This window comes from Aegilops tauschii, chromosome 3, assembly GCF_002575655.3.
Source record: "Aegilops tauschii subsp. strangulata cultivar AL8/78 chromosome 3, Aet v6.0, whole genome shotgun sequence".
Taxonomy (NCBI): domain Eukaryota; kingdom Viridiplantae; phylum Streptophyta; class Magnoliopsida; order Poales; family Poaceae; genus Aegilops; species Aegilops tauschii.
The window spans coordinates 138645705-138717793 of NC_053037.3; the positions used below are offsets into that span (position 1 = coordinate 138645705).

General features: G+C 46.9%; 1 protein-coding gene across 2 annotated transcripts; it reads left to right on the plus strand.

Moving 5' to 3' along the window:
- The first annotated feature begins 11765 nt into the window (after positions 1 to 11765).
- Positions 11766 to 22583, plus strand: LOC109749875 (casein kinase 1-like protein 3). 2 transcript variants are annotated; one of them, XM_020308812.4, is made up of 15 exons: positions 11766 to 12073; positions 12187 to 12227; positions 12942 to 13011; positions 13104 to 13252; positions 13805 to 13900; positions 13989 to 14059; positions 14952 to 15013; positions 15092 to 15155; positions 15486 to 15570; positions 15650 to 15776; positions 16597 to 16661; positions 17056 to 17113; positions 21115 to 21197; positions 21846 to 22016; positions 22118 to 22583. In XM_020308812.4, the coding sequence occupies exons 1-14, from the start codon at positions 11998 to 12000 to the stop codon at positions 22011 to 22013; spliced, it is 1215 nt and encodes a 404-aa protein (XP_020164401.1). In that variant the 5' UTR covers positions 11766 to 11997; the 3' UTR covers positions 22014 to 22016; positions 22118 to 22583. The 2 variants fall into 2 exon arrangements, 1 of the variants encoding a protein (XP_020164401.1); XR_012204469.1 differs by lacking the exon at positions 17056 to 17113 and having other exon boundaries at positions 11774 to 12073.
- The last annotated feature ends 49506 nt before the right edge of the window (positions 22584 to 72089 follow it).

Genomic DNA, 72089 nt, shown 5'->3' on the forward strand with positions numbered 1-72089 from the left:
GTAGGATGAAGCGGCCCGGACCGACCTTACACGTACGCTTACGTGAGACAGGTTCCACCGACTGACATGCACTAGTTGCATAAGGTGGCTAGCGGGTGTCTGTCTCTCCTACTTTAGTCGGAACGGATTCGATGAAAAGGGTCCTTATGAAGGGTAAATGGAAATTGGCAAATCACGTTGTGGTTTTACGTAGGAAAGAAACGTTCTTGCTAGAAACCTATTCAAGCCACGTAAAAACTTGCAACAACAATTAGAGGACGTCTAACTTGTTTTTGCAGCAAGTGCTATGTGATGTGATATGGCCAGAAGATGTGATGAATGATATATGTGATGTATGAGATTGATCATATTCTTGTAATAGGAATCACGACTTGCATGTCGATGAGTATGAAAACCGACAGGAGCCATAGGAGTTGTCTTTATTATTTTGTATGACCTGCGTGTCATTGAATAACGCCATGTAAATTACTTTACTTTGTTGCTAAACGCGTTAGCCATAGAAGTAGAAGTAATCGTTGGCGTGACGAATTCATGAAGACGCAATGATGGAGATCATGGTGTCATGCCGGTGACGAAGATGATCATGGTGCCCCGAAGATGGAGATCAAAGGAGCATAATGATATTGGCCATATCATGTCACTATTTGATTGCATGTGATGTTTATCATGCTTTGCATCTTATTTGCTTAGAACGACGGTAGTAAGTAAGATGATCCCTTGTAATAATTTCAAGAAAGTGTTCACCCTAACTGTGCACCGTTGCGAAGGTTCGTTGTTTCGAAGCACCACGTGATGATCGGGTGTGATAGATTCTAACGTTCGCATACAACGGGTGTTGACGAGCCTAGCATGTACAGACATGGCCTCGGAACACACGCAATACACTTAGGTTAACTTGACGAGCCTAGCATGTACAGACATGGCCTCGAAACACGGAGGACCGAAAGGTCGAGCATGAGTCGTATAGAAGATACGATCAACATGGAGATGTTCACCGATCTTGACTAGTCCGTCTCACGTGATGATCGGACACGGCCTAGTTAACTCGGATCATGTTTCACTTAGATGACTAGAGGGATGTCTATCTGAGTGGGAGTTCATTGAGTAATTTGATTAGATGAACTTAATTATCATGAACTTAGTCTAAAATCTTTACACTATGTCTTGTAGATCAAATGGCCCACGTTGTCCTCAATTTCAACGCGTTCCTAGAGAAAACCAAGCTGAAAGATGATGGCAGCAACTATACGGACTGGGTCCGGAACCTGAGGATCATCCTCATAGCAGCCAAGAAAGATTATGTCTTAGAAGCACCGCTAGGTGAAGCACCAATCCCAGAGAACCAAGACGTTATGAACGCTTGGCAGCAGCGTGCTGATGATTACTCCCTCGTTCAGTGCGGCATGCTTTACAGCTTAGAACCGGGTCTCCAAAAGCGTTTTGAGAAACATGGAGCATATGAGATGTTCGAGGAGCTGAAAATGGTTTTCCAAGCTCATGCCCGGGTCGAGAGATATGAAGTCTCCAACAAGTTCTTCAGCTGTAAAATGGAGGAGAATAGTTCTGTTAGTGAGCACATACTCAGAATGTCTGGGTTGCACAACCGCTTGTCTCAGCTGGGAGTTAATCTCCCGGATGATGCGGTCATTGACAGAATCCTTCAGTCGCTTCCACCAAGCTACAAGAGCTTTGTGATGAACTTCAATATGCAGGGGATGGAAAAGACCATTCCCGAGGTATATTCAATGCTGAAATCAGCGGAGGTGGAGATCAGAAAAGAACATCAAGTGTTGATGGTGAATAAAACCACTAAGTTCAAGAAGGGCAAGGGTAAGAAGAACTTCAAGAAGGATGGCAAGGGAGTTGCCGCGCCCGGTAAGCCAGTTACTGGGAAGAAGTCAAAGAATGGACCCAAGCCTGAAATTGAGTGCTTTTATTGCAAGGGAAGTGGTCACTGGAAGCGGAACTGCCCCAAATACTTAGCGGACAAGAAGGCCGGCAACACCAAAGGTATATGTGATATACATGTAATTGATGTATACCTTACCAGTACTCGTAGTAGCTCCTGGGTATTTGATACCGGTGCGGTTGCTCATATTTGTAACTCAAAACAGGAACTGCGGAATAAACAGAGACTGGCAAAGGACGAGGTGACGATGCGCGTCGGGAATGGTTCCAAGGTCGATGTGATCGCCGTCGGCACGCTACCTCTGCATCTACCCACGGGATTAGTTTTAAACCTCAATAATTGTTATTTAGTGCCAGCTTTGAGCATGAACATTGTATCTGGATCTCGTTTAATTCGAGATGGCTACTCATTTAAATCCGAGAATAATGGTTGTTCTATTTATTTGAGAGATATGTTTTATGGTCATGCCCCGCTGGTTAATGGTTTATTCTTGATGAATCTCGAACGTGATGTTACACATATTCATAGTGTGAATACCAAAAGATGTAAAGTTGATAACGATAGTCCCACATACTTGTGGCACTGCCGCCTTGGTCACATTGGTGTCAAGCGCATGAAGAAGCTCCATGCAGATGGACTTTTGGAGTCTCTTGATTACGAATCATTTGACACGTGCGAACCATGCCTCATGGGTAAGATGACCAAGACTCCGTTCTCCGGAACAATGGAGCGAGCAACCAACTTATTGGAAATCATACATACCGATGTGTGCGGTCCAATGAGTGTTGAGGCTCACGGAGGATATCGTTATGTTCTCACTCTCACTGATGACTTAAGTAGATATGGGTATGTCTACCTAATGAAACACAAGTCTGAAACCTTTGAAAAGTTGAAGGAATTTCAGAGTGAGGTTGAGAATCAACGTGACAGGAAAATAAAATTCTTACGATCAGATCATGGAGGAGAATATTTAAGTCACGAGTTTGGTACACACTTAAGGAAATGTGGAATAGTTTCACAACTCACGCCGCCTGGAACACCTCAGAGAAACGGTGTGTCCGAACGTCGTAATCGCACTCTATTGGATATGGTGCGATCTATGATGTCTCTTACCGATTTACCGCTCTCATTTTGGGGCTATGCTTTAGAGACTGCCGCATTCACTTTAAATAGGGCTCCGTCGAAATCCGTTGAGACGACACCGTATGAATTATGGTTTGGGAAGAAACCTAAGCTGTCGTTTCTAAAAGTTTGGGGATGCGATGCTTATGTCAAGAAACTTCAACCTGAAAAGCTCGAACCCAAGTCGGAGAAATGCGTCTTCATAGGATACCCTAAGGAAACTATTGGGTATACCTTCTACCTTAGATCCGAAGGCAAGATCTTCGTTTCCAAGAACGGGTCCTTTCTAGAGAAGGAGTTTCTCTCGAAAGAATTGAGTGGGAGGAAAGTGGAACTTGATGAGGTGATAGTCACCCCTTCCGTACCGGAAAGTAGCGCAGCGCGGGAAAATGTTCCTGTGGTGCCTACACCGACTGGGGAGGAAGTTAATGATGATGATCATGAAGCTTCGGATCAAGTTACTACTGAACTTCGTAGGTCCACAAGGACACGTTCCGCACCAGAGTGGTACGGTAACCCTGTCCTGGAAATCATGTTGTTAGACAACGGTGAACCTTCGAACTATGAAGAAGCGATGGCGGGCCCGGATTCCGACAAATGGCTAGAAGCCATGAAATCCGAGATAGGATCCATGTATGAAAATGAAGTATGGACTTTGACTGACTTGCCCGATGATCGGCGAGCCATAGAAAACAAATGGATCTTTAAGAAGAAGACAGACGCGGATGGTAATGTGACCATCTATAAGGCTCGACTTGTCGCTAAGGGTTATCGACAAGTTCAAGGGATTGACTACGATGAGACTTTCTCACCCGTAGCGAAGCTGAAGTCCGTCCGAATCATGTTAGCAATTGCCGCATACTATGATTATGAGATATGGCAGATGGACGTCAAAACGGCATTCCTTAATGGCTTCCTTAAGGAAGAGTTGTATATGATGCAGCCGGAAGGTTTTGTCGATCCTAAGAATGCTAACAAAGTATGCAAGCTCCAGCGCTCAATCTATGGGCTGGTGCAGGCATCTCGGAGTTGGAACATTCGCTTTGATGAGATGATCAAAGCGTTTGGGTTTACACGGACTTATGGAGAAGCCTGTGTTTACAAGAAAGTGAGTGGGAGCTCTGTAGCATTTCTCATATTATATGTGGATGACATACTATTGATGGGAAATGATATAGAATTCTTGGAAAGTATAAAGGCCTATTTGAATAAGTGTTTTTCAATGAAGGGCCTTGGAGAAAGCTGCTTATATATTAGGCATCAAAATCTATAGAGATAGATCAAGATGCCTCATTGGTCTTTCACAGAGTACATACCTTGACAAGATATTGAAGAAGTTCAATATGGATCAGTCTAAGAAGGGGTTCTTGCCTGTATTGCAAGGTGTGCAATTGAGCACGGCTCAATGCCCGACCACGGCAGAAGATAGAGAAAGGATGAGTGTCATCCCCTATGCCTCGGCCATAGGGTCTATTATGTACATGCTGTGTACCAGACCTGATGTAAACCTTGCCGTAAGTTTGGTAGGAAGGTACCAAAGTAATCCTGGCATGGAACACTGGACAGCGGTCAAGAATATCCTGAAGTACCTGAAGAGGACTAAGGATATGTTTCTCGTTTATGGAGGTGACGAAGAGCTCGTCGTAAAGGGTTACGTCGACGCTAGCTTCGACACAGATCTAGATGACTCGAAGTCTCAAACCGGATACGTGTATATTTTGAATGGAGGAGCAGTAAGCTGGTGCAGTTGCAAGCAAAGCGTCGTGGCGGGATCTACATGTGAAGCGGAGTACATGACGGCCTCGGAGGCAGCACAGGAAGCAGTCTGGATGAAGGAGTTCATTACCGACCTAGGGGTGATTCCCAATGCGTCGGGCCCGATGACTCTCTTCTGTGACAACACTGGAGCTATTGCCCTTGCGAAGGAGCCCAGGTTTCACAGGAAGACCAGGCATATCAAGCGTCGCTTCAACTCCATTCGTGAAAGTGTTCAAAATGGAGACATAGATATTTGTAAAGTACATACAGACCTGAATGTAGCAGATCCGTTGACTAAACCTCTCCCTAGGGCAAAACATGATCAACACCAGGACGCAATGGGTGTTCGATTCATCACAATGTAACTAGATTATTGACTCTAGTGCAAGTGGGAGACTGTTGGAAATATGCCCTAGAGGCAATAATAAATGGTTATTATTATATTTCTTTGTTCATGATAATTGTCTATTGTTCATGCTATAATTGTGTTATCAGGAAATCGTAATACATGTGTGAATACATAGACCACAACGTGTCCCTAGTAAGCCTCTAGTTGACTAGCTCGTTGATCAACAGATAGTCATGGTTTCCTGACTATGGACATTGGATGTCGTTGATAACGGGATCACATCATTAGGAGAATGATGTGATGGACAAGACCCAATCCTAAGCATAGCATAAAAGATCGTGTAGTTTTGTTTGCTAGAGCTTTTCCAATGTCAAGTATCTTTTCCTTAGACCATGAGATCGTGCAACTCCCGGATACCGTAGGAGTGCTTTGGGTGTGCCAAACGTCACAACGTAACTGGGTGACTATAAAGGTGCACTACGAATCTCCGAAAGTGTCTGTTGGGTTGGCACGGATCGAGACTAGGATTTGTCACTCCGTGTGACGGAGAGGTATCTCTGGGCCCACTCGGTAATGCATCATCATAATGAGCTCAATGTGACTAAGGCGTTAGTCACGGGATCATGCATTGCGGTACGAGTAAAGAGACTTGCCAGTAACGAGATTGAACGAGGTATTGGGATACCGACGATCGAATCTCGGGCAAGTAACATACCGATTGACAAAGGGAATTATATACGGGATTGATTGAATCCTCGACATCGTGGTTCATCCGATGAGATCATCGAGGAACATGTGGGAGCCAACATGGGTATCCAGATCCCGCTGTTGGTTATTGACCGGAGAGGCGTCTCGGTCATGTTTGCATGTCTCCCGAACCCATAGGGTCTACACACTTAAGGTTCGGTGACGCTAGGGTTGTAGAGATATGTGTATGCGGAAACCCGAAAGTTGTTCGGAGTCCCGGATGAGATCCCGGACGTCACGAGGAGTTCCGGAATGGTCCGGAGGTGAAGAATTATATATAGGAAGTCCAGTTTCGGCCACCGGGAAAGTTTCGGGGGTTATCGGTATTGTACCGGGACCACCGGAAGGGTCCCGGGGGTCCACCGGGTGGGGCCACCTGTCCCGGAGGGCCCCATGGGATGAAGTGGGAAGGGAACCAGCCCATAGTGGGCTGGGGTGCCCCCCATGGGCCTCCCCCTTGCGCCTAGGGTTGGAAACCCTAGGGTGGGGGGGTGCCCCACTTGACTTGGGGGGTAAGTTACCCCCCCTGGCCGCCGCCCCCCTCCAGATGGGTTCTGGCCGGCGCCCCCCCTCCCAGGGGGCCTATATAAAGGGGGGAGGGAGGGCAGTAGCATAACAGCCTTGGGCGCCTCCCTCCTCCCCTGCTACACCTCTCCCTCTCGCAGAAGCTCGGCGAAGCCCTGCCGAGACCCGCTACATCCACCACCACGCCGTCGTGCTGCTGGATCTCCAACCTCTCCTTCCCCCTTGCTGGATCAAGAAGGAGGAGACGTCGCTGCACCATACGTGTGTTGAACGCGGAGGTGCCGTCCGTTCGGCACTCGGTCATCGGTGATTTGGATCACGGCGAGTACGACTCCGTCATCCACGTTCATTGGAACGCTTCCGCTCGCGATCTACAAGGGTATGTAGATGCACTCCTTTCCCCTCGTTGCTAGTATACTCCATAGATGGATCTTGGTGAGCGTAGGAAAATTTTAAAATTATGCTACGATTCCCAACACCCACATCCCTGGGGTGGGCCCCATCCATTTCGGGGGCCCGGGGCAGCCCCCTGCCCCCATCAGGGCTAGGCCTGCGTGGCCCGCACACGGACATGTGGCGCGCCCTCTGGCACCGCCTGGCTGCTTCTTTTTTTCCAAATATTATTAAATATTCCAAAACTTATACATATATTTTTTATAGAATTTTTTATGTCGGTTTACTTATTGTATCACATACATATTCCTTTTTGAGGATTCTTGATGTACTTTGGATTATACTTTTATAGTTATAGATTTATACAGTACACAAGCCCTATTGTAAAGACAAATTAAGATGAAAAAAATCTATGGAACTCCAATGGGGCGACCCATTTCGTCCGCCCATGTCCGTTTGGGTCTGTGCGGACAAAAACGATGGCCCAACGCAGAGACCCATTTCCATTTTGCGTCCGCTTTGTGTCCGCGCGGACCCATTTCCGGCTCAAATTTGAGACTGATTTGGGTCTGAAGCGGACGTTTTCTGCCTCCCTCTCGTCCTCCACTGTCTGCTGCATGCACGCGCCACCCCACCTGCCATCCACCCACCCATCCCATCTTGCCTTTTTCTCTCTCCCACCCACCCTGTGAGTATGTGGATCTCGCCGCAGTGCAGAGCACGCCCGTCCATGCTGACGAGCTCGAGTTGCTGCTAGCGTCGAGCTCTTCATCAAGCTGCTGCGGGCGCGCAGCGCGGGGGGCGGGCGAGGCGCGAGCTGCGGCGGGTGCGAGCTGCTGGGGGCGCAGCCGGGGGGCGAGCTGCTGTAGCCCCGGCGAGCTGCTGCGGGGGGCGGGCGGGGCGTGAGCTGCTGCGGGCGCGCAACGCGAGGGGCGTGTGGGGCGCGGCCGGGGAAAGAGCTGCTGCAGCCGCGACGAGCTGCTGCAGGGGGCGGGGCGAGAGCTCGTGGCAGCATCGGCGCGGCGAGCGGCGGCACGGGGAGAGCCTGATGAGGCACGACCTCGGATGTGCCACTGATTCGGCCCGATCTTTTACGATGCAACGAACTCCTCCAAGATTCACGATAAAATCTTCCAATTACGTGAACAATACACGTAACCTAAAGATGGGGTGACGACCACCAACGGATAATCCCTCGACACACGAGAAACCTCCCGCCGTAGTAGACGTAACCAGCCCGCAACCCGTCGGTGACGACGGACCTCGAACCAAGTGCAACTTTCGAATAGAAAATTCACACAAAATAAATATGAACGACACCCAAAGGGGGTCGTTTAATATCGACACACAATATTGTCTAAACTCTAAAAAAAATAGCCTCCGTACAATGGACGAAGCTAGCCCGTTCTATAGGTGACACACCAGGTCGATTCAAACCGACTCACAAGCAAACAGGTAAGAAATCTGATACGGACTCTTCGTTCAACTAAAAAGATATTTTCCTAACTAATTATCCGGTCACCTTGATCACATAGCAACCGAATTAGGCTTAGAACATGACACATAACTAGTACTAGTTGTAGACCTGCCTGAGAAAGATGCCATGCATGTAGCTAGGGTTCGCACCATGGAAGGAAAAACACATCACATAGCTAGTTGCTTGCTTATTTCTTGCCATAGATCAAAACACAACCTATTCGGGGGAGTTCTGAAAGTTGGTCTGATCTCTTCTTGTGGTGGAGGCATCTGGAGCAACATAGAACCAACTAAAACTTGTCTCGTTGAAGCACCAAGGCCCAAGTCTCTTTCCTTTTGTGTAGCATATGAAATAGCTTGAAATATTTCCATACGTGAAACAATAGCTTTGCCACTAATGGCCATATCATCCTCTCCCTCTTGAAACGAAGCCGTCCTCGGCTTCATGATAGCTTTAGGGGCCTTTTTCTTTACTAAAAGAATATCATCCCCCTCCACTTGAAGAGAAATCGTCTTCGGTTTCATGTTTTTCTTGGGAGCCCTCTCCTTACGCACTGTCAATACCACATTTGAGTGGATTAATTTTTCATTCATCAATTTAAGTGTCCTTTGTGCGCCATTATGAATAAAAGTGTATGTGCTGGTCCTTCAGCATGCTGCACACTACGGTCATACTGCCAAGGTCGGCCTAGTAGTAAACCGCAAACTTCCAATGGCAAAACATCACATTCCACCTCATCGACATACTGTCCAACTGAAAATGGTACACGTACTTTATGTGTAACTTTGAGCTTCCCACAATTGTTCAACCACTCTAAATGATATGGTTTATCATATCGCCATGCGGACAAACCAAGCTTCTCCACCAACGTGTTGCTAATGCCATTAGTGCAACTACCTCCATCAATAATTAACTTGCACGCCACACCCTTAATGTCTCACTGAGTTTGAAATAAACTCATGCGCTGACCTCTGTCTACTGCCAATTTATCTCCATCCTGTACCCTCTTAAGTTGCATATTCAGCCCACTCGTTGGTACTGTTGGTTTCTCTTTGTTCTTCTCATGTGAAGAAATGTTTTTAGTTCCAACAAGACTATCCTCCGCCTTTTTCTTTTCTAGCAAGATCTGCTCTTCTTCTTTCTTTGCATTAATTGCAGCATGTGCTCGGTCTCTTCTCTTACGATCTTCCAAATATTGTTCGGAAGAGTATGCTTCAAAATAAATCCATCGACCATTACGAAAAATCTGAAATTTCCTCCAAGAAAAATAGCCAGATTTATCAATATGTAGCTCCCTCTTTTTTGTCCAAGATTTACCAAGTATCAAGCTACACATATACATATGACATGGAAGAACATCACAGAAAACTGAATGGGTAAATCCACAAAATCCAAAAGTCACCTCTACTTGATGTTTTATTGTCACAAATTTTCCCTGCCATCTGAGCTTATATGGGTCTAGATGCTCTATTACTACTAGCTTCAATGCATCAACCAACGTTTGACTCACCAAATTTATTTCTGAAGAACGATCAAACATTGCAGCACAAGTAGTTGGCCCAACCTTCACTCTTGTGTAGATTTGAAACCATGAAAGGGCTCGTGACGGATCCTTCTCACATTGGGACATCTCAGCATCAAAATAATACTCCATCCTCATCGCAGTTTTAGAATCTGTATGAACAAATTAAAGAGAAAATTTGCACCGTAATAAACCCAGTGCTCTGATACCAACTGATGAGGCATGACCTCGGATGTGCCACTGATTCGGCCCGATCTTTTACGATGCAACGAACTCCTCCAAGATTCACGATAAAATCTTCCACTTACGTGAACAATACACGTAACCTAAAGATGGGGTGACGACCACCAACGGATAATCCCTCGACACACGAGAAACCTCCCGCCGTAGTAGACGTAACCAGCCCGCAACCCGTCGGTGACGACGGACCTCGAACCAAGTGCAACTTTCGAATAGAAAATTCACACAAAATAAATATGAACGACACCCAAAGGGGGTCGTTTAATATCGACACACAATATTGTCTAAACTCTAAAAAAAATAGCCTCCGTACAATGGACGAAGCTAGCCCGTTCTATAGGTGACACACCAGGTCGATTCAAACCGACTCACAAGCAAACAGGTAAGAAATCTGATACGGACTCTTCGTTCAACTAAAAAGATATTTTCCTAACTAATTATCCGGTCACCTTGATCACATAGCAACCGAATTAGGCTTAGAACATGACACGTAACTAGTACTAGTTGTAGACCTGCCTGAGAAAGATGCCATGCATGTAGCTAACGTTCGCACTATGGAAGGAAAAACACATCACGTAGCTAGTTGCTTGCTTATTTCTTGCCATAGATCAAAACACAACCTGTTCCGGGGAGTTCTGAAAGTTGTTCTGATCTCTTCTTGTGGTGGAGGCATCTGGAGCAACATAGAACCAACTAAAACTTGTCCCGTTGAAGCACCATGGCCCAAGTCTCTTTCCTTTTGTGTAGCATATGAAATAGCTTGAAATATTTACGTACGTGAAACAATAGCTTTGCCACTAATGGCCGCATCAGAGCCGCGGGGCGAGCACGGCGAGCGGCGGCACGGGGAGAGCCGCGGGGCGGGCGCGGCGAGCGGCGGCACGGGGAGAGCCGCGGGGCGGGCGCGGCGAGCGGCGGCACGGGGAGAGCCGCGGGGCAGGCGCGGCGAGCCCTGACTCCGATACAGCACGGAGACACTAGTGTGAGCTAGCTCGCTTCCTCACGATTTAACGAGCAGTGAGCATTGCCATTGTTTTGGCGGCGAGCACGGGAAAACTATGTACTACCGAATGCGTTGCCCCGTTTCAGTATCTAGCTGCGCCCGTTCATCGTGCCTCGCGATGCTCCGCCGGCGCCGTTCCTATCGGCCCGCGTCGTGCTCGTCCCTCTTCCCTCCGGCGCTCGTCCCCGCAGGTGACACTCGTCCAGGCCGCGCTTCGCCGCGCCCAGCAGGCGACGCTCGTCCAGGTTGCGCCCGGCCACCGGCCTCGCCTCGCGCCCGCGCCGGGCCGGTACCGCCGTCGGCCGCTGCCATCCCCGCTGCTTGCTACGTGTTTGATAAAATGCCAGGACGGACATGTCAAAAATGCGTCTGCCATCCGTTGGCGCATGTACCGATTCAAAACAAAAAGCAGACGCGGACGTCCGCGCGGCCGACCCAAACGGACAAAATGCGTGTCCGTTTAGGACGTCCCGTTGGAGTTGCCCTGACTACTCAAAGTATTGTGTATGGAAAACTATGCGTGGAACGCAAGCACGCGCAACACCGACGCCGCTTGCCGGAGATCGATTGTCGAAAACGTGGCACATCCCGCGTGAGAAGCGCCACGCCACAGGGAGGGGGGACGGAAGGGGAGGGTCGTGCCCCGAAGCCGCCGTCACGTCACCTAACCCACACGGCTATTACGACCGCCCCTTTCCGCCGCGGCCCTACCCCTACGCCCGTCTTCCCTTCCCTTCTCTCGGCCGACCCGACCCGACCCCGCGGCCGAAATAAAGCAAGCGACCGACGCAGCGCCAGTGAACCCCACCACCGTCTCTTCTCTTCTCAGTTCTCACCGCGCGTTTCTCTTCTGCCCCCGCTCCACGCCAGGCAAACCGAAGCCCCCACCACACGACGCCGCCGTCCCCTCCTCTGAAATCGGGCGGGGGAAGAAGTGTTCGGGACTGGCGGCATGGACCGCATCGTCGGCCGCAAGTTCAAGCTCGGCCGGAAGATCGGCTCCGGCTCCTTCGGGGTCATCTACCTCGGTGAGCGATCGCTCGATTCCCCCCCGCCGCCGGCCGCGTTTGGTCGGTTTTGTTTTCCTTTTTCGGCTCCATCTATCGTCGTCTGATTGCTGTCGCTGTTGCTGCTGCTGCAGCCACGGATATGGACACCTACGAGATCGTCGCGGTGAAGATTGTGAGTCCTGTATCCCCTGTTTCCTCTCAGCCCTGCCCTGTTCTGCCCTGTTTGATACTTCAATTTTCGATTGGGTTGCTGTTGAGTAGTTGGGTCAAGTGGAGAGGTGGGTGATTGCCTGATTGGATTGCTGTTGAGTTAAGCGGATATATAGGTGGAATGCTGGATTGGATTGGTTGCTTCCCCTCGCGCGGATGCATGATTCGGTTGCTGCGCTGAATTTGTCTGTTACTCGTCGCTCTTGCTTGTTTTGGGCTGATCATAATGGGATTAGAAAATGCTGGTAATCATATGGTTAGAAAGGTCCAAGCACACGCCTTTTATTTAATTGTATGGCTACTTGGCCTGTTTCCCCCTTTCCTTTCTAGAATGCTGCTTGCCTCCCTCTTAGCCTCTTGGGTGATGATCGATACAGGTGGTGGTTGGTCATAATGACGCTTGGCGTAGAGGAAATGTATTTGTAGCCTTGCAGGAAAAGTTGTGAGACCAAGCATACGAGTGGGAGCGGAAAGTTTGATTGTTATTGTCAAAGCTCAGTTGGTGCCCCTGCTTTCCCCCCATCCCACTTCATGGCTCGCCTTGTGAGAGCAAGCATACCAGTGGGAAAGGAAAGTTTGAGTGTTATTGTTATATGCACTGTCTACTTGCCTAGTGAAACCCCTTTTTCTTGCACACACTATCTCCAGATCCTTATTTTGGTAACCTCACTGGCAGGAAAGTAGCAACTCGAAGCATCCCCAGCTGTTTTACGAGGCAAAGATCTACAACGCCCTGCAAGGAGGAAGTATGTATGCCCTGTCATCCAATTCTCCATAGTTCCATGCAGGGTTTATTTTGATAAGATCCAGAGTTGACGGGGAATGTTTTGGCATCCAGGTGGCATTGCGAATGTTAAATGGTGTGGTGTGGATGGGGAGGAAAATGTTCTTATCATTGATCTGTTGGGGCCGAGCTTAGAGGATTTGTTTGTCTACTGCGGCAGAAAATTCACCTTGAAGACTGTCCTAATGCTTGCAGACCAAATGGTAATTAGTAATTGCCTATTTCACTTTATTCAATTACCTTATATGCCGAACACTGAAAACCATTTGGAAAGTGTCAACATTTGTTCAGAAATTTGAATTCTTGTGGAACTCACAGGAAAAAAGAACTATATTTCTGATGGTAACCAAACACTGAATGTCTATTCTTGAGAATTTCCTTGTAGAGTTCCATTATTGTGTTGCTCTTTCAATACCACATTACCACTATTTAATAATAAAGAATAGGCAGCAATTGAAATAAGTAAAATCTATCTGAGAACATATGAAATAATTACTGCCAGGACTTCTATAGAGGGTTCCACTATGCACTAGCAGATATTTTCTTGTATATGTTGCTTCTATATGCTTCATATTTATTTGCATAGTTTGAAATATTGCACAGTTAATCTAGATGTAGTTAAGTAGCCACATGTGGAATACAGTTGCCTGAAGTTTTCGTTGCCCCCATTAAATATTGATATTATTTTTGCATGATCGAGTTCCATTTCTGATTAAGTAATGCCAGCTTTTCTCTTTTGTATATGATCCTAACAGCTTACAAGGATAGAATTTATGCATTCCAAAGGATACTTGCATAGAGACATAAAACCTGACAATTTTCTAATGGGTCTCGGCCGGAAGGCAAATCAGGTACTTGTTGTGGTGCACTAAAGCTCCATGTTAAGTTGTTAATGCGCTGAACAATCTCGTCAATGATATCTCTGTGTGTGCTTATCAGGTCTATGTAATTGATTTTGGGCTTGCAAAAAGATACCGTGATTCTACTACGAATCGACATATTCCTTACAGGTACATATATTTCTGAAGATGCATTTTTTGGTAGAAGATGGTACCATAGGTTGACTTTTTTACTAGTGTCAAACTAAATGTAATTCTGCTTGCCCATAATTGATTTAAGCAGTTAGCTGACCCAATACTTGTTATCTGTTGTCAATTCCGTTGCCCCTACTTTACCTTTTTTGTGTCATGGAAATTATAGTTACAGCGGTAGTGCGCTGAATTGGACCTGTGACACATCATGGTCTGACCTATGTCTGTAATTTCAATTGGTGGCTCCCATGTGGTACTTGACCACTGCTACTTTGCTCTTTACTACTCCCTCCGTCCGGAAATACTTGTCATCAAAATGGATAAAAGGGGATGTATCTAGACGTATTTTAGTTCTAGATACATCTCTTTTTATCCATTTTGATGACAAGTATTTTCGAACGGAGGGAGTATGTGGGAATGTTCCCATCACAATATTTTTTTTGACTGGTTACTGTAGGGAAAACCCCCACAGCCATTGCTCTTTATTCATTCAAAGTATACAATATGTACAAAGGTTAACAAGAGTAACCCAAAAGAAGGAAAAAACTAAAAAGACCCATCACGATATTTGACTAATTTAGTCTTCTAGGTTCCATCAACAATAGCCTTTTGCTATCATAATATCTTGATTGTTTACAGACCACCCTGCATCATAGTGTGATGGCATCTATATGAAAACAGCAATATAAATTATATAATGCCAGAATTTCCCTTTTTTATTAATTTTATTGCCCTATTATACGAGTTTTCACCTTTGTTCTCTTGTGCTTATTAAGAATGCCTGTGTACCCTACAATCGGCATATATATAAATGCAACTTGTTCATGATCTTTGATTAGCCATTTAATATCGAACTGCTGCTTTACTGTAGGGAACATAAGAACTTAACTGGCACTGCACGTTATGCAAGTAGCAACACTCACCTTGGAATTGGTAAGTCATGACCAGTTGGTTACTTGTCAAATCATCATTTAAATTTGATTTTGAACATTGTTTTTTATTTACTGGCAGAGCAAAGTCGACGGGATGATTTGGAATCTCTTGGCTATGTTCTCCTATATTTTCTCCGAGGAAGGTAGGCTTATACTACTGTTCTGTGGAACTATTATGTTGCTTATGAGCACAGCATCTGGGATGCAGTGTGCTTGAAAACACATTAAGGAGTGCAAATCCGTTATATCTCAAGTTCCACCAGCAAATTGTTGTGAATCTGTCTGTGCCTTTCCATGACATTTGTGCACGCATGGCATGTTTTCAAGTACCTTTTTTTGTGGGAAATGTAACAGGGTTTCATACCAATCTCAATTTTTTTAAAGTATAATATCAAAGCTATCATAACATTGAGGTCTTATTATCCATTTGGCTAATTTCGTCTAATTTTTTTGCCATGTATTGGTCTGTACAGTCTTCCCTGGCAGGGACTAAAAGCTGCAACGAAAAAGCAGAAGTATGAGAAGATATGTGAGAAAAAGATTTCGACACCTATCGAGGTTTATCTCAGAAGCATATTAAACCAAGCTTCAGAAACTGTACTTTTACATCTGTAGCTGAATTTTATTTATTTATCAGGTGTTATGCAAATCCTGTCCGGTAGAATTTGCATCTTACTTCCACTACTGCAAGTCATTGACATTTGATCAGCGGCCTGATTATGGATTCGTGAAGCGCCTTTTTCGAGACTTATTCGACCGCCAAGGTATTCCTTCATTAAGTAGTACTCCCTCCGTTCCAAATTACTCGTCGCAGAAATGGATGTATCTAGAACTAAAATACATCTAGGTACATCCATACCTGCGACAACTAATTCGGAACGGAGGGAGTACTACACAGTACTTCCTCCGCCGTAATATAGTGTATAAATTTTTTTCAAAGTCAAAATTTGCAAACTTTGACTAAATTTTTAGAGAAAAGGATCTACATCTGCAATACCAAATACTCCCTCCGTAAACTAATATAAGAGCGTTTGGATCACTAAAATAGTTATCTAAACACTCTTATATTAGTTTACAGAGGGAGTACATACCATTAGATGCATCCTGAGACATATTTTCATATTATATTAGATGATATTGTAAATATAGATATTTTTCCTTATAAATTTGGTCAAATTTTATGAAGTTTGGCTTAAAAAAAATCTATATGCAGTATATTATGGAACAGAGGGAGTATATAGTATGTACCTCTGTAATAGCACTGTTAAAAGGTACTACCTCAATTCGGAAATAGATGGCATTTTAGAAAACTTGCAGTCAAACTTCTCTATATTTCAAAACCAATTAATAGAAAAGCTATAGATTGATTAGGTGCAAATGGTACTATTAGCTTTGTCATGAAAAATTGTTTATCTTTTAGGTATTCACAAAAGATAATGGTGAAAACTGCATATTAGATATTGTGCAAAGTAAAAATGTCATGTACTCCAATGTTTCAGGAACAGAGGAGTACATTGTTTCAACAGATCCTATCTGAGTTTTTGCTTGCATATTTCATCCAATGTTCTGCTCATCTTGCAACAGGTTATGATTTTGATTATGTCTTTGACTGGACTGTTTTGAAATATAAACAAGGCCAAAAGACCCAGGTACTTCATCAGTGGTTAAAATATTTAAGTTTTATTGCAAGTACTTTTACAGCAAGTTTCAGTTTGCATTTAATCTACCATTCATTAGTTTTGGATTCCTTTATGATGCGATTTGATCTTGCACCAGAACTCCCCTCCTCATCCTCCAGTTCTCTTTGCTATGTTATGATTATTCCTAAGCAACGATACTGTTTTTGGGACAAATGATTTTCAAAATTAAATTACAATACATATCATGTTCAAATGGAATCTCATTTCGATTTAGTTTATGAATATTTAATCTCAATGAAGCCTATTACAGAACGGTCAGTGGTTCAGAGTAATTCTTTATCTACTATATATCGACATGGTGCAACTTTAGTGTGTACCTGACAAATTCGCTTACTTTTTGTAGCATGTTCCTGGGGCAACTATTACTCGAGCAATCCCAACACATCTTGACAAACGAGCGGGTAACTTAGCTTTTGCACCTTTCATAAACATATAAATAAGAGTATTCATTTAGATTATCGTGTAACTTGAGGGCTAGCATTGTTAGCTAAATAGAAAAGAAATGCCCAAAACTTCCCTGTTGCAAAGAAAGGTATATACCCTAGGATGCATGTGCCTGCTATACTGGGGGCCTAAGGTATACATATAAGTCATCGGAAGCAGTATGTGTGGCTAGAGAGCGGAGACGTGTCAATGAGATTAGAAAGTACCTTATCCATGGTGGGAAGAGTGGGACGACCAAGCAGCTGGGTGCGACTAATCTCAAACTCCTCCTTGAGGTCCATTGCAGACTGAAACATAAAGGTTCGATGCTCATGCTTGTCCTTGGCCATGCAAGATCACATCCAGAACAACTCATTGAAGTCATCAAGATAAGTTGGCTAGAGATGCGAGTGAAAGCTCCACAGTAATCCTCTATGGACATGTCCTCTTGCGAAGATTGTGCAAACTTTACAGTAAGAAAAGTGAAGGGCTCCATTTGGGTGAATCTATTGCTTCTCAAAATGCTTCCATATCACCTTTGCTAGTGATACTTAAGAGTTAAGACTCATCCTAAGTGAAGGATAACATTGAGAATCAAAGCACCAATGGCCTTAGCATCATCTGGTAGGAACTTGTACCCTACCAGGCCTGGGGCGTAAGCGGTAAGGGAAGGAGGGGGCTGGGCGAGGCGATGAGCGGCCGCGCCGGCGGCTGGGCGCCGTCGCGGGAGAGGAAGATGGCGGCAGCGGCGCAACAGGCAGGGGGCGGCTAGGGTTCCGGCTCCTCTGGGAGCCGGGCGATAGAGATAATATTCTTCTTATTGCTTAATTCCAAAAAGAGTCTTACAGCCTATATTTATAACCTAGATAACTTGCATAAGAATTAACCTAAGATAACTTGCATAAGAATTAACCTAAGATAACTTGTGGGCTAAGATTGCCCGGTGGGCCTAGCTAAACCGGCCATAACACTTCTCCCCGCCTGCACAAACAGCTCGTCCTCGAGCTGTAAGGGGGGGAAGCGCTTGCGGAACTCCTCGAGGCGATCAACCAACGTCAAACACCTTCTCGACAGCTGGGGCGGCCAGGTCGGCAGCGACGGCGTCCTTCGGAATGTAGTCTGCAACCTCCAGGTAGAAGAGTCGCGGGCAGGCATGGCCGGGCGTGTAGGGCTCGTCGCAGTTGAAGCACAACCCTTGGCGGCGACGCTCGAGTAGCTCGGCTGAGGTGAGCCGGCGGAATGGGCGCGCCGCGGTCGCGGCGAGGGGTGCCGCAGAAGCCTGCGCAGGCCGACCCTGTGCGGAATCCGGCCCGGGTAGCGACCCAGCGGTTCGGGACGGTGATTCCTGCTGGATGGCCACCGCGCGGCGCTCGAACGTGCGGGCGTAGTACATGGCCGACTGGAGATCCTGGGGTCCCCGAAGCTCCACGTCCACGCGGATGTGATCTGGAAGTCCACCGACAAAGAGGTCGGCCCGCTGCTGCGCCGTCACACCCGACGCATGGCATGCCAGGGCCTGGAAACGGTCGGTGTAGTCCTGCACCGTGGAGGTGAAGGGCAGGCGGCCGAGCTCCGCCAGGCGGCTCCCGCGAACTGGAGGCCCAAAGCGAAGGAGGCAGAGCTCGCGAAAGCACTCCCAAGGGGGCATGCTGCCCTCGTCCTGCTCGAGGGCGTAGTACCAGGTCTGGGCTGCACCTCGGAGGTGGTAGGATGCCAGCCAAGTGCGCTCCGACGCGAGCGTGCGCTGGCCACGGAAAAACTGCTCACACTAGTTGAGCCAGTTAAGCGGGTCCTTCGTGCCGTCATAAGTGGCGAAATCGATCTTGGCGAACCATGGCGGCGTCTGGGTCGGCGTGCCATGGCCGACCGGCTCGGCGGTGCGGAGCAGTGATGATGACGGCGCCCGGTCAACGGTGGGGAGGCCGTCGTAGGCCCCCGCGGAGCCGGACGAGGCCCCAGACTGCAGCGTGGGTACCAGTGGGTCCCCGGCCTCTGTGTAAACTGGTGGTGGCGACGTCCCGGTTAGCCAGGCCGGGATCGGGGACGGTGACGGCGGAAAACGGACCTGCTGGATCGGAAGTCCTCCCAATGTGGACTGGCCCAGTCCGGAGCTGGGCGGCGGCGGTGGGAGCTGGACCGGCGCGGGCGGCGCGGGCCAGTGCGGCGCTGGGGCGGGCGCGGGAAGCGCGCGTGGCGCCGCGAGAACCGGCGCGGGCCACTGCGGCCAGGACGGCGCTAGGGCGGGCGGCGGCTGGAGCGACGGATGGGCCCCGGCGATCGCCGCGGGTACCGAGTACCAGGGCAGGTGCAGCAGCGGCGGGGGCCCGCCGGTGTAGCCCGCCTGGAACGGCAGCAGGGGCGTCCCGCTCGGGCCCGACGCGTTCTGGATCGGCCAGTGCGTCGCCGGGTGGCTGTAGGCGGGGGGCGCAGGCGGCGGGGTGGTGTGCGGGCCGGTCAAGTACAGGGAGATGCCCTGGACGGCCGTCACGAGGTCCCGCAGGGTGCTGGTCATCTCCTCCGGCGTGAAGACGGGGGTTGTCGGCGGTGCGGAAGTGACGGGGGCCGGCGGCGCAGAGGTGATCGGGGCCGGCGGCGTTGGGGACCCGGCAGTGGTCATCGGGGCGGTGGTGATGATGGGCAGCGGCGGCGTGGGTGTTGATGACGACATGATCGAACCCGAGTCTCTGGATACCAAATTGGTAGGAACTTGTACCCTACCAGGCCTGGGGCGTAAGCGGTAAGGGAAGGAGGGGGCTGGGCGAGGCGATGAGCGGCCACGCCGGCGGCTGGGCGCCGTCGCGGGAGAGGAAGATGGCGGCAGCGGCGCAAGAGGCAGGGGGCGGCTAGGGTTCCGGCTCCTCTGGGAGCCGGGCAATAGAGATAATATTCTTCTTATTGCTTAATTCCAAAAAGAGTCTTACAGCCTATATTTATAACCTAGATAACTTGCATAAGAATTAACCTAAGATAACTTGCATAAGAATTAACCTAAGATAACTTGTGGGCTAAGATTGCCCGGTGGGCCTAGCTAAACCGGCCATAACATCATCATTTTGCCTTTTTGTGGCTTCATCTTCCTTGGTGAAATGGTGGTCATTGAGATCGACAGCCCTTCAACTCTTTCCAGTCTCATTGACCGAGAATGCATGTGCTCTGTAGTTGGAGGCATCTCTTTTGCTATGATTGCTGCAACAAAATGCACCCAGGACCTAGCTAAACTCTTTCCACAGTTAAACAACTAGCTGTCGGCAACAACTAGCACAAGCAGCCAAGCAATCAACCCAATTTATCTCCACTAGCAACTCGGCTCTGCCAAATAGCAACACTGGGAGCTAGACAAACAACAGCGGCAACAGATCGGTGAGGGGCAGCAGCAGCAGCAGATTCATGAGGGAGCAGCAGCAACAGATTGGTGAGGGGCAGAAGCAGCAGCAGATTCATGAGGGAGCAGCAGCAACAGATTGGTAAAGAAAGACACAGTCAGGATGGCCATGAGCTTGACAGGAAGGATTTGGGGCAGCAGAGCTTATATTACGTCCTCTGAATAGAGGAAATGCCCAAATTGTCTTTCCTCTATTGCAAATAGAGGGATACACCATAGGGTACACGGGCCTTATGGGCTTGCTATGGGTCTAAGCTGTATATATAAATATAAATGATATAAACATGAGCAATACTCTTAACACCAATCAATGAGAACCATCTATCTTGTGTAGGGTCTTGTAGCATGGTATCACTTTGACGTTACTATTGTAAATGGGCCACTGTGATTAGATATAATGATTTTGACTTCGAATGCAGTGGACATGGCATGGTTGCTTAACGTGTCACTTTTCTTAAGTACTAACATACGGTTCTTGCTTCAGTTTATAGCTGCATTTTGCTGTTAGTAGATCAGACTAGAGACTCTGCCACATGACACATGTTTTGATAAAATTGACTACAATACTGATCTCTTATCTGAACTTACGACTAACAGGTGTAAATGGGGATGTCCATCCAAATGAAGCCCATGAACAGATGGAGTCAAGCCATATGACCGGGTCAGCTGCACAGTTACAGGTGAAATTGGAAACAGAGAGATCCTTACCCTACCATGCATCATACTGAGTTACTGACAGTTCCTGATCAGTTTGTTTATGACTTGTTTTATTAATTGAAGATAACAATCTCCACTTAGTGACTCAAGAGTATATTCAGTTTCTTACCACTACATTTTCTACATTACTTTAATTATTGTACTCCACTGTTTTTAGTTTCAGTCTACAGATGCTCAAGTGTGCTGCATGCTTGTGTAGAACTTACTGGTGTTGTTAGAGAATTTCTAAGTAGAAATTTACTTTGCTAAAGGTTTCATGTTTACTGGAATGTGGCCAAATGCAATTGTTTCATACAGTTCATAATGAGAACCCATCTTTCCAATGTAAATCCAGTAAATAATGGTACATTTAGTTAATTTTACCATATGAGCAGCACCACATAAAATTTACTAGTTCTGGTATATGTGAGTAGTTGTGCTTCCGTTAAAGGTATTTCTTGACATTATTGACGAAAGGATCAGGGTGTGTATATACCCTCGAACAGGCTAACATGCATGCTATTTTGAATTAAGAAAGCATCAAAATGATGCGAGCATCATATATTTCATAGCATGTGGTGTATATATTTTATTGCTTAAGCAGTTACTTATGACATGGTTGATCTAATCAGAGGCAAAATATGGCTGCCAGTGCCAGAAATGAAAACCCGAAGAATGATGGGAATTCAAGACATATAGTGCGTATTGACGCTTTTCATCAAAATCAGGGTTTTGACAGCAATACTGGCTCTCCTAGCGCTTGTTTTCCGACACTTCCGCACAATGCCCCAGCAAGGTGATAGGTAAACTTCCAACAGTACCCCTAACCTTGTAGTACAACTCTTGGGACTATACTCTTGTTCAGTTAACGTGGTAGTTCTAATGAATTTCTGTTGCTATACAGGTCACCTCTCTTGTGGAGCTAGAAATGAGGAAATGCTCAACTAGACTCCATTTCTTTTAGAGTGGTCAGATCCAAGAATCACAAAATCAATTCAAACATCTTGATGCCTAATGCATGTCACAAAGATGGCTACAGATCCGATTGATTATGCAAGGTTTGATCACTGCTGCGTTGGATGCTCCAGCAGTTTCTGTGACTCTTGCTTCAGACATTTTGTTGTCACAGTTGCGGAGGACATGTAAATAGTTCATATGTCAGATAAATGGCATGGACATTATGCAATAGTGATGATGTCGGGTGTAAATAGTTCATATGGTTAGATAAATGGCATGGACATTGAGCAATAGTGATGTTGTCGGGTCATTCAGCATCTGGTAACTATCCAATAGACATGTGGTGATAAGGTTATTCATGAAATTTGCATCATGATCTGATATTTTTAGCATTTGATACTGAATTCATGAAATTTGCATCATGATCTGAAATATTTTTAGCATTGGGTACTGAAGACGCCCGAGAAGCGAGAACGTAACACTAGTGTAGTAGGCTAATCTCAAGTTGATTGTTTCTGCATGGAGATTGGCAGAGGGTTCTAAGTAGGTTATTAATTACTGAAGCTTTTACATCACGTATTTACTTTAGTAATCACATGTTGGTTGCTCATATATATAATTCAAATATCTTTGAATGTTTGTTGGCTAAAAACTTGAGTTGCTACATTAGGGAGTTCTAGTGGGTTTATTTTTTATTTTTTGTTAAAATAATGGTGCCTCTCTGTTGTAAATATCATCTTTTAGTTCACTTGGCCTTGTTTTGTCTGCAATAGTTTCTGGTAAATATGTAGATTTTGTGGTGTTTTTGCTTGAGATTTCCTTTTCAATATCGAACTCATGTGAAATATGTTAAAGAATACTTGTCGGCAATGCTGCAGATTTTTTGGCTAGCTTTATAAAGCGGGGAAAATGCAGAATAATTAAACCAAATCTCTTATGTGGTTCACCAAGGATTCAGTATAATACTGGCCAGCTTAATAAAGTGAAGGAGATTCAGTATAACTAAACTTCATCTCCTATGTAGTCACTGAGGATGAGTACAGTCAGACTGTCATTAGGCCTTGAACAAACAAGATGGTCAGTACGCACATCTGAGAATTTGGTTCCTCTCTTTGCATATCCGTTGTTACGTGTAACTTGTACAACCTCCGTCTAGAATTAACTGTTGCTGAACTGAGTGTATGTAGATGCGTTTCAGTGTGTAAATTCACTCGTTTCAGCGACAGTTAATTCCGGACGGAGGGAGTACTTCTATAGCTGTATTTTGTTTCAATTGGGGAGCTTCGATGAACGCATTTCTGCGGTTTGTATTTTGTTTCAGACCGTCTGTGCTTGAGCTTCATGGGTAAAGTTCTTTCGGGTTAGGCATTGCCTTTTTAAACCGTATCATATGGAAGTTCCAGTCCTTCGGTGTCACAGCCCTAGAATTTGTGCCTGCAAATAGTTGCATCTGCATCCATGCATCATGTTATTTTTCAAATTAATTTGAATTGGGGATGTTGAAACCCTAGCACCAAAAGAACTCAACTAGGTTCAAATTAAAAACATTTTCAATGAACCCAAAGTGCCTCAAGAAAAGTTCATGATTTTTGGTTAAGGTAGAAACCTCTGCCAAAAATGATGAATATATTTCTAGGACATTTTTGGATTTTTGAATTAACTCATATTGTATTTGAGTTGGAGCAAATAAATCCTATAATTATTTTTATTGCTCCAATTATTCTGAAACATTTTGTGGAGTTTTGGAATAATCCATATTGCATCCACAAATAATTTCAGAAGCAACAAAAATGGTTTAGTATTAGTACTAAATCAAAACAGAGCAAAACAAATAGAAAACAGAAAGAAAAATAGGAAAGGACAGAAAACCTACCTAACTTACCTGCAGCCCAGTCGAAGGCCCAGCCCACTAGGCGTTGCCAGTCGTCCCCTACCTCTGCCAGTAGGCAGAGGCAGGACAGCGAGCGCACGCGCCAAGCAGCCACCTCCTGCTTCGTGCTGTCGACGCCTCCTGCGTCCTCGCCTTGCGCCGGGGAGGCGTATGGATCGATCCCACCCCTCGTTCACTCTCCCCCTCGCCTCCCTCTCTCGTTCCTCCCCATGGCCGAGCCGGTCATGAGCGCGCCGCCGCCGTTTCCGTAGCCACCGCTGGCCCCGCGCCCCCTTTTCTCTCTCTGGAAGCTCCGCCATGACCTGCTCTTCATCTCCGCCGAGACAAACGACGCCGGAACGCACCGCAGCGCCTGCATCGTCCTCTTCTTCAAGCTCGGACGACCGAGATCGCCGTCGCTGTTCCGTCGTCACCAAGCCGCCCCCGAGCCACTCGAGCTTCCCTCCAGGATCACCGTGAGCTCCTACACCTCCTCCCGTGCTCGCCCCCTCTGTTCCCGTTCGCTGACCGCAGCCCCGCCATGGCCGAGCACTCGAAGCCGCCGCCGCCAAGCTCGCCGTTGCTAGTCACCCCTGCTGACTAAGCCAAGCACCTGGACAAGCTCCTGACGTCCCGTAGATATTGCCCAGCGCTCCAGTTCGCTCGCTCGCAAGCCGCAGCACCTCGCCCGAGCACAGCCGAGCTCCGGCCGCCGCCGAGGTCGACGCCGTGGCCAACTCCGGCCACCTCGCGCCCTCCCCCTGCCACCGTTGGATGCGCACGAGCCCCAGCTCCTCGTAGATGGGCTCGGCCATCGATTTGGTCACCGGAGCCGCCGTCCCGATCATCACCGCCTCGTTTCTAGGTCGCCGGCGTTGAGCTCCGGCGATGCTGACGTGGCTCTGGCTTAATTAGGCCTAACCACTAACTAGCACTGACCTAATTGACCTATGGGTCAATGACATGTGGGGCCCGGCCCGTGATTAACCTATTAGTTTATGTTTAATTAAACTAGTTTAGTCACTGTGAGATTGACATGTCGGACCCACTAGTCAGTTTGACCTGGACCGCGCATGTTGACTTGCTGACATCACACCGACATCATGCCGACGCAATAAGTCATTTTCTGGATTTAGTTTAAATTAGAATAACCAGGAAATTCCAGAAAATAGTTAAAACTTATAAAATTCATAGTAAATAATCTGTCACTCAGATTGAAAAGATTTATATATGAAAAATGATCAGAAAAATCCAAAGAATATGAATATGGCATTTTCAGGCATGTTTGAACAAGTTAACCTCACTGAATAGGACAATTCATGATTATGGAATAAATGGTAATTAGTTTTGGAGTTGGTTTTCGCTATAGGTTTGAATTCCACTTCTATGGATATGACTAACTGTTGCACTAGGTCAATTCAGTACTTTAATATGACATATCATTCATATGAATGTGCATTGCATTGATTGTGGTTCCTTTTGTGTTTGCCGGTGGTTGTTCCCTCTTAGTAGACGATGTTTCCGACGACGTGATCGATGACATCGATGAAGAGCTATACTATCTTTAGAAGTGCCAGACAAGCAAACCCCCTTGTTCATTCAGATACAAACCCACTCTCTCGCTCCTGCTCTCTTTTACTGCATTAGGACAACACCGTTCCAACTATTACATGCTGCGGTAGCTGAACCCCTTTCGTCTGCATGACCTATCATTGCCACAGTAAATAGATGAAACCCACTAGCATGAGTAGGAGTTGTTTGAGCCCTGATGTGCCTACTCATTCATGCTTCTTTGTCATGCCTGCTACTGCCTAGAGTTGAGTCAGGTCTGATTCATCAGGGATGAATTAGAGGTGTGTGAACATGTCCTACTGTTGAGAGCTAAGTGTGTGAACACGATTTGGTAAAGGTAGCGGTGAGAGGCCATGTAGGAGTACATGGTGGGTTGTCTCATTGAAACCGTCCTTAGGAACTGAGTTCTGTGTTTGTGATCCATGAACAGTTACTACCACGCATTGGAATGCTTAAGTGCCCCTCTCGACTTATTAATCAACCTGATCTCTGTCCAGGAGTTGCAACTAGTTTCTGGTGTTTGTAGGTAGTGGTAGTAGTCTACCAAGTGGCACCTGGTACAGGTGGGCTTGGGACAGACTAGGCACCGTGGCCGGGTATGCCAAGCGCCGCCCGTTTGGTGGGCTTGGAACCCTGTACACATCGTTTGGGGCCGTGAGCGACACCCCGGCCGGATCTCCTTGCGGATGGAACCCGAATAGGCGATAAACCTGGACGAGAGACTTGTGTGGTTAGTCAGGTTGTGACGCCCTCGATTCAATCGTACACTAGTCATACACGCAAATGTGTACGATCAAGATCAAAGACTCATGGGAAGATATCACAACACAACTATAGACACCAATTAAAATAATACAAGCTTTATATTACAAGCCAGGGGCCTCGAGGGCTCGAATACATAAGCTCGAATACACAAGAGTCAGCAGAAGCAACAATATCTCAGTACAGACATGAGTTAGACAAGTTTGCCTTAAGAAGGCTAGCACAAAAGCAACATCGATCGAAAAGGCAAGGCCTCCTGCCTGGGAGCCTCCTAACTACTCCTGGTCGTCGGCGGTCTCCACGTAGTAGTAGGCATCGACGGTGGCATCTGGCTCCTAGGCTCCGACATCTGGTTGCATCAACCGGAAAGAAGAAGAAAGGGGAAAAAGGGGGAGCAAAGCAACCGTGAGTACTCATCCAAAGTACTCGCAAGCAAGGATCTACACTACATATGCATGCAACATTATCAAAGGAAGGCTGTATATGTGGACCAGGCTGCAGAAATGCCAGAATAGAGGGGAGAACCTAGTCCTATCAAAGACTAGCATCTTCTGGAAACCACCATCTTGCAGCAACAGGAGGAAGTAGAGTAGCATAAAGTAAAGTAGTAGTAGTGTTATCAACCTCGGCCAGAGATCCTTTCTCGACTCCCTGCGAGAAAGCAATCCCAGAGCCATACTATCCAGTTCTAGTTGTATCGATCGGGATACAACTCCAAGTGTCCTCTACCGTAGGACAGCTATCGATAGATGTTTTCTTCCCTGCAGGGATGCACCAACTTACCCACCACGCTTGATTAACTCCGGCCGGACACACTTTCCTGGGTCATGCCCGGCCTCGGCCAAACAATACGCCGCAACCCGACCTAGGCTTAATAGAGAGGTCAGCACGCCTGACTAAACCTATGCCCCTAGGGGTCATGGGCCATCTCCCCGGGAACTCCTGCACGTTGCGTACGCGGCCGGTGAGCAGACCTAGCTACCTCCTTCAACAAGGCAGGTGCTTACGCAGTCCAACCCGGTGCGCGCCGCTCAGTCGCTGACGTCTATTAAGCTTCGGCTGATGCATACGACGCAGAACGCCCATACAATGCCCACGTGATGGTTAGTGCTATCAGGCCAGAGGCCCCTCGGATCAAATATCTAAATCGTAGTGGATTAGGAACGCGCGGTAACAAGCAGAGACTCACGAAAGATGTGACTCCGTTGTCCCGTCTCGAGGACTTGCGGCAAGGGCTAGGAATGCCCAACCATGCCTCGTAATTATCTCGCGGGCACCCTCCAGGTCAACCCGACTCCTCATCACTCGCAAATATGCTCGCGCGGGTACCCCTCGGGGCCGACCCGTATTTAGTAACAGGGTTCAGTGTAAAGTCATAGTAACCATAGTAACCGTGTGTCCAAACATCAAGGGGAAAACCCGAGGAATCACCCCCGGTGAATTCCACTCGATGTAATCATCAAGGTGAACGTAAGAGGAACCACCCCGAGGTTCACACTTGAGGGGTTGCATGACAGAGTCGTATCGAAAGTGGTTAAGGCGGAATCACCCCCGATGACCACGACCGAATAGCTACACTGCAGGGTTAACATCAGAAGTGATGTAGAGGTCTCACCCTCGGCACTCGGTAGTAACCCAGTAGTGTCGAGCAACTAAGGGGAAAGTGATGTGCGGTGCCGGGGCTTGGTCTTCGATCCCGTTGATCGGGTCTTCAATGATGAAGCAGGGGCAACAAGGACAAGGTGGGGGGTCACTGATGGATCACTAACCAACCTATACTAAGCAGTTTAGGATAAGCAGGTAGGTAACAAAGAGCAGGTTACAAAAGCAGGCTATGCATCAGAATAGGAGCAAACAATAACAGTAGCAAAATCTAATGCAAGCATGAGAGAATGGAATGGGCGATCTCGGGATGATCAAAGGGGGGCTTGCCTGGTTGCTCTGGCAAGGAGGGGTCATCGTCGATGTAGTCGATCACCGGGGCATCATCGGCCTCGGGGTCTACCGGAGAGAAGAGGGGGAAGAAACAGTAAATATAAGCAAATAGATGCAACGCTAAGCATGACATGACGATAAGCAGAAGTAGGGTCGACCTAACGTAGTACTACACGTTGCAGACGGAGGGGATAAATATCCGAGGATGAATTCCCGACGTTAGGTGGATTCCGGACAAAGGAAAAGAGGGGGAAAGTTCCAAGTTCAGCATGCTAGGGGCATGGGACAGATGAACGAATCACGTATTCAGATTCGTTGGATTTTTCTAAGCAACTTTCATGTATAAAGTTTTTCCATCCGAGCTACGGTTATTTTTCTATGAATTTCTAAAGGTTTAAACATTTTCTGGAATTAAATAAATTATCAGAAAAGAAATACTACATCAGCATGACATCACTGTGACGTCAGCAGTCAACAGGACGGCTGACCAGGTCAAACTGACCAGTGGGTTCCACCTGTCATAGACAGTGGACTAAAAGAAGTTTAAAACTAACTAAACAGAGTTATTTAGCAGGTAGGCCCCACCTGTCATAGACTAATTAGCTAAACTAATTAGTTTTAACTATTAAAACATTTTAATTAGAGGATTAAGCTGTGGGGCCCGCACGTAAGTGGCTGGGGCCTGCCCAGTCAGCACAGTTGACCAGGTCAACTGGTCAACAGGGGGCCAGGGGCCCCACTGGCAGTGACCCAGGGGGTGGCCCCAGGTGTGCCAGCTCAGCGCGGCCGGCGGCTTGACGCCGGCACCCTCCAGGCGCGGCGGAGGACGCGGCCCGGCGTCGGAAACGCGCTACGAAGCGCCAAACCGTGCGCGACAACTTGCGTTCAAACCATGGTAGCGTTCCGCGTCGACTAGTGGTGGTAGCGCAGCCGGACTTGGCCGGAATCGGCGCCGGCGACGAGCAGAGGCGGCGGCGCGTACGGGTGCTCGATGGAAACGGCGCTACGGCGTGAAGCAGCTCGAACGGAAGGGCTAGGCGTGCTCTATGCAGTACGGCGAGCACGTTGGGCACTAGCCCGTGACCAAAAGGTCACCGGAGTCTCGTCGGTGACGGGATCCGCGGCGATGCATTTGGGCGCTCGTTGGGGATAGGGCTAGGGGGCACGGTAGGATGTGTGCGCGCGCGCTTTGCGTTCCTGGAAGCACCAGGAGCACGGTGCTGTGCTCGGGCGAGCATGACGATGCCCATAGCGACGGCGGCGAGCTATGCGGCGGAGCTGAGCTCGGCCATGGCGGACGCGGTGGCTATGGGAGCGCAAGAGGCCAGGGGAGCGAGGGAAGGGGATGAGGGGCTCACCGCGCGGCACAAGAAAGGCCCGTGGTAGTTTAGGAGCAGCAGGAGTCTACGGCGTTCGTCGGAGAGGTGTCGGCGATCCGAGGAAGAAGACGGCCTCAATCCGAGGCTGCGATGACGCAGAGCTCGGGCTCGAGGTCGGGGAGGCTGCAGCGGGGTCCGTCAGAGCTTCTCGACATGATAGCGGAGCGAGGTGGTGGTTGTGGCCGCGGATATGGCGCAACCATGGCGACGTCGGCGCTCGGTGAGGGGGAAGAGAAGGGGATCTGGAGGGGAGTGGGAGAGGCGGAGAGGGGAGTGGAGAGCGAGGGGGCAAGTGGGGGAGAGGACCGAGGCGCCGCAGAGGGCGACATCCTTATCGCCTCCGCGGTGATGCCGACGAGCTGGTCCGGCGGGGACTGCTCGGTCGCAGGCGCCCGGTCGCGTGAGCAGTGGCGAAGAAAGGCGACCGAGGGAGTGCGGGGTTGGGCCGGCCTGGCTGGCCCGAGGCTCAGCTAGGCCGGGGGTGGTGGTCTAGGCCCAGGGGGCTCCCCCTTTTCTTTACCTTTTCTTTTTCTTTAATTATGAGAGAAGGAAAATGATTTATCTGGGGACCCTAATGATTTAGGAAAAATGTGGAATTGGATCATAAAAGTCCAGTGCATTTTTAGGCACTGCCACAATTATTTTTGGGAGAGGTTTAGATTCATTTGGAATTTTCATAAATGAATTTGCATTTTAAATTGCTGGAATGGCACTGTTATAAATGTTAGTGTCCATTTTAGCATAGGAGTGATGTTGATTTTCTTTACATCAAATTCTATTGGAATATTTGCTAAATGACGAACATTTTCCAGCAACTTTTGTGCAACTTCAAATTTCACTTATGATTTGAATTTGAATTCAGATCGGAGTTGAAAAGAGATATCGAACAAAGGTGATTAAGCATTCTTTAGCCAAATGATTAGGCTTAATCACAAAGGGTTACTGTAGCATGACACTTGGGGTGTTACAAATCTCCTCCACTACAAGAAATCTCGTCCCGAGATTTAAGTGCGGAAGTAAAGAGTAACTTCGGGAGAACTGACGCTTATAGGGTTAATTATCTGGTGAACAAATCAGAGAATGTGGCAGAAGTATCTCTCGAGTTGAAACTTAAGAAAACATCGAGAGCAAAATATGAAGATACAATAGGGAGTTTCAAGCGAATGGACAAACGATCGATACCTGAACAGAGTGTGAGAAGGGGGGTTCCGAGCATCGGGAATAAACCATCTCTCGGACGGTGGCTCGTGACAACACACAAAGCCAAGAGCAAATGATACTTCGGAATAAAGGATATACAGGAGAGTCAGGTTCCGATCCTGCGGAACTGTGGGTTATGAGCCCACCATGTGGGTTAAAAGTAGAAAGGGGGCCGATAGAAAGGCATGTCAGATGATAGACTATCAGTTATGTTGTCAACAACGTTGGTACCAAGGCCGAGGGACGGAGAGAACTATTTTCTTGCTCGTTGAACGAGGCGGACCAAAAGGCAAAGTTCTCGTCCATCGGTGGCTACCGAAATGTCATCAACTATAGTAACAGGGTCTTACTGACACGGTTCTACACCAAGGTATTTACATAAGCAGAAAAAAATTACTGCTTAGATCATATAGATCACAAGAAAGGTTAAACAAAACAATGGGAAGGAAAAGGCGATTACCAGAATAAACAGAACAATGGAAAGGAAAATGTGTTTAAACACATATTTCAAGGGTATATCCTTCCCAAGGACAAGCAGAGTATGATATCCATGATAAGACAGCAAGTTCAAAAGCATTTAGATAAAGGGGGTGAGGGAAGAATCATGATATTACACATACAACGGTGTTTGGATAATAGATCAAGAAACATTCGACAATGTGCTTCCAATGTTCTTGTTGATATTCGGAATACCTCAGTCATGCTTCGAGGTAGCATTAACATGGTGTTCCAAGTAGGGGTTGGAGTTGAAGATCACAAGAAATACTCAAAGAACAATTGCAGGAATAGCAAGGAGTCCAAGGTATAACCAAGACATGATCAAACATGTGTTGGAAAGAAGACAAGGGGGTTGTCAATGATAACTCAAATCATTGAAGGTCAAGTATGGTATTTCTCACCATGAATTCAATTCTCATCTCAACGGAAGTCAAAATGTTGATGCTGATCACGACGCATTTGTCGAGAGGCTCTATGAAGATGCCATCGAGGAGCGATGCCATCAAGCAATAGGAAGGATGAAGCGAAAGGCTATTGGAACCACGGATACGACACAAGCTCAAAATCAAGCTTGTTGTTCGAGGTGAATTGATAAAATGAGGAAGATCGACGTAAGTTTCGCTCATCGTCGAAAAGTTGTGCTCCGGGAATAAGGACCAGGTAGCATAGTTAAATTAGCACGATAATGATATATAGCCGATCAGGCTAGGAATGATGTGATGGAGTATCACTCCAATTAAGGATTTACAAGAGGTAGTGCATTGACACAATATCATCGAGATAACATGAGGCAATACTTGAGGGTAGATCAAATTAGAGGTTGGACAGGTGAAATGACTTGCAGGAGACAAGTATTTTAACTTGTCCGGGAAATGGAATTAAGGAGAAACTATGGTCGGAACCACGATTATGAATGATCAAACCACCGATACAAGATGAACTTATAACAAGGGGGTAATTATTTTTACGAGCAGCTTCCATGATAAGTTCTACATCGGGTCCATGGGCATGAACACAAAGGTTCAAGGTCAACTCCCACTTCTTCAATGCATAACCTTTCATTCACTCCTCGTTTTTGAAGAATTTTTAGTGCGAAAGATTTATCTGGTGAAGCACCAAAAGAGTATGACTCACATCTCTTTCGAGTTCACACGGATTAGTGAAGGCATAGGTTCAACCCGTAGGGGTATCTTAGGAACATATACCACTAACTTCAGGATTAAAATATACCAGCTCGAAAGCAGAGCATGGTTGACAAAAGCAGATGATAGAATTTACCAAAGGCATTATGTGTCAGGGCAAAACTCACAAGTTTAATGAATGTGAAGGACATTGTCGGATAATAATCCAACCAAGGATATGGCGGTCCATAAAAGATTTGATGTGAGTATCGATACTCACCCAGAAGAAGAAAGAATACAAAGGCATCGGGTTATAGATATAACTGGATAACTTCAAAGCTTGAATACAAAGGAATTACGATTTTCAAATCAGAAGATCTGAAGCAGAGGCTCTGATCAAAAGATAATTGAGTTGAATCGATACAGATCGACAATCAAACAAGGTTTGATTAGACAAGAACAAGCTCATGTTTGGAGTGACGTCTGAGCCGGAAGGATGAATGCTAGGATCAGATTGAGGATTACGAGCATTCGCGACATATTGGATCAAGGGACTCGAAACGATAGTGACAGAGGATGTCAAAAAAGATTACTAGAATTATGGAATTAACCATAATGCATGCAAACAAGAATTTCAACAACAATAGGCTGCTGAGGATTTTTGGAAGATCGAATAGTATTTCAAAGACTTTTGTGAAACATATGAACAACTGGGGAAAAACAAATCCTCGATATGTGTCAGGATTAATTTGTCGGTGTATTCAGGCGATAAGGAACTGCAAGGCAGTAGGCACAAAAGGATTCTCGGAACAACGACAAGTATTTTGGGGTATCTTGTAATAACAAGAGCAACTGGGGATGAAGGTATGAGCGACAAGGATATGCAGTTAGTCATAGGGGCTTATCGGTGGTAGGGAATTGCAAACGCGATGAGCACAAGTTATCGGGATAACATGGGAGAGTATCTTCGGAATCTTCTGGTGCAGTGGGCGATCATCTGTAAGGGGCTCTCCGGGAGGAAGTAGTTACCAGATCCTAATGTTAGAGTTAGCAAAATCGTTTAACCCGAATGGAAGAGAGATCAGAGTCCCAGAGTATAGACGAGGAATAAAAGATCCTAATACCACCCAATGGCGACGTGGGCCCGTAAGACACACAACCAGTGTTAGTAAAAGTTTTTCAGTGACTAGACTCAACTTCGGCCAAGGAGTTGGAAAGGGGCTATCTACAGGCAGTCGGCTCTGATACCAACTTGTGACGCCCTCGATTCAATCGTACACTAATCATACACGCAAATATGTACGATCAAGATCAAGGACTCACGAGAAGATATCACAACACAACTCTAGACACCAATTAAAATAATACAAGCTTTATATTACAAGCCAGGGGCCTCGAGGGCTCGAATACACAAGAGTCAGCGGAAGCAACAATATCTGAGTACACACATGAGTTAGACAAGTTTGCCTTAAGAAGGCTAGCACAAAAGCAACATCGATCGAAAAGGCAAGGCCTCCTGCCTGGGAACCTCCTAACTACTCCTGGTCGTCGGCGGTCTCCACGTAGTAGTAGGCATCGACGGTGGCATCTGGCTCCTGGGCTCCGACATCTGGTTGCATCAACCGGAAAGAAGAAGAAAGGGGATAAAGGGGGAGCAAAGGAACCGTGAGTACTCATACAAAGTACTCGCAAGCAAGGATCTACACTACATATGCAACATTATCAAAGGAAGGTTGTATATGTGGACTGGGCTGCAAAAATGCCAGAATAGAGGGGAGAACCTAGTCCTATCGAAGACTAGCATCTTCTGGAAACCACCATCTTGCAGCAACAGGAGGAAGTAGAGTAGCATAAAGTAAAGTAGTAGTAGTAGTGTTATCCACCTCGACCAGAGATCCTTTCTCGACTCCCTGCTAGAAAGCAATCCCAGAGCCATACTATCCATTTCTCATCACAAGTATCCAGTTCTAGTTGTATCGATCGGGATGCAACTCCAAGTGTCCGTTACCATAGGACAGGCTATCGATAGATGTTTTCTTCCCTGCAGGGGTGCACCAACTTACCCACCACGCTCGATTAACTCCGCCGGACACACTTTCCTGGGTCATGCCCGGCCTCGGCCAAACAATACGCCGCAACCCGACCTAGGCTTAATAGAGAGGTCAGCACGCCAGACTAAACCTATGACCCCAGGGGTCATGGGCCATCTCCCCGGGAACTCCTGCACGTTGCGTACGCGACCGGTGAGCAGACCTAGCTACCTCCTTCAACAAGGCAGGTCCTTACGTGGTCCAACCCGGCGCGCGCTGCTCAGTCGCTGACGTCTATTAAGCTTCAGCTAATGCATACGACGTAGACTGCCCATACTATGCCCACGTGATGGTTAGTGCTATCAGGCCAGAGGCCCCTCGGATCAAATATCCAAATCGTAGTGGATTAGGAACGCGTGGTAAAAAGCAGAGACTCATGAAAGATGTGACCCCGTTGCCCCGTCTCGAGGACTTGCGGCAAGGGCTAGGAATGCCCGGCCACGCCTCGTAATTATCTCGCGGGCACCCTCCAGGTCAACCCGACTCCTCATCACTCGCAAATATGCTCTAGCGGGTACCCCTCGGGGCCGACCCGTCTTTAGTAACAGGGTTCAGTGTAAAGTCATAGTAACCATAGTAACCCTGTGTCCAAACATCAAGGGGAAAACCCGAGGAATCACCCCCGGTGAATTCCACTCGATGTAATCATCAAGGAGAACGTAAGAGGAACCACCCCCGAGGTTCACACTTGAGGGGTTGCACGACAGAGTCGTATCGGAAGTGGTTAAGGCGGAATCACCCCCGATGACCACGACCGAATAGCTACACTGCAGGGTTAACATCAGAAGTGATGTAGAGGCCTCACCCTCGGCACTCGGTAGTAACCCAGTAGTGTCGAGCAACTAAGGGGAAAGTGATGTGCGGTGCCGGGGCCTGGTCTTCGATCCCATTGATCGGGTCTTCCATGATGAAGCAGGGGCAAGAAGGACAAGGTGGGGGGTCACTGATGGATCACTAACCAACCTATACTAAGCAGTTTAGGATAAGCAGGTAGGTAACAAAGAGCAGGTTACAAAAGCAGGCTATGCATCAGAATAGGAGCAAACAATAACAGTAGCAAAATCTAATGCAAGCATGAGAGAATGGAATGGGCGATATCGGGATGATCAAAGGGGGGCTTGCCTGGTTGCTCTGGCAAGGAGGGGTCGTCATCGACATAGTCGATCACTGGGGCATCATCGGCCTCGGGGTCTACCGGAGAGAAGAGGGGGAAGAAATCGTAAATATAAGCAAACAGATGCAATGCTAAGCATGACATGGCGATAAGCAGAACTAGGGTCGACCTAACGTAGTACTACACGTTGCAGACCGAGGGGATAAATATCCGAGGATGAATTCCCGACGTTAGGTGGATTCCGGACAAAGGAAAAGAGGGGGAAAGTTCCAAGTTCATCATGCTAGGGGCATGTGACAGATGAACGAACCACGTATTCGGATTCGTTGGATTTTTCTGAGCAACTTTCATGTATAAAGTTTTTCCATCCGAGCTACGGTTATTTTTCTATGAATTTCTAAAGGTTTAAACATTTTCTGGAATTAAATAAATTATCAGAAAAGAAATACTATGTCAGCATGACATCACTGTGACGTCAGCAGTCAACAGGACGGCTGACCAGGTCAAACTGACCAGTGGGTCCCACCTATCATAGACAGTGGACTAACAGAAGTTTAAAACTAACTAAACAGAGTTATTTAGCAGGTAGGCCCCACCTGTCATAGACTAATTAGCTAAACTAATTAGTTTTAACTATTAAAACATTTTAACTAGAGGATTAAGCGGTGGGGCCCGCTGTCGGTGTCAAAACCAGCGGATCTCGGGTAGGGGGTCCTGAACTGTGCGTCTAAGGCGGATGGTAACAGGAGACGGGGGACACGATGTTTACCCAGGTTCGGGCCCTCTCGATGGAGGTAATACCCTACTTCCTGCTTGATTGATCTTGATGATATGAGTATTACAAGAGTTGATCTACCACGAGATAGTAGAGGCTAAACCCTAGAAGCTAGCCTATGGTATGATTGTTGTTGCTGTCCTACGGACTAAACCCTCCGGTTTATATAGACACCGGAGGGGGCTAGGGTTACACAGAGTCGGTTACAAGGGAGGAGATCTACATATCCGTATTGCCAAGCTTGCCTTCCACGCCAAGAAGAGTCCCATCCGGACATGAGACGAAGTCTTCAATCTTGTATCTTCATAGTCCAACAGTCCGGCCAAAGGATATGGTCCGGCTGTCCGAGGACCCCCTAATCCAGGACTCCCTCAGTAGCCCCTGAACCAGGCTTCAATGACGATGAGTCCGGCGCGTAGATTGTCTTCGACATTGCAAGGCGGGTTCCTTCTCCGAATACTCCATGGAAGATTTTTAACACAAGGATAGTGTCCGGCTCTACAAAACAAATTCCACATACCACCGTAGAGAGAATAATATTTCCACAAATCTAATCTGCCGACAGTTCTTCATAACGTGACGTATTGCCGTGGTCTGGTCACGACGAACCATTTTTTCGAACCTGCCACTGCACGTGTTGCAAGGCGGTTTGGGGTAAGTTCTTTGGCTTGGACATGACATTTAGTTCATGTTGCTATTCCCCCAATAAGATACGGAGACTTGCTTCACATTTGGAATTACACAAAAAAGATTGGCACGTCCTGTCGAAGCAGATATCGTGTCCCTCTTTTCACGGGATTCTCATCAATACGGGTGTGGGTAACCCAATCGTGCCTGCGAGTATGACGCCTCGATTTTAGGCAAGTTCCAAACGGCCACGCGGAGGACGCTTGATATTCACCCTCTTTATAAAGGGGCCAAGGCCTATCCTTTTCTTCTCGCGCTTAATCGAACCCTTCCCCCACCTCGAGTTCCAACACCCAAGGCTCAGGCTAGGTGCTTCGGACCTACAATCATGTTCGGATCCAACCTTCAAGGTCGGTGGATGCCCTCCTCTGTCACAAAGGAGGACATCAAGAAGCTAAGAGAAGCTAGGTATTTGACCGGCGAAATCTCGCACAGGCTGCCTGCTCGAGGGCAGGTCATTCCCGCTCCTGAACCTGGCGAGAGTGTCGTATTCGTCTCCCACTTCCTCCGAGGGCTAGGTTTTAGTCTAGATCCCTTTGTCAGAGGGCTCGTGTTCTACTACGGGCTCGATTTCCATGATCTGGCTCCGGATTCCATCCTTCACATCTCGTCATTTATCGTCGTGTGCGAAGCCTTCCTCCGCATTACCCCACACTTCGGCTTATGGCTCAAGACCTTCAATGTGGTGCCGAAGATGATTGAGGGGCGACACGCAGAGTGCGGAGGTGCCGTAATAAGCAAAGGCGCCGATGCTCCATGGACAAAGGGTTCCTTCCCGGAGGTGTCCAGCTTGTGGCAACGGGAGTGGTTTTATATCACAGCTCCCCGAGGTACCAAGTGGGTAGCTGCCCCTGCCTTCCGCTCGCCCCCCCGCCTCAATTGGCGTCCTGGGTCAACAAGGGGCTGGACTGGGACCAGTAAATGATGTGGCGATATTGCAGAGTTGCATCCGAGATCTCCTAGAGAGAGATGTCAGCCTCGTTAAGGTAATGCAAGTCATGCTAGTTCATCGAGTCCTGTCTTGCAAACGTCGACCTCTCCGTATGTGGGAGTTCAACCCGGAAGGACCGCGAACTATCCAGCACTTCTTCGGCATGACGCTCGAAGAGATGTACAAATTGTTCTTCGGATCACGAATAAAGTGTCCGGACATCACCGAGGATGCGGGTCTGAGCTGCAATCGTCCAGATACCCAAGTAAGTGATTCCGCGGCCGAACATGTTGTCTTTTATTTGTCACAACATTGTTCTGAAAAGTCGCCTTTTGACCAGGACTGGATAAAGAAGGCGAAGATGATCAGGTGTTCGGCCCCCCTTCCCGAAGGCTCACCGGATCCCGTACTAGCCAGGATGCTTGAGCTTGTGCCTTATCAAGCGCCATCAGGGGAAGATAAAGGGAGGAACAAAGAAGCCGAAAGCGAGCCTCACTCATTATTCATCCAAACCGGGGGAATTAGTGCCTCCGCGAAGGAGGATAACCGGGGAGAAGAATCTAAAATTCCCTCTCCCCAGGGAAGGAAGAGGACCGCCTCTGAAGACTTGGAAACAATGGTCTCCAAGCGAGGGAAGAAACCTTTGTCAGGGGGCCCTACCCCGGAGGGCATACTTACCGCACAGTGCCCGCTAGGGGACCAGCCCTCCACCGAGCTGTAAGTAAAAAAAAGTACTTTATAGTAAATATACCCTGCTTCATTTCTGAGAATAATAACCGAGACGTATGTTTTGTAGTTCGGATCGTAGCCCTTCTCAATAGAGTTCGTCTTCGGGGGATCTTCTTCCGGAGATGATGGAAAGCGAAACGCCTCCCCGCGCCTCCCCGCCTCGTGAGGCGGGCGACCCTGAGGTGTCGTCACGGAGGATTTTTCCTGATCCGCCAAGGCCAGAAGGTAACCCTTCGGCCACCCGAAGTCCGGGGTATTCGGCTCCTAAGGAGAGCAACAGAAAGAGTCCGGAACTGTCCGGTGCGCGACCAGACGCACTGATGAATCTTCTGGAGCAAGCGGCTATCTCAGAAACGCATCGTACGCTAATGGGTATGGTGGTTGAGAGGATTTCATCCGCCGAAAGCGGGTTGCATGAAGCTTTTATGAGTCAGCTGAAAGGCTTTGAGGTACGCAAAGTAATATATATTTTTTGACGATACCGCACACGCTAGGTGTGGCCTATGCAGATAGTAGCCCCTGAGACTCAGGTTGCTGTCGAAAAAGACGGCAAATAGAGGATCATAGTCCCAGGTAATAACCGTGCTGCTTTCACGAGCACGTGGCTGAGGGTCCGGTGGCTAGCCAGACTGGTGAGTTTGCCGAACTGAAGCGGCAACTTGATGCGGCAGATGCCGACATCGTGCTTCTAAACAAGCGGCTTGACGAGGCACAGGGTATGTATTCTCCTAGGATCAACCCATATTAAGAGGAGCATGATGCTAGTATCTGTAATATGCTGTGACTGCAGATGGAGCTGTCGCCGTGGAGACCCTTCGGGCGGAACTTGCCGAGCCAAGGAACAAGCCAGGAAGAGTGATGCGGCCGCCCTAAAGGCGGTCGAAGAGCTAAGAGCCGAACAGGCTGCCCATTGCCAGAGCAAAGAGAAAATAGCCAAGATGGCTGTTGAGCTGAAAGATGCCGCCGGCCGGTATGAGCTTCTTGAAAAGGAAAGCCAAACGAAGGCGGCGGACCTGAAGGAGGCCATGGAAGCGGCCAAGGAAACCCGCTCGCAAATCAGAGCGGCGAAGGAGGAACTCCGTCAAGCCGGAGATATCGCGGCTGGGAAGCCCTTTTTGTTGCGGACGAGGTTTGGAGACCCGAAGTATGCCCCTCTGGATAACTTATGGAGTTCTGCAGACGCGTACTTGGATTTAGCAGCGAGTGCCGCTGATGCGACCAAGTTTTTCAAAGATCAGAAAGATCATGTAGTGGAAAGGTTGTTCTGGTCACAGTTCAGCACTCCAACGCGTCCGCTGCTGTTAAATGAACAAATGTCCGAGTGGGCCGAGCTCCATAGGTTGTCCGGACTTGCTATGAGGTCAATCGTGGATCACCTTTGGCCAGAGGGACCGAGGCCGAATAGTTATTTTTGTCTAGTGCAACGATTCCTTGGCGCTGTGCCGCAAATTGACGATATAAAGAAGTCGGCGTGCATAGAGGGTGCGCGGATGGCTCTTGCCCGTGTTAAGACATACTGGGCGGAGATGGAGGCCACCGCTATTGCAACCCAAGGCCCGGCCATAGGCCAGGTCCCGGCCGAGCACTATTTTGAAGAAGTCCTAGAAGGCACTCGTGTAATAGAGGCTCAGTGCTCGAAGAGTATCATGTTCAAGTGACATGTATCCCGATTGTAAAAACAATGCTATTAAATTATAAAGGCTGTGTTTATACTTTTGCCTGAAAGTATTATGATGCCTCCTGTGCGGCCGTTTATGTATATATGTATATAACCTGAAAGTTTGCAGTCGTCGGCTTCAGCCCCCACGCATATAATGCGGGGGTGTTCGCAAAAACGCGTATTCACACTTGATCCAACGTCTTGGTCCATTAAGGAGGTGATAACGCAGCGAACGAGGCAATCAGACTATATTGCTTTAACACTTTCACTTAGCCATAGGAGTTTGACGGTGGGACTACTATATAGCCCCTGGTACTTCCGCGCTCATCCGAATACGGGGCGCGTACATACATGACCGGGAAACGGCCCTTCGTTAATGCGGAGGAATCCCGAAGATTCCGCTAAGTCATTGAGTGGTTGACCAGTCTCGCGCTTTATCATGACAGTCAGTTTTTGGCTTTCTCTACTGAGGTGCTCGTCCGGATGAACCAGGGCACAATCGCAGTAGTTCTCCCGGTGCCACCTTAGCCGATAGAGCGGAACGTAAGGTAGCAAAACGCGGGAGCCGGGCAAACCCAACATTTGACCAAAGACATGATTCGGAGCTGATGCATATAAGGCCAAACTTGCGACGCCGAACACTCCCTAAGGTATTCGGTCTTTACAACATATACCGGGCTGAATAACGCCCTTGATAATGATCCCTGAGTGTCCAGGTACGTGCATCATTCTGACGTGGCGAAATGCCAATAACGTCAGCATCCCTCTCGGTTATGCTGAGTATCTGTAGGATGTAAACAACAAGAGACAGTAAAAAAGGTTTACGCAGGGTCTTAATCTAAAAAGAAACCTTTGAGCGGGGCCCTGCTGCACGTCTGCGCCTGTGTCTCCGTTGTGCCGTATCCTGGAAGGGTGTAGCACAATTATAATCTGTAAAAGAGAAAAACTTAGGTGAAAGTTGTCGTGCGAAAAATTGGTTATTCTCAATAAACCACTAAAATTCAAGATAAGTAAGGTCGAGCCGAACTGTAGTCTTTTTACACGCGGGAAGCCCCTGGTACCGCCTATAGGGGTATATCCATCAAACCAATCTCAGGTTTATCTACGCTGTTACAGCTAGTGATGTGCCGGACTCGTCTAGCCGTGTCCGCGGTCTTGACGACCGATCATTTATTCTGGTTGGAGAGGCCGTTTAGTGTTCGGCTGTTAAAGCCGCCATACGTTCTTCCGCATGTAAGGAACGCTCAACATTTCCGCTAACTGTGATGATGCCACGTGGACCGGACATCTTAAGCTTGAGAGAAGCATAGTGCGGTACTGCATTAAAACGAGCGAAAGCTGTTCTTCCGAGTAGTGCTTGGTAGCCGCTTCGGAATGGAGCGATGTCGAAGGTTAACATTTCACTTCAGAAGTTGTCGGGAGAACCGAACACAACCTCTAATATTAGAGAGCCCGTACAGCGGGCCTCTGGGCATGGTATTACTCCATTAAAGGTAGTATTGCTTTGGCTAATTCTCATTGGGTCTATCCCCATTTTGCGGACTGTGTCCTGATATATCAGATTAAGACTACTGCCGCCGTCCATGAGGACTCGGGTGAGATGGTATCCGTTGATTATTGGGTCTAGCACCAAGGCAGCCAATCCTCCGTGCCGGATACTTGTCATGTGATCCCTGCGATCAAAAGTGATCGGGCAGGTCGACCAAGGGTTGAACTTAGGGGTGACGGGCTCTACGGCGCATGTGTCTCGGAGTGCATGCTTGCTTCTCCTCTTCGTCACGTGAATTGTGTTCATTGTTTTGACCTCTGGTGGGAACTTTTTCTGTCCCCCAGTGTTTTGCTGACGAGGCTCATCCTCGTCTTCACTTGGTGTCTCCCTCCCCTTGTGTTCGGCGTTTAGCTTACCGGCCTGCTTGAAGACCCAGCATTCTCTGTGGGTGTGATTTGCAGGTTTATCGGAGGTGCCATGAATCTGACATAATTTCTCTAGAACCTTGTTTAGGCTGGACGGTCCATCTCTGTTGCCTTTGAAAGGCTTTTTCCGCTAACCGGGTCGAGAGCCCCTGAATCCGGTGTTTACCGCCGTGTTGTCTGGGCTGTCTTCGTTATTTCGACGCTTGCTTTTACTGCGTCATGGTTTTCCATTACCATCCCTGACTTCAGATGTGCCTGGGTCGTTGGTTCTACTACGGGCCAGCCAGCTATCTTCGCCCGTGCAGAAGCGGGTCATAAGGCTTGTTAGGGCTGCCATTGTCCTTGGCTTTTCTTGGCCGAGGTGTCTGGCAAGCCATTCGTCTCGGACGCTGTGTTTGAAAGCTGCTAGGGCTTCGGTGTCCGGGCAGTCAACGATTTGATTCTTCTTAGTGAGAAATCTGTTCCAAAGCTTTCGGGCTGACTCTCCGGGCTGTTGAATTATATGACTTAAATCGTCTGCATCTGGAGGTCAGACATAGGTCCCTTGAAAATTAGCCCTAAAGGCATCCTCAAGCTCCTCCCAACTTCCAATTGAGTTTTCGGGGAGGCTCTTCAGCCAGTGTCGAGGTGGTCCTTTCAGCTTGAGGGGCAAGTACTTGATGGCGTGGAGACCGTCTCCGCGAGCCATATGGATATGGAGGAAGAAGTCCTCAATCCAGACCCCAGGGTCTGTCATTCCGTCGTACACCTCTATGTTCACGGGTTTGAATCCCTCTGGAAATTCATGATCCAGCACCTCATCGGTGAAACATAGGGGGTGTGTGGCACCCCTGTATTTGAATGTATCATGGCGTTCTGACGGTTGTAGTGTTCAGTTTTGATTATGCGCTGGAGCGCGCTTCCTAGATCCGTAGATGGATCTGGTTACGCCGGCCTTTTGATGCAAGCCCTCGCGTGGATCGTGTGCCGACTTGTGTGCGGCCTCGTTAGCCGCTCTATCACAGCCACGAGGTGGTCGATCCGACCGGTCAGCCATTTTACTTTTCGGCTTTGTGGGCTCTAAGGCCTCATCATCGAATTCGGGCAGCAGCTTACGCTTTGGATAGCTCTTTGTGTGGCGACTACCACCATGCTTTTTCTTCAGTGTCGAGCACTTTGTTCCATCTACTGTTGAGCGTATCCTGCGCGGCCTTAAGCCTTTGCTTCTGCTTCTTCAGACTCCTCGCGGTGGCAATAAGCCTTCTACGGAGGTTCTCTTGTTCCAAGTGCCTTTCCGGGATGATGTGTGCGTCGTCGTCCGGACTGTTTTCCTCTCCGGAGAGAGGTTGATGATCTTTATCTTCGGCGTCGCCATGGTCGGACAACGGCTCTGTACTATGTTTGCCGTCCGCTGGTTCATCCTGCTCTGTCGCTGGATCCGTGTGGTCATCATTTCCTCTGGAGTCGACCGGGGTATTATTTTTTCTTGCGCTGTTATCGCTGTTCTTGCCGAGGCGGGATTTGGAGCGACGCCTACGCCGTCGCTTTGGATGCTTCTCAAGGGAGCTATCCTTCGCTGCATCCTTCTGTTCCTCGTCATTGTTTTCTTTGGGTGTATCCACCATATATATATCGTGTGATGAAGTGGCAGTCCAGTGCCCTGTGGGCAGTGGTTCCTGTTCGTCTCCTGCATCGTCGTCCATACCGTCAATGTTTCCGGAGCCTAAATCGAGCATGTCGGTTAAATCGTCGACAGTGGCTACTAAGTGGGTGGTGGGTGGGGAGCGAATTTCTTCGTCGTCCGCATCCCATTCTAGCCGGACATAGTTCGACCAAGAGTCTCCTGACAAGGAGAGAGACCTCAACGAGTTTAACACGTCGCCAAAGGGCGAGTGCTGAAAGATATCCGCGGAGGTAAACTCCATGATCGGTGCCCAATCGGATTCGATAGGCACGGACGCGGGTGGCTCGGATCCCACGGCCGGGGATGAATCCAACGGTTCGGCAACATGGGTCTCGTAGGAGGTGAAGTCAGTATTCGGCTCTATCGCCACTAAGTGTGCGGCCTCCGTGGCGGGGTCCATCCACCCGTCCACACATGGCGCGATTTGTTCCGAACTGAGGGCCGGAGTAATTGCAGGTGTGATCTCCCGAACGCTGTCCGACGATAGAGCTAAGTCATGCTCTTCGTGATTGTGCGGCGCACCTGATATGGGCTCGAATCCGTCGAAGATCAAGTCTCCGCGGATGTCGGCAGTATAGTTCAAGTTTCCAAACCTGACCTGATGGCCAGGGGCGTAGCTCTCGATCTGCTCTAGATGGCCAAGCGAGTTGGCCCGCAATATGAAGCCGCCGAATATGAAGATCTGTCCGGGGAGGAAAACCTCACCCTGGATCACATCGTTGGCGATGATCGAAGGAGCCATCTAGCCTTATGGTGACGGCACAGTGGAACTCTCAATGAAAGCACCAATGTCGGTGTCAAAACCGGCGGATCTCGGGTAGGGGGTCCCGAACTGTGCGTCTAAGGCGGATGGTAACAGGAGACGGGGGACACGATGTTTACCCAGGTTCGGGCCCTCTCGATGGAGGTAATACCCTACTTCCTGCTTGATTGATCTTGATGATATGAGTATTACAAGAAAAATGTGGAACTGGATCATAAAAGTCCAGTGCATTTTTAGGCACTGCCACAATTATTTTTGGGAGAGGTTTAGATTCATTTGGAATTTTCATAAATGAATTTGCATTTTAAATTGCTGGAATGGCACTGTTATAAATGTTAGTGTCCATTTTAGCATAAGAGTGATGTTGATTTTCTTTACATCAAATTGTATTGGAATATTTGCTAAATGATGAACATTTTTCCAGCAACTTTTGTGCAACTTCAAATTTCACTTATGATTTGAATTTGAATTCAGATCGGAGTTGAAAAGAGATATCAAACAAAGGTGATTAAGCATTCTTTAGCCAAATGATTAGGCTTAATCACAGAGGGTTACTGTAGCATGACACTGGGGGTGTTACACAGGTCGTGGCCGACTCCCTCGCCAGGCTTCCGCTTGAAGGTTGCCGAGATACACGACGTGTACATGGTGGTAAGTGGCAAGAGCGTGTGTGAAGAAGTACAACCCTGCAGGGTTAACATGATCTATTCGAATAGTCGTGCCCGCGGTAAAGGACTTCTGGGTTGCTTGTACAGTTCATAGACAAGTGAAAGTGGATACTCTAAAATGCGCAAGATAAGCGTGAGTGCTATGGATGGCCTTCTCGTAGGGAGACGGGAGCGGATCCATAGTGGTGTATTGATATGGTGAATACGCGGACTCGTGTGCGCCACCTCAAAAGAGTTACTTGCAGTCGTAGTTCAGGATATCCACCGAGTCAAAGCTGTCTTGCTGCAGTTAAACTCCACCACCCCTTTGTTGATACCGATGCATATGTAGATAGTTCTGATGTAAGTCTTGCTGGGTACATTTGTACTCATGTTTGCTTATTTTATGTTTGGCAGAGAGACTTCAGTCTCGCTAGTAGTTCTGCGTGGACTTCGATGTTTAGCTTGTTACCTCAGCTACGATCTTGTACCTTTGGGAGGGTCTTGTAGATAGTCAGGCTTCTCAGCCTTCTTCATTTGTAGTTGTCTGCACTCAGACAAGTTAAGCTTCCGCATGTTCTTGTTGCTTGTATGCTCTGTATGTAGGGTCATGAGACCCATGTTTGTAATACTTGGCTCCTCGGAGCCTAATGAATAAATACTCTGAGTTGTAGAGTTTTGTTGTGATGCCATGTTGTATTTGCACATATCGAGCATATTGTGTGTATGTTTGAAATGCTTGGTATGTGTGGGATATGACTATCTAGTTGTTTATCCTTGGTAGCCTCTCTTACCGGGAAATGTCTCCTAGTGCTTCCACTGAGCCATGGTAGCCTGCTACAGCCCGGATTACCAGAGACCTGCTAGCCCAGTTGCTACTGCTCCGGAACACTTAGGCTGGCTGGCATGTGTCCTTCTTCGTTCTTGTGTCTGTCCCTTCGGGGAAATGTCACGCGGTGATCCTTTAAGTCCTTGTAGCTTGCTACGACTTGGGATTCACTCGCTGTTGATCGACACATTCGTTGCTTGGTCATGTATGCCTGTCCCTGTAAGTTAGTGCCACTTTGGGTTCACGACTAGCCATGTCAGCCCGGGTTCTCCGTCATATGGATGCTAGCGACGCTATCATATACGTGAGCCAAAAGGCGCAAACGGTCCCGGGCCAGGTAAGGTGGCACCCGTGGGAATACCGTGCGTGAGGCCGCAAAGTGATATGATGTGTTACATGCTAGATCGGTGTGACTTAGGATCGGGGTCCTAACAGCTTTGGTATCAGAGCCTAACTGCGTGTAGGATTACCAAGCCAAACTGGTAGAAGTTGAGTCTAGAAATGCTTTAGTTATATAAGGGAATTGATTGTGGATGGGAACGTAAGGCTCTTTTTACTTCTTTACCTTATGCCCTTCTGATCTGAGTCAACCTCTTCTTTTCTACGAGGATTAAGAACTAGGCCTTCTCATCTTTCTATCAGGATCACGTGTTACTAATCCGTAGACCTATAAGATTGATGGATTCAAGTATGAGTTCAGTTCCTACTACTTCCGTATGTTCATAGTTGGTCTCGGAACCTTGATATTGTGATGTTGAGTGGTCATGCCACCACTTTTGCAGGATGTCTCAAATCTTTTGAGCATGTACAGCCGTTATGCTATCCGAGTCATCCCAGGTTTCTAAACTATCTAATGCATTTGAAAATTCTTCCTTCCTGTTCCCGGTGTCCTTTTGGTCAGGATAAGCACACTAATCGTCTGTTGAGGTACTCCTTGCCTTGACATATATGTTGGAACTAGTATTATGACCCTAGGCATCTTAGAGGATCACGTGGTAATATGGACATGTTTTGTGTTCCCAGTATGATGATTCTGGCCGTCATTCTCGAAAGCATCCCGTGAAGCCATTTAGTTAGTAGGCCTTCTATCTCTGGGTTCTTAAGCCCAAGATTCACTCTACTTACCTCCTGTTGATAGTGTTGCTAGTTCCTTTAAGATATTAGTAACCTTTGCGATAATCCTCGAGGTCCGTGGTATTCCCTTCTTCCAAATACCATGAACTGCTTATGGCAGAAGTTCTTGAACCTAAAAATCACAACAAGAGTGCTCTCGATGAGTCCCACATTCTATATTGTGACTCTGCCAGTTCTACCTTTCTGCATGGGTTATCCGGAAGAAATATGTTGAACTCGTTCGACATACTAATCTATGCATCAAGAACTCAGAAAGTTATATGCTATTTTGAGTTGCCCCCCTTCAGTTATATTCCGACCTTCATCTATCAATTGATAGTCAAGGGTATGTGTGCGATCGTGTTCATCGATGCCTACTATTCTTGTGGTCCGTCAAGCCGTTCTATTTCAGAATGAATAGGAGAAACAAACTCCAGAACCTCATCCATATCTAGGATTGGGTTAAAGCAATTGTATTCCGCGGATCAAAATGCCAATCCAGCTTTTGCTCTACTGTACCTTGGAGTGTTACCATGTTTATGTTAAGAGTGTCATGAGAATTGCACCACCTCTTATGAATTCTTGACGCAGTAATACTTCTCGCCATCATTGTTCATTCCTCGGTTCCCGTGTTATTGTAACCGGAATACCGACAAGTGTACTGTGATGTGCGAAATCAATACTCCTAGCAACTCCGTTGCTTGGTAGTTAATGGACAATACTCTCATTCTTAGCGTGCTAGTTATTGAATTATCATTCTAAGACTGATCGTGCTACCTAGTCCATTTTTCCTGGTGCACCCTTCGATCAAGAGTTAGGATTGTATCAATTCCTTTCTTGTTTGGTCACATCGTCTTGCCCTGAAAAGCAAGATTGTTCTCGAGCTTAGTAACATATCTGTGGTTCGTGATTTTCCGAATATCTTCTCGGAAGTGTTACCAGGTTGTCACCTGATGCTATGTTGAGTTCGTGATCAAGTTGGTTTCTTGTAGCCACCCCTTTCTCCAAGAATCTGTGTTGGATACCCCTGAGCTAGTTGGTTGAGCCAAGCAACAACCTGGAGAGTTGGAAGATAAAAGCTTGCCTAACTTAGTTCGTTCCAAAGGGATATCCTTGCGTTGTGTGTTAATTGAAGAAAGATGATATCTTCATCGATTGGTCCCTGTGATCAGTTGTTGGACATATTGTCTTATCAAAACTTTGATTTGAGTATGGGCTATCGTCAAATCAAGTTAGAACCAACGATATTCGTAATGTTGTCTTACTCGTGGTTGATTCATCGAGCATACACCATTACATCTTTTGGCCTGACCAATACTATCACATTGTTCACATAATGGTGGAACTCCAGTGATATGGAAATTCCGATGAGTTGCTGTTGAGCCCATCAGCAGCAACTTGTCTCCTCCATGATTCATGTTGAACATTGAGCTAGTCTTGGAAACTTTGTAAGCATTGCCTTCGTGTTCCGCTCATGAGGTATATGTTTGGGTGAAAGAAGTGACTTTCTCCAAGTTCACGTGCATTAGCTGTAAGTTGCCGCCATGAATTTGAGAAAGGTTTGTTTTGTTTCCTCTGGAATCATCCCAAATCATTCATGCATACGTGCGAAGTATTCTATGGTTTGGTAGATTAATTACCTCCACTCCATATGTATTCCCTAGCACACCAAGCCACTGATTGAGTTGTTCAAGGAGAAGAAGTTCCTTCTTAAGAGCAAGCCTTATGCAAGGACTTCGATATCCTCGATGATGGTTCCCAACCAGAACTCGGTAGTGTTTTGTGGTAAGGGTTCTTTGTGCTCACGTTTGTCTTGTACAGTGTGTTCACATGTATCCTGCAACCTAGCTCATGTTTTGGAGTTTGTTGCCGTAGTTCATTTCCCGAGACTCTCGCAACGTCATCTCGTCGGTTGTGTTGCAAACTTTCTTTTACAGACATGCTGTCTGCAATATCCTGTTACCAACCAGATCTGAATCTCAGGCAGATATGACGGTTGGAACTTTTCCAAGATCTATGACGTAGGTTCTGGCAAGGTTGATGTTTTGGCCGACACACCTAGTTGGAAGACCTATTATTGTAGTATCTTGGTTGAGCAAGTTGACCATCTTCTCCATGAAGATTTCGAGTGACTTATTATAGAAGTTGTTCCTTATGGATCCTTTGTATTCCGAAGTCCGACCTTTACTTGATGGCCATGTCGATGCTTTTAAGCATGATCGTGGTACCTAGAACATCAAGGAGAACATTAGAAGCGGAGTGCTAAATGTCTCTCGGTCGATCCTTCAGATTTTGTTTCCTTGGCATCGTCAAGGTAAAATCTGAGAAAGTGCCGTCTTCCTTTGTATCTGCATCCTCCATCACTATTCATCGTGGTAGTAGGAACTGTTGCCAAGATCTTTGGCATAGATGCTGGTAAAACCCTGATGAATATGGAAATGCTCAAGTTCTTGAGAGCAAGCTCAGAGACTAGGTTATATCTTCGGTATCAGTCAGATTGTGCCTTCCATTTGCCGATTGTTCTGTAACCATAGTTCCATTCCAAAACTGAGTATGCCATTTCTTTGAATTCCTTCAAACGATCGTTTGTGAATTGCCATTAGCCTGGTATGAAGAGCTTCAATGATCCTTTCCGATAGAGTTTCTTTCTGTCGTCATCGTGTTGGATGAAGATCTCGAAAGCAAAGACGTAAAGATCAATTTAAAGCAATGGATCAACATCTTCGAGAAGGGCAGTTGGATCATGAAGATCATGTTAGCTTTGTGTCCCCTCTGTCTACTTACCTCACGTCTTGAATCTCGGGACGAGATTCTTGTTTAGTGGGGGTGAGTTGTCACAGCCCTAGAATTTGTGCCTGCAAATAGTTGCATCTGCATCCATGCATCATGTTAATTTTCAAATTAATTTGAATTGGGGATGTTGAAACCCTAGCACCAAAAGAACTCAACTAGGTTCGAATTAAAAACATTTTCAATGAACCCAAAGTGCCTTATGAAAAGTTCACGATTTTTGGTTAAGGTAGAAACCTCTACCAAAATGATGAATATATTTCTAGGACATTTTTGGATTTTTGAATTAACTCATATTGTATTTGAGTTGGAGCAAATAAATCCTATAATTATTTTTATTGCTCCAATTATTCTAAAACATTTTGTGGAGTTTTGGAATAATCCATATTGCATCCACAAATAATTTCAGAAGCAACAAAAATGGTTTAGTATTAGTACTAAAGCAAAACAGAGCAAAACAAATAGAAAACAGAAAGAAAAATAGGAAAGGACAGAAAACCTACCTAACTTACCTCCAGCCCAGTCGAAGGCCCAGCCCACTAGGCGTTGCCAGTCGTTCCCTACCTCTACCAGTAGGCAGAGGCAGGACAGCGAGCGCACGCGCCAAGCGGCCACCTCCTGCTTCGTGCTGTCGACGCCTCCTGCGTCCTCGCCTTGCGTCGGGGAGGCGTATGGATCGATCCCACCCCTCGTTCACTCTCCCCCTCGCCTCCCTCTCTCGTTCCTCCCCATGGCCGAGCAGGTCATGAGCGCGCCGCCGCCGTTTCCGTAGCCACCGCTGGCCCCGCGCCCCCTTTTCTCTCTCTAGAAGCTCCGCCATGACCTGCTCTTCATCTTCGCCGAGACAAACGACACCGGAACACACCACAGCGCCCGCATCGCCCTCTTCTTCAAGCTCGGACGACCGAGATCGCCGCCGCCATTCCGTCGTCACCAAGCCGCCCCCGAGCCACTCGAGCTTCCCTCCAGGATCACCGTGAGCTCCTACACCTCCTCCCGTGCTCGCCCCCTCTGTTCTTGTCCGCTGACCGCAGCCCCGCCATGGCCGAGCACTCGAAGCCGCCGCCTCCAAGCTCGCTGTTGCTAGTCACCCCTGCTGACTAAGCCAAGCACCTGGACGAGCTCCTGACATCCCGTAGATATTGCCCAGCGCTCCTGTTCGCTCGCTTGCAAGCCACAGCACCTCGCCCGAGCACAGCCGAGCTCCGGTCGCCGCCGAGGTCGACGCCGTGGCCAACTCCGGCCACCTCGCGCCCTCCCCCCGCCACCGTTGGATGCGCACGAGCCCCATCTCCTCGTAGATGGGCTCGGCCATCGATTTGGTCACCGGAGCCGCCGTCCCGATCATCACCGCCGCGTTTCTAGGTCGCCGGCGTTGAGCTCCGGTGATGCTGACGTGGCTCTGGCTTAATTAGGCCTAACCACTAATTAGCACTGACCTAATTGACCTATGGGTCAATGACATGTGGGGCCCGGCCCATGATTAACCTATTAGTTTATGTTTAATTAAACTGGTTTAGTCACTGTGAGACTGACATGTCGGACCGACTAGTCAGTTTGACCTGGACCGCGCATGTTGACTTGCTAACGTCACACCAACGTCATGCTGACGCAATAAGTCATTTTCTGGATTTAGTTTAAATTAGAATAACCAGGAAATTCCAGAAAATAGTTAAAACTTCTAAAATTCATAGTAAATAATCTGTAACTCAGATTGAAAAGATTTATATATGAACAATGTTCAGAAAAATCCAAAGAATATGAATATGGCATTTTCATGCATGTTTTAACAAGTTAACCTCACTGAATAGGACAATTCATGATTATGAATAAAGGGTAATTAGTTTTGGAGTTGGTTTTCGCTATAGGTTTGAATTCCACTTCTATGGATATGACTAACTGTTGCACTAGGTCAATTCAGTACTTTAATATGACATATCATTCATATGAATGTGCATTGCATTGATTGTGGTTCCTTTTGTGTTTGCCGGTGGTTGTTCCCTCTTAGTAGACGATGTTTCCGACGACGTGATCGATGACACCGATGAAGAGCTATACTATCTCTAGAAGTGCCAGGCAAGCAAACCCCCTTGTTCATTCCGATACAAACCCACTCTCTCGCTCCTGCTCTCTTTTACTGCATTAGGACAACACCGTTTCAACTGTTACATGCTGCGGTAGCTGAACCCCTTTCGTCTGCATGACCTGTCATTGCCACAGTAAATAGATGAAACCCACTAGCATGAGTAGGAGTTGTTTGAGCCCTAATGTGCCTACTCATTCATGCTTCTTTGTCATGCCTGCTACTACCTAGAGTTGAGTCAGGTCTGATTCATCGGGGATGAATTAGAGGTGTGTGAACATGTCCTACTGTTGAGAGCTAAGTGTGTGAACACGATTTGGTAAAGGTAGCGGTGAGAGGCCATGGTGGAGTACATGGTGGGTTGTCTCATTGAAACCGTCCTCAGGAACTGAGTTCTGTATTTGTGATCCATGAACAGTTACTACCAAGCATTGGAATGCTTAAGTGCCCCTCTCGTCTTATTAATCAACCTGATCTCTATCCAGGAGTTGCAAGTAGTTTCTGGTGTTTGTAGGTACTGTTAGTAGTCTACCAAGTGGCACCCGGTACAGGTGGGCTTGGGACAGACTAGGCACCGTGGCCGGGTATGCCAAGCGCCGCCCGTTTGGTGGGCTTGGAACCCTGTACACATCGTTTGGGGCCGTGAGCGACACCCCGGCCGGATCTCCTTGCGGATGGAACCCGAATAGGCGATAAACCTGGACGAGAGACTTGTGTGGTTAGTCAGGTCGTGGCCGACTCCCTCGCCAGGCTTCCGCTTGAAGGTTGCCGAGATACACGACGTGTACATGGTGGTAGGTGGCGAGAGCGTGTATGAAGAAGTACACCCCTGCAGGGTTAACATGATCTATTCGAATAGCCGTGTCCACGGTAAAGGACTTCTGGGTTGCCTGTACAGTTCATAAACAAGTGAAAGTGGATACTCTAAAATGCGCAAGATTAGCGTGAGTGCTATGGATGGCCTTCTCATAGGGAGACGGGAGCGGATCCATAGTGGTGTATTGATATGGTGAATATGCGGACTCGTGTGCGCCACCTCAAAAGAGTTACTTGCAGTCGTAGTTCAGGATAGCCACCGAGTCAAAGCTGGCTTGCTGCAGTTAAACTCCACCACCCCTTTGTTGATACCGATGCATATGTAGATAGTTCTGGTGTAAGTCTTGCTGGGTACATTTGTACTCACGTTTGCTTATTTTATGTTTTGCAGAGAGACTTCAGTCTCGCTAGTAGTTCCGCATGGACTTCGACGTTTAGCTTGTTACCTCAGCTACGATCTTGTACCCTTGGGAGGGTCTTGTAGATAGTCAGGCTTCTCAGCCTTCTTCATTTGTAGTTGTCTGTACTCAGACAAGTTAAGCTTCCGCATGTGCTTCTTGCTTGTATGCTCTGTATGTTGGGTCATGAGACCCATGTTTGTAATACTTGGCTCCTCGGAGCCTAATGAATAAATACTCTGAGTCATAGAGTTTTGTTGTGATGCCATGTTGTATTTGCACATATCGAGCATATTGTGTGTATGTTTGAAATGCTTGGTATGTGTGGGATCTGACTATCTAGTTGTTTATCCTTGGTAGCCTCTCTTACCGGGAAATGTCTCCTAGTGCTTCCACTGAGCCATGGTAGCCTGCTATAGCCCGGATTACCGGAGTCCTGCTAGCCCAGTTGCTACTCCTCCGGAACACTTAGGCTGGCCGGCATGTGTCCTTCTTTGTTCCTGTGTCTGTCCCTTCGGGGAAATGTCACGCGGTGATCCTTTAAGTCCTTGTAGCTTGCTACGACTTGGGATTCACTCACTGTTGATCGACACGTTCGTTGCTGGGTCATGTATGCCTGTCCCTGTAAGTTAGTGCCACTTTGGGTTCATGACTAGCCATGTCAGCCCGGGTTCTCCGTCATATGGATGCTAGCGACGCTATCATATACGTGAGCCCAAAGGCAAACGGTCCCGGACCAGGTAAGGCGGCACCCGTGGGAATACCGTGCATGAGGCTGCAAAGTGATATGATGTGTTACATGCTAGATCGGTGTGACTTAGGATCGGGGTCCTAACAGCTTTGGTATCAGAGCCTGACTTCCTGTAGGGTTACCTAGCCAAACTGGTCGAAGTTGAGTCTAGAAATGCTTTAGTTATATAAGAGAATTGATTGTGGATGGGAACGTAAGGCTCTTTTTACTTCTTTACCTTATGCCCTTCTGATCTGAGTCAACCTCTTCTTTTCTACGAGGATTAAGAACTAGGCCTTCTCATCTTTCTATCAGGATCACGTGTTACTAATCCGTAGACCTATAAGATTGATGGATTCAAGTATGAGTTCAGTTCCTACTACTTCCGTATGTTCATAGTTGGTCTCGGAACCTTGATATTGTGATGTTGAGTGGTCATGCCACCATTTTTGCAGGATGTCTCAAATCTTTTGAGCATTTACAGCCGTTATGCTGTCCGAGTCATCCCTGGTTTCTAAACTATCTGATGCATTTGCAAATTCTTCCTTCCTGTTCCCGGTGTCCTTTTGGTCAGGATAAGCACACTAATCGTCTGTTGAGGTACTCCTTGCCTTGACATATATGTTGGAACTAGTATTATGACCCTAGGCATCTTAGAGGATCACCTGGTAATATGGCCATGTTTTGTGTTCCCAGTGTCATGATTCTGGCCGTCATTCTCGAAATCATCCCGTGAAGCCATTTAGTTAGTAGGCCTTCTATCTCTGGGTTCTTAAGCCCAAGATTCACTCTACTTACCTCCTGTTGATAGCGTTGCTAGTTCCTTTAAGATATTAGTAACCTTTGCGATAATCCTCGAGGTCCATGGTATTTCCTTCTTCCAAATACCATGAACTGCTTATGGCAGAAGTTCTTGAACCTAAAAATCACAACAAGAGTGCTCTCGATGAGTCCCACATTCTATATTGTGACTCTGCCAGTTCTACCTTTCTGCATGGGTTATCCGGAAGAAATATGTTGAACTCGTTCGACATACTAATCTATGCATCCAGAACTCAGAAAGTTATATGCTATTTTGAGTTGCCCCCTTCAGTTATATTCCGACCTTCATCTATCAATTGATAGTCAAGGGCATATGTGCGATCGTGTTCATCGATGCCTACTATTCTTGTGGTCCGTCAAGCCGTTCTATTTCAGAATGAATAGGAGAAACAAACTCCAGAACCTCATCCATATCTAGGATTGGGTCAAAGCAATTGTATTCCGCGGATCAAAATGCCAATGCAGCTTTTGCTCTGCTGTACCTTGGAGTGTTACCATTTTTATGTTAAGAGTGTCATGAGAATTGCACCACCTCTTATGAATTGTTGACGCAGTAATACTTCTCGCCATCATTGTTCATTTCTCGGTTCCTGTGTTATTGTAACCAGAATGCCGACAAGTGTACTGTGATGTGCGAAATCAATACTCCTAGCAACTCCGTTGCTTGGTAGTTAATGGACAATACTCTCATTCTTAGCGTGCTAGTTATTGAATTATCATTCTAAGACTGATCGTGCTACCTAGTCCATTTTTCCTGGTGCACCCTTCGATCAAGAGTTAGGATTGTATCAATTCCTTTCTTGTTTGGTCACATCGTCTTGCCCTGAAAAGCAAGATTGTTCTCGAGCTTAGTAACATATCGGTGGTTCGTGATTTTCCGAATATCTTCTCGGAAGTGTTACCAGGTTGTCACCTGACCGCTATGTTGAGTTTGTGATCAAGTTGGTTTCTTGTAGCCACCCCTTTCTCCAATAATTTGTGTTGGATACCACTGAGCTAGTTGGTTGAGCCAAGCAACAACTTGGAGAGTTGGAAGATAAAAACTTGCCTAACTTAGTTCGTTCCAAAGGGATATCCTTGCGTTGTGTGTTAACTGAAGAAAGATGATATCTTCATCGATTGGTCCCTGTGATCAGTTGTTGGACCTATTGTCTCATCAAAACTTTGATTTGAGTATGGGCTATCGTCAAATCAAGTTAGAACCAACGATATTCGTAATGTTGTCTTACTCGTGGTTGATTCCTCGAGCATACACCATTACATCTTTTGGCCTGACCAATACTATCACATTGTTCACATAATGGTGGAAGTCTAGTGATATGGAAATTCCGATGAGTTGCTGTTGAGCCCATCAGCAGCATCTTGTCTCCTCCATGATTCATGTTGAACATTGAGCTAGTGTTGGAAACTTTGTAAGCATTGCCTTCATGTTCCGCTCATGAGGTATATGTTTGGGTGAAAGAAGTGACTTTCTCCAAGTTCACGTGCATTAGCTGTAAGTTGCCGCCATGAATTTGAGAAAGGTTTGTTTTGTTTCCTCTGGAATCATCCCAAATCATTCATGCATACGTGCGAAGTATTCTATGGTTTGGTAGATTAATTACCTCCACTCCATATGTATTCCCTAGCACACCAAGCCATTGATTGAATTGTTCAAGGAGAAGAAGTTCCTTCTTAAGAGCATGCCTTATGCAAGGACTTCGATATCCTCGATGATGGTTCCCAACCAGAACTCGGTAGTGTTTTGTGGTTAGGGTTCTTTGTGCTCACGTTTGTCTTGTATAGTGTGTTCACATGTATCCTGCAACCTAGCTCATGTTTTGGAGTTTGTTGCCGTAGTTCATTTCCCGAGACTCTCGCAACGTAATCTCATCGATTGTGTTGCAAACTTTCTTTTACAGACATGCTGTCTGCAATATCCTGTTACCAACCAGATCTGAATCTCAGGCAGATATGATGGTTGGAACTTTTCCAAGATCTATGACGTAGGTTCTGGCTAGGTTGATGTTTTGGACGACACACCTGGTTGGAAGACCTATAATTGTAGTATCTTGGTTGAGCAAGTTGACCATCTTCTCCATGAGGATTTCGAGTGACTTATTATAGAAGTTGTTCCTTATGGATCCTTTGTATTCCGAAGTCCGACCTTTACTTGATGGCCATGTCGATGCTTTTAAGCATGATCGTGGTACCTAGAACGTCAAGGAGAACATTAGAAGCGGAGTGCTAAATGTCTCTCGGTCGATCCTTCAGATTTTGTTTCCTTGGCGTCGTCAAGGTAAAATCTGAGAAAGTGTTGTCTTCCTTTGTATCTGCATCCTCCATCACTATTAATCGTGGTAGTAGGAACTGTTGCCAAGATCTTTGGCATAGATGCTGGTAAAACCCTGATGAATATGGAAATGCTCAAGTTCTTGAGAGCAAGCTCAGACACTAGGTTATATCTTCGGTATCAGTCGGATTGTGCCTTCCATTTGCCGATTGTTCTATAACATTGTTCCATTCCAAAACTGAGTATGCCATTTCTTTGAATTCCTTCAAACGATCGTTTGTGAATTGCCATTAGCCTGGTATGAAGAGCTTCAATGATCCTTTCCGATAGAGTTTCTTTCTGTCGTCATCGTGTTTGATGAAGATCTCGAAAGCAAAGACGTAAAGATCAATTTAAAGCAATGGATCAACATCTTCGAGAAGGGCAGTTGGATCATGAAGATCGTGTTAGCTTTGTGTCCCCTCTGTCTACTTACCTCACGTCTTGAATCTCGGGATGAGATTCTTGTTTAGTGGGGGTGAGTTGTCACAGCCCTAGAATTTGTGCCTGCAAATAGTTGCATCTGCATCCATGCATCATGTTAATTTTCAAATTAATTTGAATTGGGGATGTTGAAACCCTAGCACCAAAAGAACTCACCTAGTTTCAAATTAAAAACATTTTCAATGAACCCAAAGTGCCTTAAGAAAAGTTCATGATTTTTGGTTAAGGTAGAAACCTCTGCCAAAAATGATGAATATATTTCTAGGACATTTTTGGATTTTTAATTAACTCATATTGTATTTGAGTTGGAGCAAATAAATCCTATAATTATTTTTATTGCTCCAATTATTCTCAAACATTTTGTGGAGTTTTGGAATAATCCATATTGCATCCACAAATAATTTCAGAAGCAACAAAAATGGTTTAGTATTAGTACTAAAGCAAAACAGAGCAAAACAAATAGAAAACAGAAAGAAAAATAGGAAAGGACAGAAAACCTACCTAACTTACCTGCAGCCCGGTCGAAGGCCCAGCCCGCTAGGCGTTGCCAGTCGTCCCCTACCTCTGCCAGTAGGCAGAGGCAGGACAGCGAGCGCACATGCCAAGCGGCCACCTCCTGCTTCGTGCTGTCGACGCCTCCTGCGTCCTCGCCTTGCGTCGGGGAGGCGTATGGATCGATCCCACCCCTCGTTCACTCTCCCCCTCGCCTCCCTCTCTCGTTCCTCCCCATGGCCGAGCAGGTCATGAGCGCGCCGCCGCCGTTTCCGTAGCCACCGCTGGCCCCGCGCCCCCTTTTCTCTCTCTAGAAGCTCCGCCATGACCTGCTCTTCATCTTCGCCGAGACAAACGACACCGGAACACACCACAGCGCCCGCATCGCCCTCTTCTTCAAGCTCGGACGACCGAGATCGCCGCCGCCATTCCGTCGTCACCAAGCCGCCCCCGAGCCACTCGAGCTTCCCTCCAGGATCACCGTGAGCTCCTACACCTCCTCCCGTGCTCGCCCCCTCTGTTCCCGTCCGCTGACCGCAGCCCCGCCATGGCCGAGCACTCGCAGCCGCCGCCGCCAAGCTCGCCGTTGCTAGTCACCCCTGCTAACTCAGCCATGCACCTGCGAGCTCCTGACGTCCCGTAGATATTGCCCAGTGCTCCAGTTCGCTCGCTCGCAAGCCGCAACACCTCGCCCGAGCACAGCCGAGCTCCGGCCGCCGCCGAGGTCGACGTCGTGGCCAACTCCAGCCACCTCGCGCCCTCCCCCTGCCACTGTTGGATGCGCATGAGCCCCAGCTCCTCGTAGATGGGCTCGACCATCGATTTGGTCATCGGAGCCGCCGTCCCGATCATCACCGCCGCGTTTCCAGGTCGTCAGCGTTGAGCTCCGGCGATGCTGACGTGGCTCTGGCTTAATTAGGCCTAACCACTAATTAGCACTGACCTAATTGACCTATGGGTCAATGACATGTGGGGCCCGGCCCGTGATTAACCTATTAGTTTATGTTTAATTAAACTGGTTTAGTCACTGTGAGACTAACATGTCGGACCCACTAGTCAGTTTGACCTGGACCATGCATGTTGACTTGCTGACGTCACACCGACGTCATGCTGACGCAATAAGTCATTTTCTGGATTTAGTTTAAATTAGAATAACCAGGAAATTCCAGAAAATAGTTAAAACTTCTAAAATTCATAGTAAATAATCTGTAACTCAGATTGAAAAGATTTATATATGAAAAATGATCAGAAAAATACAAAGAATATGAATATGGCATTTTCATGCATGTTTGAACAAGTTAACCTCACTGAATAGGACAATTCATGATTATGGAATAAATGGTAATTAGTTTTGGAGTTGGTTTTCGCTATAGGTTTGAATTCCACTTCTATGGATATGACTAACTGTTGCACTAGGTCAATTCAGTACTTTAATATGACATATCATTCATATGAAAGTGCATTGCATTGATTGTGGTTCCTTTTGTGTTTGCCGGTGGTTGTTCCCTCTTAGTAGACGATGTTTCCGACGACGTGATCGATGGCACCGATGAAGAGCTATACTATCTTCAGAAGTGCCAGGCAAGCAAACCCCCTTGTTCATTCCGATACAAACCCACTCTCTCGCTCCTGCTCTCTTTTACTGCATTAGGATAACACCATTTCAACTGTTACATGCTGCGGTAGCTGAACCCCTTTCCTCTGCATGACCTGTCATTGCCACAGTAAATTGATGAAACCCACTAGCATGAGTAGGAGTTGTTTGAGCCCTGATGTGCCTACTCATTCATGCTTCTTTGTCATGCCTGCTACTGCCTAGAGTTGAGTCAGGTCTGATTCATCGGGGATGAATTAGAGGTGTGTGAACATGTTACTGTTGAGAGCTAAGTCACTACAAGAAATATGTCAACTTGTGACCCTCACTATTGGCCGCTGAAAGGTCATTGTTTTTCATTTGCTACCTTTTTTCGACCAAAAACAGAAGGTCAAAAGTTGGCAGTCGTAAACTGAAATTAACGACCTTTTGTAAAAGGTCGTTGGTCCTTCGACCAAAATTTTGGTCACTAGTGTCGGGGTAAATGACCACGGGTAGCCTAACCGACTACCCCTGGCTCTTCAGAAAAATTATCAGGCCTTTGGGCCTTCAAGCACTCCAAGCATTTGGGCCGCCTTCCCCGGTCAGCTAGCACTGAAGCCGACTCCCGGAAGGCGACCCAGCCTCGCCGACTCCAAGAAGCCGGCCAAGAAGGATGCCGACTCCTAGAAGCCGGCCAAGATCACAACCACTCCTACATAACGACGACTTGACGGGGCATGGCCACAGTGCGGCCCACGACCCCCTAAGCCCGAGGCGGGCATGGCTACAGGAGGCCGTACAGGGGGGATGTCTCCCGTGCGGCCCGGCACTGTAGCCACGCCAGCTACGACGTCATCGACGACCCACTCCTGTACGGCCCAAGGACTGCGGGCCCCTTCAGCCAGAGAGAGGCGTGAAGGCGGCCCGGTTCTTCCTAGTCGGCCAAGAGTATAGCCGGCCTCCAGAAGCCGGCCACTCCCTTCCTCGAAGCAGGAGCCCCATTAAGGAGACAAGACGAGGTGAGGCTACAGTGATGGCCCCCGACGCGGATCACTGTAGCCACGCTTACCTCGACAAAGCCCTCATCATCAGAGGCGCGGCTATAGTAAGCAGCCGCCGACAAGACCCTAGGCGGTGGGGCCGGCCTGTCGACCAGGTAGCCGGCAGCCGGCGGGACCCACCAGCCAGCGGGACCCAGCAGCCGGCGGAGAAGCCGGCGAGCGTAGACACTGACGGCTGGGACCAGATCCCAGTCGGATTACCATTGTACCCCCGGGGGGTAGGCCTATATAAACCCCCCGGAGCACCCATGCAAAGGGGGGCACCTCTGCATGTTTGGCTTCCAAGCATAGCACACACACAGACACCATAGATAGAGAGAAGCAAGAGCTAGCCTTGTTCTTCTTCTCCCTTGATCCCAACAGCTCTAGGAGCGATTGTAGCTACCCTTTATCGATCTAGTGATCATGCCGAGACCCCGCAGAGCAGGACTAGGGGTGTTATCTCCTCGGAGAGCCCCGAACCTGGGTAAGATTCGCCGGTGTGCATGTCTTCGCCTCATCCCGTTTCCAGGCACCGGCGACGTTTTATTGGCTCCCACAATGATAAGCCATCCCTTGGCATATGTCGCACCAACCACCCGACAACTAGCAGCCTCCCCAGACCACGTAGGATCCAGCGTGGCAAGCTGACGTGGATAAGAATCAGCTCGGTCCAGTTCGGTGTTTTACATGGGCCGAGCCCAACAATTCAGTCGGTGCTTTACTTGGGCCAAGCCCAACAATTCGGTCTTCCTATTATTATTTTCCTACGAATTTTGTTCGGCTATATGGGTCAAGCCCAATAATTCAGCCTTTTGAATTTTTGGACCGTGGCCTTCCTGGCTCAATAGTTTCAGTTTTTTTCTCATAAGACGGGTCCTAATTGTCAGTTTCTAGTAATGGGTCCCAAGGTCAGTTCATATTTCAATTTGACAGTAAATAAGTAACCAATATTTAAATCAGCACCGACAAAAAACAATGTTTGAAATATAACTAGAATGGCAATCACAGTATTACAACGCGGATACATTTTTTTATAGGTAAACACAGATACATCATACAACAGAAATACAATGGCAGTCACAATAATACATATACATGTATTACAAGCTCTACTGCTCCTGTCCATGGACCTCCTTTCAATCTGCTTTTGCATGGAGCTTCTTTTGCATAGAGCTCCTATCAGAGGAAATCCACATTGTTAGTACTACTAACAATAAAAACAATTAAGAACAAAATACAGAACAAGTATACAAGCAAGCAGTTGGGTACATATCACTTTGGAAAGCACAAAATACCATTTTGCTGGACATGAAAATCATAGTACTAACCACATCAACAGTCTTTTATTGCAGGGTCAACAATGAAATAGAAGCATAATTAATAGCTCTAAATCTATAAGAATCATAATTAATAACTAATAAAAGGTACATGTAATTGACAGGAAGCGCATAACTCGACACTCGTTATTAACATGTAAACTGTTTAGAGCATTTAAGTTGGCACATGACAAAATAAACATTCGGTGAACATTGAATATCCAGGAGTGAATGATTTAGCATGTAGTGAACATGGAAGACTTCACAAACACAAAAACTCAAGCTGCTAGTGTACACGGGGTGCTTGAGCTCCTGCTGCTTAGTACATATACATGGTAGAATCCTGCTACTAGTGTTCTAAACCAACAGAGCATGTTATAGGAGTAGAAAAGAGGGAGCTAGGGGTAGGAGATGGAGCCAACTCACCGGAGAACTTCTGGTCGCCACCGTACACAGCCGCCATAACACCGGTCACCTTGTTGATCTTGTCCTTGAAGTTCTCTAACTCCAGGGTGTTCCACTACAGCTCGGTATTTGCTGAACCGTGTGTGTACATGCATAAGGGCATACATAAAATATTCAAGTCAATATTCTCAGCTAACTGTGATGTAATGAAAATAATTACTCAAGGACTTTGCAGCGCTCATTTCAGCTATGTTCAGATAAACTTGGGGTAAATTAGCAGTAAGGATATTAGTTGCAAGCTAGGTGAAACACAAACGAAGTCCTATTGTATTTATGGATCCCAACTTGTTTAAGCTAGAGCAGATCGTTCAACTTGTACAATCTAGCAGTCTAAAAAGAGAGAAATATGTTCATTCTCAGTTACACATTAATTAGGACAAAAATGAAAGACACTAATGTAAGCAAGAACTTACAACAAAGTATACATTAAATATTTTGCAGCATCTCTGGCACTTTTGTTGATTGCATATTAAAACCAATGGTTGACAACTATGGATCATCACTGATAAATTTGCATCTTATGCTACCACTTAATTTCAGCACATGACAAGACCAAAAGAGAAATCGAGCGGACTAGAAGGGGATGTCGTGCGGGGTGCGGGCAATGTGACTGAACTGCCCCAGAACATAAATCGTAAAACACAACAATCATTTAGGTAATTGCAGAGAATCAGTGAATCAAGAATCAAGAAAACAATAATATACGAGTGTCACAGCAACATTAATAAAGTGTTATAATGTTCACACAATCAGGAATCAACAATCATCTAACTTGTTTCTGTTAACTCTGTAGCAACATTAATAGGCAAGCTTAGCATGTTTTGTTGACAATGTATCACCGAAAAGGCTTGTACTGCCAGAGTGATTACCAGCAGCAGCGAGGAACGGAAGCAGAGTAGCAAAGCAATGCTTGTGCAGAACTCGGCATGCATGCAGAGTGACACAAACTCATCATCACACAATATGAATACTGTAAACTCCAAACTTACTCGGACACTAGTGACACAAGTTTCTGAGTAATGCAATGCATGTATCAAACCCTACGCAGACCGATGAAAACTCATGGGACAAATGAGTAGCATGCAAAATCACTTGGACTAACAATGGTGGCCGCTATCAGGTTCAGCAGTATACACTTGAACACACTTAATCTGTTGTAACCACCAGATAGAATCAGACACAAACAGCAGCTGTAACCACCAGACAGCTGTTGTAACAGGAGAATTAAGTTGTTGTAACCACCAGCGGCAGTATATCTCCAAGCCCAAACCCTGTGCTAATCTCAGATTTGCGGAACGCACAGCACAAACCTAACCTAAATCTGTCCAACCATAGAACCAGAGGCTCCTAATCCTAGAACCACGGAAGCACCAACCAACACACACTGACGCTACCAAATCTCACTGATCGCACGATACCACAGAGGAAGGAAGGGGGATCGGGCGCGTTACCATACCTTGAGGATGCCGATCTTGATGGAGCCGTAGATGACGCCGACGCCGACGGCAGAGACCCTGGCCACCTACAGAGCAACATCCATCCCGGGGTGAACGGCGTGGCTGCGTCGGCTGCTGGGTCTGGGCGATGAGGGTTCGGCGCTCCGACGGCAGGGCCGAGGACTTCGGGCTTCTCTTCTCTCTGCGTCGGCCAGTCGAGGTGGAGGAGGAACAACGCCGGCGACGCGGTGGCCCAAAATCTGCCTGCCTGCGTTGTTGAGGAAGAAGAGCAGAGAGGAAGTCAGATCGCGACCTTGACTTGGCGTGCGTGCGGGAGGGGGACGAACCTTGAAGAGCAGCTCCATGGCGGGCGTCGAGGGTGCCTGCCTGTCTCATCTCCTCCTCACGAGCCTGGTGCTGGATCTGTCCGCTGCTGGATCTCGCCATGGCTGTGCGGTGCAGCTACGTTTATGGCGCGAGCGAGGAGGGTCCGACCGTGGCCGTGGGAGAGGAGGGGAGGGGAGTGGTTGCCGGTGGCCGGGGGTGGCGGAGAGGATGGAGGTCGACGCGGCGGGTTGGGTGTGTGGGCTGGGAATCGAGAGAGACGGAGGAGGAGCGGCGCTCGCCTCTCCTCTGGTGGGTTTCTAGCCACTTGAGGGCGGGGAGGCGTGGGGACTTGGGCTCATCGCCGTCGACGCAGGGGTGGAGGCCGGCCATGGTGCGGGCGCGGGGGCGGCTAGGGTTTTGGCCAAAGGGAGCGGCGGCGGCTAAGGGTGGGGGAGAGAAGGTGGGGAAGTGGGTGCGTGGGGAAGTGGGGTTGTGTTAGGGCTAGGTGGGTGAGAGGGTGAGGGGGCGAGGGCTACCGTTGGATCCAGGAGCATCCAACGGTGCTTGATGCATGATCCGCGTGAGATGGCTATGGCCCAATCAGAACGTAGTACGCGTGTATGACGTTATGACCATCTAGTATTGGACGTTATGACCATTCAAAATTGGTCGTGGTCAAATAAAAATAAAGTGTAAAATCATGTCAGCATTTTATTTTTTATTTTTGAGTGTCCAAAATGAATTTTTTTGTGAAGAAGCTACCAAATATTTGTACAAGGGTGCATTTTGGGATGGCAAACAATGTTGCCTAAGGAAGTTTTCATTTTCTTTGGCCGAAAAATTCATTTTCTATTTTTCGAGTGCCCAAAATGAGTTTTTTTGTGAAGGACCTACCATATATTTGTTGCAATATTGGACCAAATCATTTTTATAAAATACTAGGCCATATATAATGCACAATTGATCAAATGGTTGGGTGTCAAAAGCTTTGATCCACCTCTCGTGAAAAAGACAACTTTCCGCGGATTCAGTAGGAAGCGGGTTAAATTGAACTGCAGCTGCCTCATAGTTTGCTATTTATTTTTTCCAAAAATCATTTCTAGGTACATAAGTATCTATTTAATCAGAGAAACACCAAAAAAATTCCAAGATTCAACCACTAGCTAGGAACGGTCATTCCCGCCGTTTTGACCGCATTTTGAAACGGGCATAAAAAACTCAAAAAGAAATCAAAAAATTGGGAAACCTTCTCATTGTGTCATTATATGTGGCCAAGTTCCCAAGAAAAATAATAAACTTGTAATACGGCAATTATTTTAAAAAAGTGTTCTCAGAAACGAGCTATCACGTGTGGAGATCAATGGCTTTCGAGCCAAATGATCAATCTTATGGCCACATTCATGGCATAGTTTGTTCAAATGATCTCATATTGTGCACAAGGGTGCATATTGGAATGGCAAACAATATTGCCTAAGGAAGTTTTCATTTTCTTTGGACGAAAAAACCATTTTCCATTTTTCGAGTGCCCAAAAGGAGGTTTGTTTGTGAAGGACCTCCCAAATAATTGTTGCAAAATTGGACCAAATCATTTTTCTAAAATACGAGGACATATTTAATGCACAATTGACCAAATGGTTGGGTGTAAAAATTTTTGATCCACCTCTCGTGAAAAAGACAAATTTCCGCCGATTCAGTTGGAAGCGGGTCAAATTTGAACTGTAGCTGCCTCATAGTTTGCTCTTTATTTTTTCCAAAAATTATTTCTAGGTACATAAGTATCTATTTAATCAGAGAAACACCAAAAAAATTCCAAGATTCAACCACTAGCTAGGAACGGTCATTCCCGCCGTTTTGACCGCATTTTGAAACGGGCATAAAAATTCAAAAAAATAAAAAAATAATTGGGAAACCTTTGCATTGTGTCATTATATGTGGCCAAGTTCCCAGGAAAAATAACAAACTTGTAATACGGCAATTATTTTAAAAAAAGTGTTATCAGAAACGAGCTATCACGTGTGGAGATCAATAGCTTTCAAGCCAAATGATCAATCTTATGGCCACGTTCATGGCATAGTTTGTTCAAATGATCTCATATTGTGCAGAAGGGTGCATATTGGAATGGCAAACAATGTTGCCTAAGGAAGTTTTCATTTTCTTTGGACGAAAAAACCATTTTCCATTTTTCGATTGCCCAAAAGGAGGATTTTTTGTGAAGGACCTCCCAAATAATTGTTGCAAAATTGGACCAAATCATTTTTCTAAAATACTAGGACATATTTAATGCACAATTGACCAAATGGTTGGGTGTAAAAAGTTTTGATCCACCTCTCGTGAAAAAGGAAAATTTCCACCGGTTCAGTTGGAAGCGAGTCAAATTTGAACTGTAGCTGCCTTGTAGTTTGCTCTTTATTTTTTCCAAAAATCATTTCTAGGTACATAAGTATCTATTTAATCAGAGAAACACCAAAAAAATCCAAGATTCAACCACTAGCTAGGAACGGTCATTCCCGCCGTTTTGATCGCATTTTGAAACGGGCATAAAAATTAAAAAAAAAATCAAATAATTGGGAAACCTTCGCATTGTGTCATTTTATGTGGCCAAGTTCCCAGGAAACATAACAAACTTGTAATACGGCAATTATTTTTTTTAAAATGTTCTCAGAAACGAGCTATGACGTGTGGAGATCAATGGCTTTCAAGCCAAATGATCAATCTTATGGCCACATTCATGGCATAGTTTGTTCAAATGATCTCATATTGTGCACAAGGGTGCATATTGGAATGGCAAACAATGTTGCCTAAGGAAGTTTTCATTTTCTTTGGACGAAAAAACCATTTTCCATTTTTCGAGTGCCCAAAAGGAGGTTTTTTTGTGAAGGACCTCCCAAATAATTGTTGCAAAATTGGACCAAATCAATTTTCTAAAATACTAGGACATATTTAATGCACAATTGACAAAATGATTGGGTGTAAAAAGTTTTGATCCACCTCTCGTGAAAAAGACAAATTTCCGTCGATTCAGGTGGAAGCGGGTCAAATTTAAACTGCAGCTGCCTCATAGTTTGCTATTTATTTTTTCCAAAAATCATTTCTAGTTACATAAGTACCTATTTAATCATAAAAACATGGTTTGGTGGCGATACGTCGAGGTTTGGGCGGTGGCCGAGGGCCCCAACTCTAGAGCGCGTAAACTCGCATGCCCGCCGCGTGGTCACCGCATGACCGTGGCGTTGCCATGTGTTCTGGGCGGCCTTGGCATGTCTAGTGGGTTGGGCACTCCCCAGGTAGGTGCTAGGAAGAAAATTATAACATAAGATTCTCACGAGGAGACCGATCGATGCTCAAACATGAATTAGCAGCCAAGTGTTTGATTAGCGGTACGGAATGTACATGGCTATTGGGCGTGAGTTTTGGCTGAGGATGATCAGTTACTAAGAAGACCGTCTTCACAAATTTTCATCTCAGAAGGAGGAGCCTAGGTGGTACTTGCTTTGCAAAGTACCACACTGGACATAAATACGAATGTTGAAGCTGGGCTCAAAATAATGAATGGATTGAGCTGGCATTTGGTGGAGGATGGTTATTTGGGCATAGGAAAGCACCGTAGAAAATGGATACTATTTGGACATGCCAAAGTGGTACTTCCTTCACAAAGTGTTGTTCTGAACAAAATAGGAAAATGAATATTGTTGAATTATTTTTGAAATAAGCAAGGAAGGGTTTTTTACATATTTGACGAAGATATGACCTAAAGAATTTATGAGATTTTTTTGGGGAATTTTGGGAATGACAGAAATATAGGTTGCTTCACAACCTGGGGCAAAAATTGCCACATGGACATGACACATAGGCAAAATTGATGAGGTGGCGCCTAGTCATAGCAACCCACCACAATTTACAAGGTTATGACCATCTATATTGGTCGTGGTCAGCTAGAAATAAGGCAGCGGACCAGTGCTATCTGCTTTATGACTATTTTGTGTAAGGAAATTACGACCTTTCTGACCAAAATGGTCGTTATAGTTTAGGGTTTGGAGCCCCCCGAACAGCTTTTGACCAATTGGTATGAAATGGTCATAGATCTATGACCAATTCTTCCAGGGTCACTGACAGAAGGTCACTAGTTGACATATTTCTTGTAGTGAGTGTGTGAACACGATTTGGTAAAGGTAGCGGTGAGAGGCCATGTAGGAGTACATGGTGGGTTGTCTCATTGAAACCGTCCTCAGGGACTGAGTTCTGTGTTTGTGATCCATGAACAGTTACTACCACGCATTGGAATGCTTAAGTGCCCCTCTCGACTTATTAATCAACCTGATCTCTCTCCAGGAGTAGCAACTAGTTTCTGGTGTTTGTAGGTAGTGTTAGTAGTCTACCAAGTGGCACCCGGTACAGGTGGGCTTGGGACAGACTAGGCACCGTGGCCGGGTATGCCAAGCGCCGCCCATTTGGTGGGCTTGGAACCCTGTACACATTGTTTGGCGCCGTGAGCGACACCCAGGCCGGATCTCCTTGTGGATGGAACCCGAATAGGCGATAAACCTGGACGAGAGACTTGTGTGGTTAGTTAGGTCGTGGCCGACTCCCTCGCCAGGCTTCCGCTTGAAGGTTGCCGAGATACACGACGTGTACATGGTGGTAAGTGGCGAGAGCGTGTGTGAAGTACACCCCTGCAGGGTTAACATGATCTATTCGAATAGCCGTGTCCGCGATAAAGGACTTCTGGGTTGCCTGTACAGTTCATAGACAAGTGAAAGTGGATACTCTAAAATGCGCAAGATTCGCGTGAGTGCTATGGATGGCCTTCTCGTAGGGAGACGGGAGCGGATCCATAGTGGTGTATTGATATGGTGAATATGCGGACTCGTGTGCGCCACCTCAAAAGAGTTACTTGCAGTCGTAGTTCAGGATAGCCACCGAGTCAAAGCTGGCTTGCTGCAGTTAAACTACATCACCCCTTTGTTGATACCGATGCATATGTTTATAGTTCTGATGTAAGTCTTGCTGGGTACATTTGTACTCACGTTTGCTTATTTTATGTTTGGCAGAGAGACTTCAGTCTTGCTAGTAGTTCCGCGTGGACTTCGACGTTTAGCTTGTTACCTCAGCTACGATCTTGTACCCTTGGGAGGGTCTTGTAGATAGTCAGGCTTCTCAGCCTTCTTCATTTGTAGTTGTCTGTACTCAGACAAGTTACGCTTCCGCATGTGCTTGTTGCTTGTATGCTCTGTATGTTGGGTCATGAGACCCATATTTGTAATACTTGGCTCCTCGGAGCCTAATGAATAAATACTCCGAGTCGTAGAGTTTTGTTGTGATGCCATGTTGTATTTGCACATATCGAGCATATTGTGTGTATGTTTGAAATGCTTGGTATGTGTGGGATCTGACTATTTAGTTGTTTATTCTTGGTAGCCTCTCTTACCTGGAAATGTCTCCTAGTGCTTGCACTGAGCCATGGTAGCCTGCTACAGCCCGGATTACCGGAGTCCTGCTAGCCCAGTTGCTACTGCTCCGGAACACTTAGGCTGGCCGGCATGTGTCCTTTTTCGTTCCTGTGTCTGTCCCTTCGAGAAAATGTCACGCGGTGATCCTTTAAGTCCTTGTAGCTTGCTACGATTTGGGATTCACTCGCTGTTGATCGACACGTTCGTTGCTGGGTCATGTATGCCTGTCCCTGTAAGTTAGTGCCACTTTGGGTTTACGACTAGCCATGTCAGCCCGGGTTCTCCGTCATATGGATGCTAGCGACGCTATCATATACGTGAGACAAAAGGCGCAAACGGTCCCGGGCCAGATAAGGTGGCACCCGTAGGAATACCGTGCGTGAGGCCGCAAAGTGATATGATGTGTTACATGCTAGATCGGTGTGACTTAAGATCAGGTCCTGACATTCAAAGTCATGTAATACCTTGTGGACGATATCCTATTAGCCAAATCCCACCTGATTCTGTTAGCTCTTCTGCTGTATTCTTGAACCACAGTCTGCTATATGTGGAGGTCAAATATGGCTGGTAAGTTATGGCTGGTGATTCGTGCATTTTCTTCTATTTTTCCGCAATCTCCTTTTTCCTTTCATGATTGCACGCGCCTATTGTGTCTATCCTCTCCTGAATCGAGAAAGGACTAGTTTTACTCCACTTGGGAGTTGGGGCGCCCCAAAGTTGAGCGTTTTGTCCAGCCAAGTGCTGCCTCCACTGCCAGCACTTCTATGCTTTGTTACACGAACGGCAATGATGCAACATCTGCTTTATGGAATCTGCCATTTTTAATATGCAGAAAAGAAGAAGAGGAAGAGGAGCACGCACTTTTTGTCAGGTGTATGCATCACCGCTACATAATCAGGTGAAGAGGTCTGAAGTGACGTGCTCACGTGTTATCATACCAAAGCGTACTAAATTCACATGAAGCGGCATGTATCTCGCTCATTCAAATACATACTGAAATGAGTAAACAGACCCGCTAAAACGTGTCTACATATATTCAATTCACGTCAAAATGAGTGTCGCCAATCCGTACGTGGTAATATTCCGTGTTGCATTGCCAACTCGATGGCAAACACGACAGGTTTTTGCCTTACGCCACTCGATGTCACAGAGCACTGAATGAGCTGGGCTTGGCGTCATAATTTGCTGATCACCACGACATAAAAGAATGGGCACCTCCGTGTCGTTTGTTTGGAGCTTTGAAGGGGCTTTAGCTTGGGCGAGAACAATTAGCCTGTCCCTGCACGGCCAGATTAGGCAATGATGGAAAGCAAATTAAGCACAGCATTCCATAGTGGATCGCATCATGGCGGAGCAAAGACGTCGTGCGCCTTTCTTTTTCGAAGAACCTGGAAGCACTTCCCATTTACAGACAGGCAGTACTTCTGCCAAGTCAGGAGGAGTAAAGAAGTGAAAGAGTTGGCATCTCTTCGTGAAATGATTCGTTGCTTTATATTGTACTCCCTTTGTAAACAGTGACCTAAACTTTATCCAAACGCTCCTATATTTTTTTACGGAGGGAGGGAGTACTAAAATTTCCTCCTTTTGTTGTATTTTCAAAGCTATTTTTAGTTAATTATATTTTCGGGTTTATGCAAGCATCATTTCCTAGAGATATAAACCAGGCATATAACATGATAAACTATGAAACTAGCGTGTTTTTGTTACTTCCTGCATATGTTGGACCTTCACCTTGCCTCATGCCCATGTTATTGTTGCCCTTGTGTGCACGCGCGTGCGTGCTCCAATTTCTAGTTAAGCCATGTGTTATTCTCCCCGCAAAGGAAAAAATAACATATGTTATTCAGTATAGAAATCTGACCCTTACTTGTTCAAATTATACGTTAGCATAGTCACAGTAAACACTGGTTTGAACCTTCAACTTGGACGCAAAACCGGCTTTATCTAGAAAGGATTCCACTTCCACAGTTGGTTCTCTCCATTCGAGGAGCAGAATGCTTTCGCACGGACGGCGGAAAACCCGGGCTGCAGGTGGAATCATTTTCTCTGACCAGCAAAGGTCTTTTTCTTAAGCACCCAATCATGAACCTCCTCTCATCAATTATTTCCTGGGAGCATTAAGAAAGGATCCCCAAATATGCAGGCAGGAGGTAAAGCTCCAACTCTCGCAT

What these genes read in the sequence shown, in the direction of transcription:
- LOC109749875 (XM_020308812.4), top strand. Translation starts at nt 11,998, where the DNA reads ATGGACCGCATCGTCGGCCGCAAGTTCAAGCTCGGCCGGAAGATCGGC. An exon ending in AGATCGTCGCGGTGAAGATT is followed by an intron (nt 12,228 to 12,941) that starts GTGAGTCCTGTA and finishes CCTCACTGGCAG; the next exon opens with GAAAGTAGCAACTCGAAGCA. An exon ending in CTATATTTTCTCCGAGGAAG is followed by an intron (nt 15,156 to 15,485) that starts GTAGGCTTATAC and finishes TGGTCTGTACAG; the next exon opens with TCTTCCCTGGCAGGGACTAA.